This window comes from Cygnus olor, chromosome 3 (genome assembly GCF_009769625.2).
Source record: "Cygnus olor isolate bCygOlo1 chromosome 3, bCygOlo1.pri.v2, whole genome shotgun sequence".
NCBI classification, from domain to species: domain Eukaryota; kingdom Metazoa; phylum Chordata; class Aves; order Anseriformes; family Anatidae; genus Cygnus; species Cygnus olor.
The window spans coordinates 46616301-46677248 of record NC_049171.1 but is presented as its reverse complement, the minus strand read 5'-3'; the positions used below and the strand labels follow the sequence as shown (position 1 = coordinate 46677248).

General features: G+C 37.0%; 1 protein-coding gene and 1 long non-coding RNA gene across 6 annotated transcripts; one reads left to right on the top strand and one right to left on the bottom strand.

Annotated features, from left to right (window-relative positions):
* Positions 1-5309: 5309 nt before the first annotated feature.
* LOC121067677 lies at positions 5310-8935 on the bottom strand. Its single transcript, XR_005818380.1, has 2 exons — positions 6179-8935; positions 5310-5550 (listed from the first exon to the last, which is right to left on the bottom strand). It is a non-coding gene; the product is annotated as an uncharacterized LOC121067677 (long non-coding RNA).
* On the top strand, positions 5605-55856 carry HACE1 (HECT domain and ankyrin repeat containing E3 ubiquitin protein ligase 1). Of its 5 annotated transcripts, none has more exons than XM_040552479.1 (24): positions 5605-5990; positions 8947-9001; positions 10124-10213; positions 11860-11964; positions 14571-14646; positions 14909-15040; positions 16037-16119; positions 18853-18949; positions 21410-21511; positions 23979-24085; positions 27950-28100; positions 32852-33189; positions 36225-36293; positions 36740-36827; positions 37895-38006; positions 38104-38201; positions 38392-38479; positions 39583-39732; positions 43849-44045; positions 48692-48823; positions 49444-49542; positions 49849-49919; positions 54395-54508; positions 54942-55856. In XM_040552479.1, exons 1-24 carry the CDS (start codon positions 5636-5638, stop codon positions 55042-55044), a joined length of 3012 nt encoding a protein of 1003 aa, XP_040408413.1. In that variant the 5' UTR covers positions 5605-5635; the 3' UTR covers positions 55045-55856. The 5 variants fall into 5 exon arrangements, with proteins under 5 accessions (XP_040408413.1, XP_040408414.1, XP_040408412.1 ...); XM_040552478.1 differs by having other exon boundaries at positions 5606-5990; positions 27950-28196; XM_040552483.1 differs by having other exon boundaries at positions 5609-5990; positions 10124-10281; positions 27950-28196.
* The last annotated feature ends 5092 nt before the right edge of the window (positions 55857-60948 follow it).

Genomic DNA, 60948 nt, shown 5'->3' with positions numbered 1-60948 from the left:
CCTTCCTTGAGTTTTTATAGTCAGCAGCCAAAGGAGATGTTAGACTTCAGGAGATGCTTTTCCTTATATACTTCTTCCTGCTGTGGTGGAAAGAGCAAGGCTTAAAAGCTGCAAATGCCCATCAATGTGTCCTATCAGTTTGGGAGTGTCTTGACAAGTAGAATGAGTTTGTGTAAGAAAACCCAAAACAGAAACAATAAATGCAGGAGCAAAATTAAAGTCAGGGTAGCTTGGCTTGTGATTTTTCTTGATGAGTCAGGGAAGAGGTAGGTTTTTCCTACCCTGATGAGGTTCACGTCATCTATCTGGATAGCAGGTCTCATTAGATAGGTAGCAGAAGACCCTGTATTTAAGTCACTGCACCCACTGAGGATCTCAAAAGATATTTATTTAGAAAGGATATATATTTTCAAGTTTCACACACACAAGGAAAGGGTCCTCAAGAGGTCATTTAATTCATCCTTCACCTAGGAACTGGAGTAAGCTCTAGACTTAGCCCTGAATGACCTTAGCTCTGAAGTTCTTTGAAACTCGGAATAAAAGGAAAAAGCTTTGGACATACTTACACATCATCACTGTTTAATGGCACGCTAATATTGTTTGTTTCTGTTAGCACCACCAGCAGCCATGTGATTCACCCATGTGATTCTTTTTCTAAGAAACACTTAAGCATGAAGACATTCTGTAGTTGGTCCTTTTTCTTTTTTTTAATACCAATTAAATAAGAAAAAGAAAAGGACAATTATGACATGTTCTGGACCAGCAGAGGTAGATTGTGACATAGGATGGATTTCAATTCCATAAATAACGTGATGACACCTCTTTTATATCCTATTGCTTGTTCCATCATCTCTCTCTCTCCTTGGCCAGAAGAAGCCTGATAAAGTCAAGATGGGGTAACACACTTGTTGAAAGGGCTCCTCTACTCCATGAAGTATTGCAGCAAAACGAAACACATTTCTCTCATAATATTTTTAAAAAGCATTTAGTTTTTGTGCTCTAAAAAGTGTGCATAGGACTCATTTTTCATCTTATACCTAAGTCTCCACACTTAGAGAAACTGCTCTGTACAAGTGTCGCAGGTGAATATTGTCCTGGCAACGATGTCATGCAGGCATGGAAGGGAAGAAGGAGGAAAGCGCAGAAAGACCCAAGTGCCTGAACCCTATGAACAAGGGAGGAACAAAGCATTGTTTCTAGAACACAACAACAGGCACATTTGCTCGTCTGTGGAGGACAGGAAAAACACCGACGTGGATTTAAAAACGCCAGGTGAGAGCAAACAGTATTCCAGGTGGGAACCTTCATGCCATGTAAGACCATGGTTCTGTCTGACTTCTTGTGTCCGACCATGATGAGTGATGGATATGTTCTCCTACTGACCCTCGTGTACTCGGATGGATTTTATGGAGTGATATGTGTGCAGTGTGATTCTTTACCTGGTTTCCACTCCCATTTGTGGAAGCCTGCAGTTCAGTGACTGAGCCAGACTGCACCAAAACCCATCGTGCAAAAAATCTGCTGATGGCCCAGCACTCCGTGAACTACTTAATCTTCGTTGGAATCCACTTGACACAGTGGCCTCCACAGTTCATTTGTTTTAAGCTTGTTGCCTGTTAACTTCATTTCCGAGTCACCTTCTCCATGCTGTATAAGATATCTTTATCACGTCCACTTGAGGCTACTCTTTTCACATGAAAGTGTCCTAGACTTGTTTGCTGTTTCTCACAGACAGGCCATTTCACATAACTGACCATTCTTCTTGCTTCTTTGTAACTTCTCAGAGGGAATAAAACCTTTCTGCAGAGCCAGGTTGGGCTGAACCAGAAGTGTCCACAGTATTCAATATATGTATCATTTTTCTGCTCTTAATTCCTTTCCCAGTAATCTCTAGAGCAGTCATCTTTTCCTTTCTTCCTTCCTGTATTTTACATTTTTCTCCTGGATGTTTACATGTTGATGTACTTCTCAAACTGTCTAGAAAACAATGCCGATATGCCTGGCTTCTGAGATTCTGCTTAAATCACAGGATGTTATGTCACAGTTTTCAGTCCCTGGTTTTGATTTTTTTTCTCTCTGTGTGTGTTTGAATCCTGGTAATATACCAAGAAGTTTTCAGAAAACATATTTTAGAAAATCAAGTAGAGTTGGTGAAAAAAAATAAATAAAATTCTTGAGCCTCCGTGTATGTATGAAAGATCTCTAGCAGATATCTTCCAGGTATTAAAGTAATGGGAACTGGAGTGCCACCTTTGTGTTCACAGGGAGCTTAACGACAACTAATTGTACTGGGGAAATTGCTGTGCCAGTTGGTGTCAGTGTGAGCCCTGAGGTATAGATTATAGATTGCATATTCCAGAACAGGGCAGCACAGCAGCATCCTGAGCGCTGCCTGTGCCCCACTGTAAGCACTTCTCAAAGAACTGACACTGTACTGATTTTACAGTAATAATTGAGAACTGTTGTGGTTGTGACATTCCCTAGCTGAAGCATCTCCAGGATGTTTTGGCTTGATTACCAGACCATCCAATAATGCTTCCAGCCAAAACTTGTAGTTTTCCACTGCATTAGAGAATCCTTTTTACAGTCTGACCTTAATTTATTAATTACATTTGAGTAAACATTAAACAACAGTATATGGAGCAATTAACTTTGGCTCTCTTTTCTCCTTCAAATACTCAGGCTTTCAAGAGATGCCCATTGCACTTAACAATTAAAACTGATACTCCTTTTAGTCTCTGCATCCTGCATCATGAATGCCTGTAATTGACCTAATTGGAGAATACAACATAAGTTTAATCTTCATATTTAGTTCATATTTAATTCTGAAATAAGAGTTGGTGTTCCTAGAGCAGATAGTCCTGTTATTACATTTTAGAGAGATTTGCAGTACTGTTACTTGTACTTTCCTTATGCAGTCGCTGCTAATATTGTGTATAATTCACATATTACTTTAATATAGAACTATACTTTTTTTTCTTTTCTAAGTTCTTAAAGTCTTAGATCCAGAGACACTTCCATCAGAGGTGGATTTGTTTTTCATTAGCTCACTTTTTTACTATCTCATAATCTCTGTCACATACCTCATAACCTGTATCACCTACCTCTGATCTGCATCTTGTATCTTCCGCTTTCACAATCCTGAGCGCTGGAGTTTTACTGTCTTTCATTTAAGTAAGCATTACCTTCATATTTTGTAAACATAGATTAATTGAATTAGGAGGTCTTGCAAGTGAAAGGAATCAACCTCAGGTTAGTACCTACACCACTGAATCAGTTTTCATCTCCCAGGTTTCATCTCTCAAGTGTTCTGAGAAAATTGGCAGCGTTACTTGCCAAGAAACTGGCACTTGGAGTAAATAACCCTGCAGAAAGCCCACAAGCATTTTTTTTCTGAGATAAGATGAAACACTTCTAATAAGCAACTGCCACTGAAGTAGAGATACCCAGTAAGTTACCTACAAAATGACAACCCCTCAGAAGCAAAGTAAACATGTAAATATTTGTACAACTCACAGCTAAAGAAAGAAATCATCTCAAACCATGAACAATTACAATGTGTCAACATTCATATTGTGTGGAAATAACATTTTTTCATGTTACAGAGCTGTAAAACCAACAGATTCAAATACCGTAATTCCTAATTAAAACTAAAAAATACTCTTTCCATCACCAATAAAACAAAGGCTTGAGAAGCAGATGGGCTTTGCAAGACTCTTGAAGGTTGATATTCAAACTATCAGACCAATGCAGCCAATGAATGCCAATGATTAAGGTCTTTTCATCTAAATGCCCTCAAGAATTTTAACTTTCTCACTTTTAGATGGAATACCTCAGCTGCTATCACCTGCCAGAGGAGTTCAGGCTGTCATCTGGGTAGCTAGAAGCTTTTTGAAGACCAGACAGTGCCATTGTATTTATTTATTTTTTTAAAGATAATTTGGCAAATTAGCCAAAGATTTACAGGTTGTAAATCTGAACTTTCATTTGATTTCTGTTCTTTTTTTTTTTTTTTCTCTTGTTGAAGGCTGTCTTCAGAATTTAAACAACCGCCCTGTTTTCATCTGCTATCTGTAAACTGATTTCGATGAAGTACAAACTTTCATTCATCAGGGTGTATTCAATTCATAAGTCTTGTCTGCACAATCAACATCCCAATTATCTTTTAAAAATCTGTGAAAAATGAATCTGATAAAGGAACTGATAAACTGATAATTTCTTAGAGTAGACTGGAGTTGAACCACTACAAGCCTAGTATGAATTAGTTTGAGATGGGATCTTACTGATGCAGGACAACTTTTTTTTTTTTTTTTTAACAGAACAAAGAAGTAAACCTTAAACAGTTATGTATTTAAATTTGGCACACAGAACTAGATATCACAGTATACCCAATCATTTCTAGGTACTACAATATTTCATGTAATGCTAACCAGTAGAAAGCTATTTTACCACTATGGACATTATGAAATACTCTAACATCAAAGCTAGATCTAAGCTCCAAACTGTCTGGGGACAGTTAGGGTCTCCTGAGGCAGGTATGGCTTTTATGTGTTTTGTTGTCTTCTGCGAATTCTCCTTCCATGACCTTCTCCAGTGTCACTTATACCAGTTTTTAGCAGTTAGCACAACGTTTGGCAAGAACTGTAACTGTACTATCTAATTTTGTTTGCTTTTGAAACCAATTCCCACAAGTTTTGTTCAGCATCCCCCCTTTTGTCCAACTGCAGGGAGAGAATAAACAATAGATCCCCATTTCCTTTCTGCCACTCTTTTTTTTTTTTTTTTCCCAGCTAGCAGAGTTCTAACTCAGTTATTATTACTATCATTACTATCATTATTACTATTATTATCAATATTACTAATTATTACTATTAATAGTAATCAATATTATTAATATCAATATTACTAAGTAATATTATTGATATTACTATTATTACTATCATTACATGGAAGCCAATCCACGTCTGACTGTTTTTACTACCCCTTCTGAATCTTTTTCATTTCCTAGAGATTGTTTTCTCCAACTTATCATGGTGGAGTCATTGGAACATGTAACAAAGGTATTTTGCTCCATTATTTTAATGAAACACTGTACAGAATAAAACAATAAAAAATTACACAGAATCAGATGATAGATCCTTGTGGATTCCCATACACTTCCTTGCATATGGAAGTTAGTCATTAATAACAGCTTGCTGGGGTATGATTACTCCACCTTTTAATATAATGTACGTTAGGTCATGGCATTTTCATGTAACGCATAGTTCCCTTGTTTGTCAAGATGCCATTAAATAACACCTGAAGCATTATTAAGGGCAAAATACTTAACTTTTAATGCTTCTACACATTTGGTAACAGGTATTGTACTGCCAGAAATAAAGTACAGCGATGAAGTGCCACCGCCTGTTACTGACGGACTCATGCTGCAGGTGTTTCCCTGTGGAGGCTCCGGTGCCCACAAGCAGTTTGTTCTGGCACTTCTGCAGGGGCCGTAGTTACGTGGAATTGTTTTACCCGGTGTTTATCTGTCGTCGCAGCTGGCAGTGACAACTGAAATTAAAAAGGAAGACACAGTAACGTATGCACACTTGTTTATTGCTTCTTATGTCTTGGTCTGTATTATTGATAGCATTAAATGCTGGTTATTGTTATTGTTTTTAAAGTTACAGCTCCTAGATTTTCCTTTTCCCATGTTTACTTCAGAAGGGATAGCGAAGCCAACCACCCTGTCACCCTCCCCTCAGCTCCCCTCAGCCCCGCGGCCCTCCCCACGCCGCCATTTCCCTGCGTGCCCCGGCCCGCCCCGCATGCGCAGAGGGTCGGGGGCCGGCAGCGGCCCGGGCAGCCTGGGCGCCGGCACCGCCGCCATGGGCTGAGGGTGGCGGCGGGGGAGCTGTCGGCGGCGGCTCCGAGGATGGAGAGAGCCATGGAGCAGCTCAACCGCCTCACCAGGTCCCTGCGCCGCGCCCGCACCGTGGAGCTGCCGGACGGTAGGAGGAGGAGGAGGAGGAAGGGGAAGGGAGCGGCCGCCTCTCGCTGCCCGCAGCCTGGGCACCGGAGCCTGGAGCCCGGCGGCTGTGGCGGGGGGCGGCTGGGCGCCCCGTGGAGCTGAGCCCGGAGACGTGGCTCGGGAGAACGGGAGCCGGCTCCCTCTGGGGATTTCTCGCTTTGAACTAACCGGAGCCATTTCCCCCTTTCCCTCTCCTTTCACGATCCCCGCTGCCCGCCGAGGCCGGCGGTGCCCCCCAGTGCCGCGGGTCCCGGCGCAAGGTCCCGGGCAGCCGCTGCTCGGTGGCACCGGGCCTCCGCTTCCAGCCGGGATTTAGGTCCTGGGTTAGGTGCTGGCTCGCTGGCGATGGCAAACCTCTTCTCTTCTACTTTGTCTGACGCTGAGTTTCGTCTGAAATGGTGCCCCAAGTCGCTGCCACCAGTAACAGCCTCGCTGGTGTGGCTCCAAACTTCTCATGCGGCCCCGTACCAGGGTGGACTTGGAAAAACAGCTGCAGGCTCTTAGGACAAATAGTTCAGTCTTCCAGCTGCGTCTGGCTGTAGGCTACCCCTGTGAAAGCTCTTGGAAATGCAGAGGCTCTGTTCTCGTGAGTCATGTCCTGACGCTGTACTTCCTTCAGGGACTTATTCCTGCAGATGAGTCTGCCGGCTTTCGTTTCCAGCGTTGGAGGGGAAGGAATAATTCACTGTTTTCTCTGTGCTTTCCCCGTTCGGACTTCCTGGCCTGGCTGCTGTGCCCTGCCTTCGTTGTCCCCTGAGGACCGGTTTGATGCCTGCTGTGCGGTTACTCATACATGACCTAGAATGACAGACACGTTTTGGATGGATTTTACTGCTTCTCATAAACCCTTGAATAGCAGCAGTGAAAATTGTTAATATAAGTTCAGACTTCCAGAGATAAAGTGGTAGCACCCGCTCAACTAATTGATGACGGAGATACAAATAATACTTAGCACAACCTGTGCCTGTTGGGGCTACTATAAATTTACTTCTATACTAGTGCAGACAAATTCATGCTGAATGTGGGTTCAGAAGTTTTCTTCCTATCTTGGGCATTATTATCTTACTCTTCAGAGGTAATTACGTCTGCGGCAGTGCAAGTGCAAGCCCTGTGACCTTCAAAACATAACTCCCTTGCCTTGTAGTGCAGAAGGAACTTCAGCCCTACTTATTCTGTAGGAACTACATGAAACAAACCATGGATGGACTGAAATAAGGAGACAGATGGATTTTAGGCACTAAAGGTCCAAATTACGTTCCAAGTAAACCTCTGTTCAGTGTCATCTGGCTCTGAGTACACCTTATTAGCTCTCCTCTCTTTTGACCTGGCTGTTCCCTGGGTTCATGCAGGCCTGCCCAAACGGTTCTTGAAAAACAACTCTTGCGAAAAGTGGGTTTGGGATGTAGTGTTTTGCTCCAAATTTGTACTAACAGGATCAGCTTAGTAAATGTCACCCCTGGTTCGTTACGGCATGCAGTTTGGTGGCTTCTTGTGTGCCGTGTCTGGCCTCTTCAATTATGATTTTTTGAATAACTTTAATTGGAAAGATGAGAATGTTCACCTCTGCTCTCCATCCTAAAGCTGAGAGTTATAGTGCTCTCTTTGGAAGTGAAGAGGTATCTTTGAACTTCCTTGTGCTGAAGATGCTAAATCCAGTTATTTAACTTCCTTTGCATGTGCTCTAGCCATTAGGGAGTTTGTTATATGGTTGGTGCAGACACTTAGAGATTGTGATCTCTGCCAAATTCAAGCCACTGCCTGTTACGAAATAATATGTGCATCTTGTCAGGGCGGGATTCTGGATGATGAAATTTCAAGTGATTTTTTTTTTTTTTTCCAAAGAAGCATCTCCGGAGTCCGATGTTAGTGAATACACTGAGCTAATCTTGCCAACATGGCATAGCATTTGTTTTTTCATCATTCTTCCGAAGTATCCTTCAGCAGACATTCTCTGGGCACTTAAGAGCTTGACACAGATTTCTGGATTCTGCTCTCAAGGCTCAGTGCCTGAAACCTAGGCCTTGCCACCTGAAGTTGCAAGTCTTAGGCCATTAGGTATTCGTCACTGGAGATGCAAACAACTTAAATAACGAACTCTCTAAGTTCATGAGGCGTATAGTGCTTTTTCTCTCGCTTGTATGATGTACTTTACTTTGAGTCCCTAAGAGTTTGCTTATGAATAGGGATAATATTTACCAAAAATAGACACAAAAGCTCCTTAGTTTGAAACCCTTTTAATTAGCTCTGTACAAAAATTGTACAGAATGTACACTTTATGAAGTGGTAATACTGACAGAGACGGTATCGTTCTATTTCTAATATCATTCTGTATCGTTCATTTCAGTCTATTTCCGTCACTGATCTGCATGATTGTGTCCTGGCCTTTTTTCATTGCATTCAAACATGGAATATGAGACAGATTACAAGTGAAAATGAAATGTATTATATTCAGGTATTCAAGTTGAGAGACAAAAAATATGAATGGTTATGGACTAACCTAGATTAAAGAAATTACTTTTCTGCAGTCGTTATTCCTGTGAGTTTGTTAGTCACCTTGGAACACAGGAAATTTCCTTCTTTTTAAAATAATTGTGTTCTATTTTGGTTAATGCACATTTCTTAAATACTTTAACTTAATTAACAGAATTAACAATTAAAAGAATTGATGGAAAGCATACCGTATTGAAAATTCTGTAATTATTACTTTGTAAAAGAGAGAAGCATGTTAAAATTTTATGTATTTCAGTCACGTTCATTACCTCTTCTAAGTACGGCGTATTTTTCTGTATAAAATAACTTTAGGTACCTTTAACCTGTGTAATAAGAATGAGCTATTGAACAATGGACACTTTAAAAAGTGAATTATTGTTGCTAAATGAACTTATTTTGCATTAAAGATTTCTTTATGTTAACGGAATAATTTAATTTCTTTACAGATAATGAAACTGCTGTCTATACGCTAATGCCAATGGTGATGGCTGACCAGCACAGGTGAGAACTTCTTCATATTTCCTAGTTTTTTGTTTTAAGGTCATAGAAAACAGCGTGTTTGCTGCAGCTGCTAGAGTTCTCTCAGGAGATCTGCTGCTGAATTGAGTTATCTTCTGTGTGCATCCCAGTGTATTCTTACCTGAGAAACCTGTTTTATTTTATACCTTAGACTGGAACTGGGATTTGTTCTATTGATGCATAGAGAGGAATTTGTGCTAGGATAAGAAAAACCTTGTTTTGTAACTAGGTTGTAGCTTCAAGTGTGTATTTTTTGATGTAAAAGCTGTTAACCTCCTGTAGACAATGAGGTTGATACTTCTGGGATTCCTCAGATGAGCAGATGTTTCTCTTACTCGGTTGTCCTCAGTGTGTTTGGAACTTGGGTGCTGTGCAGTGCCAGCGAAGTAGTGCTGCCACTGGTGTGTAGGCAAGCAGGTAGTGTGCCTCCTGCTGAAAATGTAAATTGCTTATCTAATCAGGATAAACATTTGTTCTACATTATATCGTGTTGATATCGTGTGCATAGGTTTTAAATTATGTGATCAGCTTATTGCTGGAGGTTGGAATGACTGGTTCACTTGTAGTCTGACTTATTTTGAGATATTTTATCTTAACTAATTGTTAGGGCTTGAAGGGTTTTATTTATTTATTTCTTATGCTATTACCATATCATGTGTCTTCCTACATGATTATAGTGATCTCGTGTACAAGTCTTCCTTCTGAACTTTATGTTTAGGAAATCTGCTAGATATCTGGATAGGATGCCTGTGCTGAGTTAAGAAGGAAGATGTGAGTTCGTAGATTTTCAAACCAGAGCTAGTGTTACATTTGTTTTCTGTCTGCAAAGACGTGATTTGGCCATCCAGTGTAACGGTAAGTAGTTTACATTTGAAGCTTGTGCCCAGTGTCACTGTTCATTTTTTTATGTACAAGTCAGAAGTGGAAGAGTAAAAGTGTTAATGTGCAGATGCTTACAGGCTTTTGGAACTCTTCTTCAGAAATCAGGTGAAGGAGAAACAAATTGTGATCAAGTAAGAAATAGAGTACTTGCGTACAAGTTGCAGTAAATACTTTGGATGTTGTGAGCTATTTTTTATTAACACTTTATATCTCTTTTTGAAGGTCTGTCTCAGAGCTGCTATCAAATTCAAAATTTGATGTGAATTATGCATTTGGACGTGTGAAGAGAAGTTTGCTTCATATTGCAGCAAAGTAAGACTTATTAGAGTCCAGACCAGAAGTTAACAATGAAAGTAATACCACAAATCTAAGGCATCAATGTAAGCTGGAAAACTCTGTAGTATCAGTTAACATTTGTTTTTGCACTACTATTGATTTTTTTTTTTGTTCTTTTTACCAAGAAAAAAGTCTCTCTATTGAGAGGACAGGTTTTACACGTGATATCAAATGGCTTTCCAAATTCTAGTGAATTCTAGCACCTTGGTGGATACTTTTTTTCCTTTCTCACTGGGAAGCAGCTGTTCCAAATTTCTTCATGTGACTGTAACAGAAGGGGAGATAAATTGGTCATTCTATTTTAATGTATTTTTAAATAATATTTATCCTGGATAAAGGACTTGCATGCAAGTTTTAAATGTGTGACCTGGATTTATTATTTATGTAGCTTTTCTATGTGATAAATTTTCATTGCCAAGAAACAATTGGATTAACATCCTTAACAGAAATGAACCAGGTAGTTTCCTGAAAGGCCATTGCAAAAACTAAACTGTAATGAAAAAATGCGTTGCATTTGGGTCCCGCTTTAAATGTTCAAAAAAAAAAAAAAGAAAAAAAAAAAGAAAAATAGTGGTATTGCATATAAATAGCAGGTATTTGGGCACAATAAAGTTAGAAGTTCTGGCTTTCTAAGCAGACTGTTTAAGAACTATTTTCTCCAAGCTTTACATCTCTGAATGACGTGCTTCTTTTATAAAATTTACTTAAAGAAGTGCTTAAAAATGCAAGCAAATTTTTGAATGTGTCTTAAAAGTTTCTTTGAAATGCTAGATCTGTTGTTCACAAAACCCAACAAATTATGTTATGCTGTTTGTGGATTCTCTTTTATCTTGCCTGTTTATTGGATCACTGAGAGGTCATCAAGATGCCATTTTTGCAACTTATTGTACAGTTAGGCTACGGTTTCTTTGTGTTGGTGTTTAGTGGTTCTGTCATTGAGGAGACCAGTAACAGTAGATAAACTGGTCAGGACAAATACAAAAATACTATACATTTATCCTCCTCAGCCCTTCTTGTTTAGAAGTGAAATAAATGTATATTCCAAATTTTCTGTGTTCTTGGTGACACTGATTATCCAGAGGAGCTGTCCTATTATGAAAAATAAAAAAGAGTTACAGATTCAAATCAAATAGCAAAGAAGCATTTATATGAGTTTTAGAATTTTTCTAATATTTAAACATTTTCTGATATTTAAACTTCTAATTGCAACTTCCAGATGCTGAAGTGTCAGAAAAAAAAATAATATTGGAATTATTATTTAATGGCAAGTTCAGTCCTGTGAATAGATGAAAGATGAAGGAGATGAGAGGAAATTGTAAACAAAACATTGAAGGGATAAAGCACATTTTGATTTACATTTTAAACAATTGATAGCCTTAAAGATTGACTGTTGGATTTTAAAGTCACTAAAGGCTTATCATGAATTAATTTATACAAGTTATGATCAGTCAGTTCTCACTATATTTAAGCATCTTTCCTTTAGCCCTGGGTAACTTGAAGTATGAAGGTGTAAAAAATGTTTAGTATTAAGAGTTTTAGCTGATTACAATCTGTACATAGTACTGCTGTTTTTATATTGATATAAATTTGCTTTGTAAATATCCTTGTTATCTTGTTCTTAGCTGTGGATCAGTTGAATGCCTTGTTCTACTATTAAAAAAAGGAGCAAATCCAAACTATCAGGACATTTCAGGATGCACACCTCTCCATTTAGCAGCAAGGAATGGGTAAGAAAATCTTTAAAACTTAAATAGGTGTTGTACATAATGCACTTGAGCTGCCATGTTCTGTAATATTTTTGCGTGGTTCAATAAAATACTTTGGCTTTCACCCTTGAAAATAGGGATGGCAAACGGGGAACTCGAAGGTTAAAATTCTTACTTTAATATTCAAGAAATTATGTCATAAGTGCCAGTTTCAGTGTCAGGCATTTTATTGCTTTCTTTTAAGCAGGTTTTTAGTTACTTAACATCTCTATGATCCTTACAACAGTCATCAAATAAAGAGTGCATTTATGGTCCTATTAGCTAAGTAAGGTAAGATTTCAAAGATGATACTGTAAGGGGTTTGAAGGTTTCAGAGATTTCAAGTTTTTGCTCAGCTAATGTCTTCAAGGTAAGTTTTACTGCAAGGAAAGGAATACAAAGTTTGCACAAACAATATTAAGCAGGGTGAAGTAAGCAAACACCTTTTTGTATTTGGTTACGAGCTTAGGTTACACTGCTGTGTCTAAAAAAAAAAAATAGGGTTTTAGAGTAAAAATGATTTACTTTCTCTTTTGTAATTATTGTGCCTTTGGTCCAAGTTGTAAAGGCTCCTGAGAGACATCTACAGTGTTGTAGGAAAATAACACTTCTTATGAATCAGGGTAGTATGTGCAGGTTGTTAGTGTATATGACAAGCAGTCGACCTGATCATTGGCAAAGGAATGGAATACAATTTACACATGAAGCCCAGTACAAAAGAATTAGAAGTGCAGGAAAACATTATTACAGAAGATGGTGGTGTAAGGTGGTCTTCAATATTATCTTCAGTACAGCAGATGGTTCTGGGACTTGATTTGTGTTCCTTTTGAAAATAATTTTAATATTTAGCGACTTTGGATTTATAGTGGCATGTACAGTTCAGCACTCTTACACCACCCACCATCTATTTTCTTCCTTTGTAAGTTATTTGTGATTTGGAGTGTTACCTATACCTTTATCTCACATCTAGGATACTGCTTCTCACTTGCAAGGACTTTCCACAAATAGTCCTATTAACATTGCTATTTTTCAGATGACTTGGTGAATGTAAGTGAAATAGAACAGAGATGGAAGTAAAGTATTCAGCCTTTCTCAAAATGTTAGTTGCATACATAATTTAAGGGAAAAAAAGTCACTGAGAGATTATTACTGTTGACAAATTGTTGCACAGAAACTGTAAACTCTTTCTAGAAGTACACTGAATTTGACATAGTCTAGCTTGAGTCACTTAGCTCATATTTAGAGTATACCTCTGCTGCAAACCAGTTTCAGAACAAAGTATCTGACTTCGAGCAGCTTGTCAGCTGGAGCAACTACTGATGTTGTTTGGTATAGGTTAGTTGTATAAGAGATCACATATGAAAACAGACAATGTTTTTCAGGGGCGGTAATCTGCTGTTTACTGTGGAAAGTGTTTTAATGTGATGTTAGCACGTGCTTTAACTGTTATCTCTAATTGCTTTTTGTGAAAAATGTCAACTTGTTTTGCCGTATTAAAGATTCTTTTCTCATTTCTTGTGAGAAAATAACATTAGCCTGAATAAACTGTCTCACAATTATGTAATTTTTATTTTGAAATTAAAGTTTTGCAGTGCTGGAAGTAAACCAGGTTCCATCTCTGAGGCCAGTGATGGCTTTCTCCCTCCAATCTTTACCAAAATTTCTGAAAGTGTATTTTTGGTAACACGTGAAATTCCTTTGCAGTAAAACTTGTCAAAATTACTAAGCCTTTTTTTTCTAAATCTTTTAATATCTTAATTTTCAACCTGTAGTATGTGGAATCACACATATGGTAATAGTTTTCTTTTTTCTTTTTAGAGTACCTGTATGTTATGAGTAACTGAATTGTATCATAACTGGTACTGCAAGTGAGGAGGAGGTAGTGTTTAGTACACAGGAGGAGTATCTGTAGGAGGAAGGAGAAATGGCCAAGGGGCACATAATGAAATGCAGAAATAAACACGGGAGACAGTTATGTGGAAGAGAAACATGAGAAAGTTGTGAGAGGTACTAAATAAAAAGGAGTGAGAATAAGCTATTAAGGGTTAAGCACTTAGAACATTAGAGAGCAGTAAAAGACCAACAAAACATGAAGTAGGAAAAACACTCCTACTTTCATTAAGGCAGTTTGTGTACTTGCCAAAGATTTACATAGTGTTACGATGAGCATCTCATTAAATAATGATTTAGTGGTATACTGTAAATGTGTTCACTGAAGTGTACAGATGATGATGAACTTTATGGATTTCCATTAGCTGGACTCCAGTGTCTTGTCTCGAGAGTGTGGTTCATGCTGAACTGAAGCTGTTAGAGTGGTAGTTGAGTACTTCTACACTTTCCACAAAAACATTCAGCTGCACAGGTTTTTTGTCCCTTGCTGTCATATGTCACACTTACTGTGTGAATCTCTAGTGCTATTGATAATCACGTCTCTCTTTCAGATGCTCAGTACCATAGTCTTTGTAAAGTAAAACTACCTGCTGTGGTTTTTACAGTGATGAATTAGATTGAGTGAGCGGACCTTAGGAAGAATTTGGTCTCTAAATGATTTTGCATGGCTCAATTGTAATGTTTTATTTTGTTTATAGCCAGAAGAAATGTATGAGCAAGCTGCTGGAATACAGTGCAGATGTCAACATTTGTAATAATGAAGGCTTGACTGCAGTAAGTACTATTAATTCTCATGGTGATCTTGAAATGAACGCAGAATTTGAAGGTTGTGATTTCTTAGGCTTTTGCCATCTTACATGTAACTAAATAAAGCTGCTGTGTCCAGTGCTTCTAAGAATCAAAAGGTGGTCAAAGTGTATGATATACAAAACTTCTATTTGTGAATATTTTGACAATAATGCAGTCCAATTTAAAATCTTATTTTTGAAATACTTGCATCAGTGCTTAAGCAAATATATCATCATTTTGAACTTAGATTCATTGGTTGGCTGTCAATGGACGAACAGAATTGCTTCATGATCTTGTGCAGCATGTCAGTAACGTAGATGTTGAAGATGCAATGGGACAGACAGCCCTTCACGTAGCTTGTCAAAACGGACACAAGACAGTAAGTTTCTGAACTTTATTAACTCATTAAAGGCGCAAAGAATTGGGTAGTGCTTCAGTGTTGTTGTGTTATTTTTTTTTTCAGTCAGAAATGTGAAGAATTCTATTGTTTCTCGTAGTATTGACTGTGTACCCATCCATGGGAATAACTCATTTATTCTTATAGCGATGATTATTGTTACTGTTTGTGAGAGTTTAAGTGACTTGCTATGTATGGCTCAGATGTTCTTGTAGTAGTATTATTGCCTTGTTGACTGCAGTTTTTGATAGTGTTAAAAACTTCAAAATTTTTCTTGTTCTTTGTAATGATTCAGAATTGTACTAGCTATTCTGAGCTTTTGAACTCCGAAATTATCTTAATATACTCTGAATAAGAAATTCACAGAGTTGAATCTGATAACTATTTAAAATGAGAAGTAAACAAGTTCACATATATTCACATAGATCAATAAATGAAATCTAAGTTTTAGTCTCCGCCTTGCATTAGGGCTGAGTATGTATTCTTAGACTAGAGGTCTGGATGCTGTACTTGAACTGCATTACAGCCATGTAGAGTCTTGATCTTGAATTATTCTCTCTGGGACTACTTACAGTTTGCAAAATTACCTTTTTTTCTACTCGGATCCTTTCTGTTGCAGATCTTGACTTTGGAGGACCAAATTCTGAGAAGTTGATATCTGTAGAAATGTGAACAGAATACAGCAAAAGTTGTTTGATAGTTTGCTCAATATTTTCATATTTTAAATTATGCATAGTTTTTACTTCTGTGTGTTTAAAACTTAAGGTTGTGATAAGCCTGTTCATGTCTGTCATTATGTAGAGGTTTACTTCTGTTCAAAACCTATTTTTTTGTTTTTGTTTTGTTTTGAAGTGCTGGTATACATTAGTGGAAATTAAATACTTCAATGTAATGAGGCATGCATGACACTAACTAGTTGCAAGCCATTAGACTTCTCCACTGCTGCCTTTCTAATGCTGGTATTTTCTTCTGTTACAGACGGTGCAGTGTTTGCTGGACAGTGGTGCAGATATAAACAGGCCCAATGTGTCAGGGGCAACTCCACTGTATTTTGCTTGCAGGTAAGTATTCTTAACATTTGAATATTATGCTAGAAGTGAAATTGTGGAGTGTGTGGTTTTTTTCCCCTTCAATAACAGCGATGAGAAGGCACAGAAATTAGGAAACAGAAAAGCTGACTTGTATTTAATCTTGCCTTGTGTTTGAATGTAGTTTGGAGCTATATCTAAATGCTTATCTTAGTATTGCAGGCTTATATACCTCTTTCTAACAGACTTTTTAAACACATAGCTGTGCATGTTATAGCCCGAGTGATAAATCAATGACTACTGAACTTTATTCTGAAAAAATGAGATCTACCAGCTTAAGTTATTTTGAGGAATATTTTTCTCTTTTCAATAGCTTTTTAAAATCAGTGTATTTTATGGTAGTAATTTGAGTAGCTCTCTCTACTGGGTCAATATTTGCATGCAGTTCTTGTGGGTGGCTAAGCACCGATAATCTTCCCAGGCCGTTGCAGATACCCGTCTGCCAGGCAGATCACTTTCGTGACATTTTAAAGACGTCATCTAAATTATATATGTATTTTTTTTTCACGGGAAGACCCCATAGGTTGAGACCTAGGAGTAATTAAGCTAATGATAGCTACATTCATTACTTTCCAGACTTGGAGGTTTTTGTAAGGTGGTTTTGACTATTTGATGTTTATTATGATATTATAGTGTACATGAAATGTTCATATATACCATAAGATTATAACGTTGGATTAAAATTACATTGTCGCTTTGATTGATTCTGCTTTGTTCACTGTTCAGTTTTATTTCAAAACTAATTGCATATGATAAATGACTTCATGTTCTAATTGGAGCATTTCTGCTATTTGTTAGAATATTTGCAGTCCTGTAATCCCTGTGCTTTGGTTATAGGTTAAATAGTTCACTTATGATTAAATGTTAATATAAACAAAAGGAGAAATGGATGGACCTGGTGGCCTGCCAAGAGTTATGTTGTGGGAGCCTTGGTCTCTGGAGTTACAGTATGCTGACTCTTGGCAGTTGAGAAGGAGGAAAGCAGACAATAAATAGCTGCTAGCTAATTGAATGCCTTGGTATTTCCTTCAGGGACTGGTGTTGGCACCCACTTTAAAAGAAGTAAGCAACCTTGCTTGGAGCTTTTCCATGAGAAGCAAATACATTGCCAGTCCAGTGGTGATATTCTTGTAGAAAGGAACAACAGGAGCAGCTGGAAGGGTGGAGTGAACGGGGTGCATTGTAGAAGTAGACAGGCCTCATTGTCTGAAGTGCCAGTTGATGGTGCTGCCACCCAGGAAGAAAGGACCCTAGTAACAGGGTGAGCAGGCAGTGATAGCAGTGGTTCGTTAAGGCATGAGGAAGGGTATCGGTGCTCAGAGTCTGACTTTAACACTTTTTTGAGGTGTTAAGTGGATGGGCTGTGTCTAAAGAGACTTACAGTGAAGAGTTGCTTCATAAGGCAATTAGTCTTAGCTTCTAGGTGAGATCTGGTAGCTGACTCTTGAGCAGTAGTACTGTGGCAAAGCAGTACGTTAGAATAACCTGTTGGCTCCCTGATCTGCAAAGACATGGAAGAGGAGAGCTCAGCTGGGGACTGTTGAGTGACCAATAAAGTTATCCCTTCCTCATCAGCTGTTAATTGTTGCTTTTCTTCTGCCTTTCCTCAACTGCTACCCCAGTCTTAGTGTATTCCGTTACAGCAAACATAAATACAGATTTCTGTAAGAGGCAAGTAGCAAACTAGTTCATGACATAAAACTTCATAGAAAAACTTCTATCTGTAGCTTTAATTGCTGTCTCTTGTACTGGTCTTTTACCCATTAGATACTTCTGTATTACATTTTGTTAGTATGTGCACTAAATGTTGTTGAAGGCAACAGTTAACTAGACTTTCAATATGTTTTTAAGTCAAAATCTAATCACTGGTACTTCTTTTTTTCCCTGAAGAAAATGAGAAAAAAAAAAAAGGTTATGGGAAGTAATACACGAAGTGTTGAGGGATATAAATAATCTTTGGCATTAATTTTTTGTAGCCAGTGATGTTTATGATAGGTGTTTATGAAATCCTTGACTTGAGGAGACATAACTGGTCTATATACCATATACAGAGACCAATAACACTATGAAATAGACTCTGAATAGAAAAGTAAAAATCATCACTCTTCACTTTTAAAGGCTAGGCAAAACATTCACGTTGGTTAGAAAAAGAAGTAAGTTCAATAGATCACTCTTGGTTCTCTCTCTTGTGCAAAACATGGTTTATCAATATCAGTAAAACATTAGTAAGATTTGTTCATTAAAGTACAAACAGATAATGGATTAATAATTAGCCTTTCTCATTTTCCCCTCCTCCCTCCAATCTGGTAGGGGTGAGCAAAGATCTCATTTAGCAAAGAAAACGTCCTCTGAAGTAAACCAGGGTTTTGAATTGAGAAAGCATTCTTTTTGTGCAGGAAGTGCAGCTCATAGATATTTATGAGGCTAGGCAAGGATTATTCACTTCCGAATGATGAGGATGACTCTGGTTGCATAAATGGACCATATCTAATTTTGCACTGTGCTTCTGCACTGGCCTGGAAGGGTAGTAGCAGGAACGTGAGCAGCATTATTTTCTGTCTTGTGTTTCTGGTTACTTTTGTACAATGTAGCTATTTGTTTCCTCCTAGTTTATGTTGATTGTATTTGTTAAATGCAATAAAACAGAACTTATCACTTGTAATAGAACAAAAGTGCTGTATTAACTCACTTTCTTCTTTTGGATAGCCATGGTCAGAGGGACACTGCACAAATTCTTCTGATGAGAGGAGCCAAATATTTACCAGACAAAAATGGCATTACTCCACTAGATCTTTGTGTACAGGTATTGATACCAATACTTCTTTTTTTTCCTGTGAACTTCTATCGGTTACTCCAATATAAACTGATCAGTGTTATCTTTTTAGTTTAAGGCTGAAGAAAGATGGTAGTCCTTTGGCAAAACAGAATTGCAAAATATTTTTTTTGCAATTAAATTGCAAACGTTTTTGCAGGTTCCCAGTTGGTACTGTATGCAAAAGTCTTTAGTAGGATATCATTAACATCTCTGAAGACTTTGCAGGATTGGAGATGACAAGAAACGAAGAGTTTGTGGAAATCCATTTGACTAGAAAGTTTGGAATCCTTGGTCTAGTGGTAATAGACTCTGTTTAGGTCTTTGCGTGTTTAAATCTTAACAAGAGGTAAAGACATTCAGAAAGCAGTAATTTTTATTACCTCAACTAATGTATTTTCTTTTCTCTCAAAGAGATACTATCTATAAAACGTAAACAAAACTTACATGGTGCTGCTTCTCTTAATTTTCAAAGGTATTCCGAATGCTATATCTAGATGATGAAAAAGAACAAAGCTGTAAAATATGATGCATTTTCCACTGCTGTACACTTTTGGCTTTGTACAAAGTATTGTTTATACTGCTTACTAGTGTCTTTTTTTTTTTTGTGAACACTTACACAGTTTTCTGTAGAATCAAATTGAGGTTACTGCATAAATAGTATGTAATGAAGGGAAGGAAAGTTTTGAACCCTTTGCTAATAATCAGAAGACTAGAGAACTATAAACTGGAAAATTAAAAAAAAAGACACACTACACTTAATGAAAAATAAGGATAATGCACCTTTGTTAAAGTAACAGTTTTGAATTTATTTCAAGTCTTGATTATCCTGTAGTGTGTAAGAACAACTGGGCAGTAGATCCAATTGCACTTAAAGTGATCATTTTCTAAGGAGGAGATCTCTAGAAAATTGTGAGGTTTATTTGAGGAGATCCCTTGCTCCTGCCTTCTGTAACCCAAAGCTTTAAAAGCAATGTAAGGCATCAAAAATAAATGAGGTCTATTTATTTGTCTGAAAATTGTTCAGAAGTACCAGGTCACTACACTGTCTCACTACTGTCTCTGCTATGAAGCTCAGAGTTAGTTTTTTGCTTCATTATGCCGTAATGACTTACCATTACCATAAAACCACATGAAGTCTGCTCAATTTTGAGGCTTCCTGCAGCGACAGACCTGTAAGAAAGTATAACAGTATGTACTTAATGGTACTATTCTTATTTTTTTTTTGTGATCAGAGTTTCAAATATCTTCTTTAGTCTCTAGTTTTATGATCCCTAGGGAACTAGAGAGATGGGAACCACTTCATACATCAAGATTGTTTTTCTTTTTTTTAATCTGTGAGTAGTGACACCTGGTGTTTGCTGTTTTGTAGTGATGATTATAGTGTGTTCGAGATCATCTCATCAAGACAAGCTTGTGATACTGAGTAAAAAAGGAGAAAATGTTTTCTTTTATATCAATTATCTTATTATTTGTTTATGGGTTTGCTTTTCAGAGTAGATGTGTGCTTGTGGAAGATTGAGATTATAGATTAATATATTTCTTGCCGATGTGATGTAACTTTTCATTTGAAGAGCTGAAATTCATTAATTCTTGAGGATTATAGATGGTTTCAATTTTAATATTTAAGTTCTTGGCAACAGGAGCAATTTAATGAATCTGTTATCACTGAAGGGAGTTACAGGCTGTCATGCAAAGCGAAGGATCCTCTGGAGTTACAGCATTTAATAAATTGCATCTTTCCGCTGTAAAATTTGATGTGTATTCAGCTGCTATGTGCTGGCTTAAAAATGCAGCTGTGTTAAGTAAAATTTGATACAAAGAAACCACAAATTCAAGTTCTGTTCTTTCCAAATAATGCTTTTCTCAAAAGGTTTTAGTTTAAGTTAATTTGAGCTGTTGATTTAGGGCACATGTGGAATCAAAGTTATGTATTAATTTTGAAGTTAAATAACCTTTTCGTGTATTTATCCTCTTTTTCCTTTAACCAATCAGATTTGTGTCCTATGAAACCTTTGGGGAAAGATTTGTTTTGAAGGACTGGTTTCTGGATGTAATTAGGTGGGCTGATGTCATCCATCAGTAGTAGGAAGAGAAGCTAAATGTTGTATTGTGTTTAAGTACTCCGGTAAGTTGCTGGGGAAGTGTTGTTCAAGTGTATGCTACCTTTGGCTTTTCGGGTAGGAAAGTGTTACAAAAACATAAGAAAGGGTGTAGGTATGTTTGAGTGGATGTACTGACAGAACTTGAATCTGTCTTCTCCCAAACTCTTTGTGATGTCTAATGTTGATGCAGTATTGACTTTCAGTTTATTTTAGGACTGGATTTCTGCATTCAGTTTTTCTTTAAATGTTTGCAATCCTTAATAGGTTTTAATGCCTATAATAGTATAAACCTCAATTTTAATATTTATTTTTAATTAAAAATGTTTTTTGAACAATTGCTTTTTAGGGTGGGTACGGGGAGACCTGTGAAGTCTTAATTCAGTACCATCCTCGACTTTTCCAGACAATAATTCAAATGACACAGAACGAAGATCTACGGGAAAACATGGTAATACAGTCTTATGTGTTGTATAGCTACCAAACTATCTGTGTTGTGGAGATGATATTGCTTATTAGGAGTATCCTGATTAGAAAAAACTTATCAGCAGTTGACTATCGATACAGTAATTGACTGCTATGTAATTTTTTCCACCCTATGGAGAATTTACTGTCTTCACATGGGTTTAAACAAAAGAATTCGGGTTTAAATGTAGAATCCATTTTAATTTAGTCTCCTAACTTTGTGTATTTGCAAAATTAGTCTAGAAAGAGTGAGAAATAAAAAAAGCAGAATTGTTGCAAGCTTTGTTAGAGTGGTGCTGGTAGAGCATTCCATATATGCAATTTCTTAGTGCATTGATGCCTATTTTACTTCCTTTAGTAGTTACTGGCGCATATCTGTTCTAGGATATGTCTCAAGGCTTGAATAGTCTAGGATTAACTGAACATTAAGAATGTGAATGCTCACTCATATGAAGTTGCCACATACAATTAGAGCGTAAAAAGACTGCAGCCACAATTTCATTTGGTTGCTATTGCTATAGATGAAATTATTTCTAAGCTGTTCCTTTTTCAGTGTTTTTTTCTATACCTTGTTTCTTTTGTTATTGCTGTAGTGCAATCTAAAGCAAGGAAAAAGCAAGCAAACTTTTTTTCTTGATTATATAGAGGGAAGGAAGCATGAGATGACTTTTTCACTTCTAATCTAGCTAGCTTTTTTAATATACTGTTTGCTTGAAAATAGGTGCAAACAATCTTACAGACTGTAAGCTTAAAAAAAAAAATATTTAGTAAGGTATTGGCTGCTGCTTCACTGAACTTGGTTTGCTAGATTTTTGAAGTTTTTATTGTTCTCAGTAATCCCATTACTTCCAATACAAGATTGAGGACCTGTAAGTCCATACAGAAACTGTGTTTAAATTTCGTAGACAGGATTGAGTAAAATGATTCAGAGATGAAATTCTCAAAGCATATATTAGAAGCGTGGGTAGATGGTGTAGATGATTTCAAATAAAGGAGGAGGTTAAAGCATTACAGCTATGGAACAAAAACGACTGCAGAAAGGTAAATGACAAAGCACACTCATATATCACAGAAGTGAAGACAGTGAGCAAGGAAAATGGATGTTTTGTCTGAGTAATGGTGTCAGTGTGTGCAAAAGTCAGTTCTGAAAGAAAGTGCATGCAAAATATATTCGGTAACTCATGGAACAGTTATACTTCATTGTAAACAATGAAAGCATATTTTAAGTATGGTTTTCTGTGGCCAAGTCTGAGCTGTTCTGTCTAGAGACTTGGATAATAACTAGTTCATGCTGTTGGGCGGCCTTTGACATATTTTAGATGGTCGGCAAGCTTCTTCCTATCCCAAAGTTCTTTAAGCTATGTAACTGTAATTCTTCCAATCTTTTCATAGCATGCATTCCTTGCATTATAATAATTGCTCGATAATGTTTTACAGTAAATAATACAAATGTTTTTGCCTTAGACACTTGTAGCTAGCGATGCAGCTTAGCCCTGAGAAAAACTTTCACGTAGTTAACGATAGAGAAGTTGTATAAGAAAACTTGCTGAAGCTGCGGGGACTCCAGACTTAAAGGAGTTTAAAAACCAACCAGGCAAATTGGGCAAACTATTTTGGATCACAGATGTAATTAGTAGCTCCTGTCTTGGTGCAGAATGTTGGTTTAGATCACCTCTATGTGAGGTTCCTTTTCATTTTACCCTTCTACAATTCTGTGAGAAGGGTTACTGAACTTTCTGAAAGTGAGAGTGACAAAAGGGAAGCACATGAGGAGACAGTAGGAAAGCATGATGAACAGTGTCACTGAAGAGTTAATTCCTCTGCAAAAAAATAGCCAGGAGAGAGAAGAGCATATTACAAAGGAGTTGAAAACAGGACAGTATTTGCAACACCTGGGCTTTGTGAGCCAGGTGATGATGGTACTAGCAAGAAAAAAGGGCAATTTTGTGAAGAGAGGGTAAATAAGTATTGATTCGCAGGTTATGACTTCTTCCCTGAAGGAGGATATTCGGTGTCTTGAGCAGAATTATAGTAGTGAGAGCAAACTCTGGGATCCAGGGTTCATTTACACTTTCATAAACTAGAAGAGGAATGAACTGAAGAGAGAGGTAAATTATGAATTAATTTTCAGAAGTTGCAATTGCATCCTCTTTGTTTTTCAGATGCAAATAAGTTGTTCTTAAGAATTAATAATATATGGTTAAGCAATCTGTATTCATAGCGCTTATAATATTATATATCCTGTAGTGCATAAATAGACACTAGAATGTATACGTTTTCAGTAAACTTTGTAAGTTGTAAAGAAACGTTAACTGCGGTTAGATTAGACATTGGGCAGCGCAGAGGCACATACGTTATCACTTCTAGAAATTACAGCTAGCTCGCATGATAATAAACTAAATTAAAGTTTGGTCTGACACTCCATGACTGTGTGCTTTTTTTTAATGATCCAGTTGCGGCAAGTTCTGGAACATTTGTCTCAGCAGAGCGAGAGCCAGTATCTTAAAATCCTGACAAGTCTTGCTGAAGTTGCTACAACAAATGGTCATAAGTTGCTTAGGTAAGTAGGAGAGGATCATAAATTGATTGATAAGCTTCCAGGTAGTTAGTGCCGCTTAATAGTTTTAATAATCTAAACCATCTGATGTTGAGCACATGCTGGAATAAATGGATCTCAAATCTGATCCTGTATGACAGGATCCGATTAGATCACTGCCTTCACAAGGATTTCAGGAGAGAAAATTGGTGTCCTCCTTATATAGCTGCTAGCACCTAGAAGATTGAGTTGCAGAGAAGTGTTTGTGATTAGTTTGACATGGGTATGTCAGCTCTAGGAAGGGAAGCTTTTTAGCCATCTGTCAATCATTACTTCCCAGCTCCCCTCCTCTTTTCTTCCACATCTTTACATTCTCCATGCTTTCCTAATATGTCTGAGAAGATTTTTTTTTTCCAGACATTTATATCATGTTTGCTATCTCTAATTGTCTTCTGTGGTTACTGATGTATGTCTAGGAGCATCTGTATTGCACTAGATGAAAAACTGTGTCTAACTGTGCTGTCTCAGCAGTGCAATCACCAGTTACTTGGAAAAGCACATAAAATAGGAAAGGATATTTTCCTAGTGTGCTTTCCTTTCTTATAGTATCTGCTTGAGGGAGTTTGTGCAAAACACATCATCTGTAATGTGTTGGAACTCCAGTCACATTTTGCCATTTTCAATAGCCAGCAGAATTGACTCTAACCTTTATGCTTTACTAGAAGCCAAGGAATTATTTTCTGAAAGAGCTCAAGAGCATGAAAACGTGAATCCCATTTTGTTGCTACAAAGATAACTTTTAAAGAACTTTAGCTGTTGTTGGGCCTCAGGGTGTAATCAGCTTAACTTACTGTAACACGTTCCTTTTGTCTTCAGATTTCATTAGAGCCAATAGATCTCCAATACGTAAACTATGATAAAGTGCAAAACCATTCTGCAGGAAAGGGTTTCAGACTTGCTTTGTATGTGGATGTTAGCAGAAGTCGTAACAGCTGTATTAGGTCATATGAGGCAGTGTTTGTTTCTATTTTAGTATTTTCAGAGATAAATAAACTGATTATTTTGCGTTTCTGTTTAATTTATTACTGTTATTGCTCCTTTAAATTGAGCAATGCTCTCTCAGTATGGCTGTAGAATCAGATTGTAGGAACAGCCTGTACTGTCTTAATGTGACCTGATATGTACACCTGTACTCGCTGAGTGTGGATTGTCTAGCTCAGACAGAAGACAAATTAGAAGCTTTGCATTGCATTGGATGGGCATTGGATTGGAGATGCCTGTACTTAGGGTGTGCTGAGGGCTCTTTCTGGCCCAATTCTGTTTGGTACATTGTCATAAGGGATATGGAATTACTTTCTTTTTCTGTTACAAGATGTGTTTTTGAAAACTGCACCTCTGGTTGTTCTAATTCTGTTGTGTGTCAATCTCTGCTCCAGCTAAGTAGTTCTCAGTTGTTCTTAGCATTTACATAAAATCATAGAATGGCTTAGGTTGGAAGGGACCTTAAAGATCATCATCAGAATGAGGCTGAAGGTAGTACGTGATACATAGACACCTCTGAGCCTGGGCCTCATTCCTCTCTCTCCTGTCCAGCAAATAGTGTGTAAAACGCACTCCCTACATTTTAAGCCTCTGACAGTGTTAACTCTTGTATGGCTGAGCTAGTATCATCAGAGTGTTAATTTCCTGGGTGTTAACCCACAGCCCATTGCTGTCGGATTTGTTCATTGTTTAGTTTGGAAGTGTCTAAAGTAAATTTTTGTAATGCTTCTAGCAGGAAGCCTGGAGTGACAAGCTTCTGTCTGAGGACTTCTGCCTTGAACACCAGCAGTGAGCCTTAAGCCTTTACCGACATAGCCTGTTTCCTCTTTCCAAGAAATAATTGTAATGTGACATGATTTGGTCTTGCTGGTGAAGGCTGGGCTTAGTGAAATGTTTGCTAATATACTAGTAAGCACTTCAGTAAACTATTAAAAGCACTTTTTTCTATTTACGAGTCCTCTTCCCAGAGAACAGGGAAATTTTCACCAAGAAAACACTGTTGCTGATGATAAACCTGAATTCAAATGTTTATTATTTTTTTTTCCAATACTTAGTTTCTTGAGTTAACTTCCTGTATTCATAGATTCTTTTGGACTGTAAGCAAAGATTTTCCAAACACTAATTTGAAGTTGTGAGCACAGCTTCTGGTAATATGATTAAGGCCCACTCATCAGAGAATAACTAAAAATTAAACTTTCCTATACCTCCCTATTAGTTTGGTAATGAATATACAAATTTTTATATATTAGTTGGGTTTGTATATTAGCAGCTGTGTGGGGCTATTTTTTTATTTTAATACCTCTCTGGCAGTCATTTAAAATGTGGTGCTGTAAACAAGTCTTTTTTTTCCCCATGCCATAGGGAGGGTGAAGTCACGATAAAGGTACTGCGATGTTACAGTTGTGCTAGGGACTGTTTAGCAACACTATGCATAACTAATCTAATGTTAAAATTCTATAATGCCATCTAAACTTAAGGGCACCACATTAGGTGTTTCTGTTGTGTTTTTTTTTTTTTTGGGTGGGGGGGGTCATAGTTGCTTCTGCAAATGTGCCTGTAGAGCACTGAGGAAAGAGCTTTACTCAGAAGTATAATTAGTTGATTGACTTTAGGTAGATTGAAACCAGCTGTATTTCACACTTGTTAATTACCACACTGGTAATTGCATCAGAGTTGTAAAGCATCCTCTGAGGTGTCTGTCTTCTGGTTTGTAGTGATCTTATAGTTAGAAAGAATGCATTTAAATCATAAGTACTTTAAGGATAGAATTGAATATATACACCCTTATGAATATCATGTATGTGTATAATAGAATCACAGAATAGTTTGTGTTGGAAAGGACCTTAAAGCCCATCCAATTCCAACCCCCCTGCCATGGGCAGGGACACCTCCCACCAGACCAGGTTGCCCAAAGCTTTTGATGCAGCCCAGGGCATAGCATGCTTTCCAGGCTGCAAGTGCACCTTGCTGGCTCATGTCAAGTTTTTTGTCAACCAACACCCCAAGTCCTTTGCCTCAGAGCTGTGTAGAGTTGGGTAGAAAAAGTTAATTTCTTGCAGGTTTTATTATGTGTTCAGGATTGAAGAATTCTTACCTCTTGGGATTTAAAGAAAGAAAACTAAGATGAATTTGAGAATGTTTTGCTTGTGCATGAACTCATGAATATCTCTGATTCTGCGCTGTATTTGTGGTAAAGGAATTCTTACAGATTTCATTGTTGGCCAGTTCAGTTAATAAGGCATAAAACTTATAATGTATTTATTAAATTAGAAATATAAGATACTCTTAAGTAATATCTTCTAGGTCATTTGTTTTTCCTTGAGTAAAGCAGCGACATCTTTATCATCCTGACCCCTTACCTGATTAAGGTAGTTAATGGGCGTTTAGGATAGTAGTTAGATCAGGATGGGCTGTGGCAGTGTATCTGATTAATCAGTACAATTTATCATTGCATGCAGTCTTTTCTGAATTGAAAAATGATTTCATCTGGATATCCCAATTTGTTTCATATATTGAGATCCTTACTGTAGTAAGCTGAATTTCTTAACAGTGGCTCATAAGCAGCGTACATATGCATAAAACCAACATATTTTGCAAGATCTGGAATTTGGTGGTCTTATTTAACTTTGAGTTAAAATTTTGAGTAGATGTTCATAAAATTATAGTGCTTGCATTTGACTTTGGGGGCTGGTTCAGGACGTAAAAGTTCAAATTTAATGGGGTTTAAAGATCAGTGTTTTTTTTTCAGCATGCGTATCAGACCCTAACATTAGATTGCTTAATCCTTAATATACTACATTGTTTCATCTAGGAAAAGAAACTTAAATATTCCATTTTTTCCCCCAGCTTGTCAAGTAATTATGAAGCTCAAATGAAGAGTCTCTTAAGGATCGTGAGGATATTTTGCCATGTCTTTCGCATTGGCCCATCTTCTCCCAGTAATGGAAATGACATGGGCTACAATGGAAATAAAACTCCAAGAAGTCAGGTGTTCAAGGTCAGAAAAGTATATGATGTTGTTAGGAAGATAGACGTTAAAGAGATGAATTTCACAAAGCATGCATTCATTAATCAGACATCTCATGAACAGGAAGTAAGTTTGGTTGATGTCCCTACCCCTTCTTAAGTTAAGTCTACCTCTTTCCTTCTCTTTAGTTATATTTTCCATTGGATTCATTTAACCGTTGATGCACATTTCATCTTATGATTTCTTTTATCTCTTGTTTAATTTTCATGTATTGTTTATTAGATGTTAAAGGTTTAGTTGCTCAGCTGATTTTGGTAAGCTTTTTAAAAGTTGTAGTATTTTATTTAAGAATGTAGTAATCTCAGAATGTGATAATATTAAGCAATATAAAATACTGTATTATTTTAACTTCAAAATGCTATTTATTGATAGTTCTCATCATACAGTTTTATCCAGCTTCACAAAATAGATTGAAATAATTGAATTCTTAATCTGTTTGTTTTTCTCACTGATCGTGATTTTTTTTCCCCCAAGTTATTCTTGATTTTATTACTATATGCTTTAAAATGTGCCAGCTTACTATTACCCTCACTAGATTCTTGTTTTGTAGCTGCTTTCAAACATGTGCTTTAGGCTTTAGTCATTTAGACATTTAATTTCTGAAGGTTGTTTTTAAATTTAGATGCCAGTTCTTACATAGTTCATATAGGTTTGACTAGGTAATCTCGGAGGTCTCTTCCAACCTTAATGATTCTGTGGTTCTTAGCTTACATGATAACAATTTTCCTTAACCTTCGCATTTCTTTCAGGGTGTTCTGAAAACAGGGTATTTTGAAATTACTGCAGTTATTTGGTGGTCTGATGCGTTTATCAGATTATTTCTAATGACTTTTAAAACAGAGCTGTATTGATAAGTTCATGAGAGATGATGCTGTAATTCCAGCTGTGTTTAGTTAAGTAGCTCAATTTTTGTTTAAACTTCTTTCCTTGGAAAGAAGGAAGAAAATGTGGTACTGGTGATTCCTTTTTCCTTTTGGGAGAAGGGAGAACTCCCCACTGTATCTCTGGATTATTATGTTGGTAAATATTACAATGGTTATTGAAGACCTGGCAGTTGTATGCCTTTGTTGGTGCTAGTATTTGCGTGTGTGACATGCAGGTCAGTGAAACAGATACTTTTCTGTGCGTGTGGTTGTTTTTGCTTGAATCTGGGCTGTGTAACTGCTAAGTACGGACTCCTAAAGAAACCATAGAAGTTGCTGACCCAAACCAGAAGTTAAAACTTAAATTTAAACAAAAGTCAGTGCAGAACTTAAAAGATTTAAACTTAAGATCTGTATTGAAAATTGTAAAGGGAAGCGGTTTTAAATTGGAATTTACTGTTAATCTTGGGATTCAGTTGTGGGATGTATGTCCTAGACAATCTCAATTTTGATAGTCTTTCAGACTGCTGGTTCATGTCTCATGTAAGGTTTTCCGTCAGTACTTTCCAGAGCACAAGAAAGTGAGACAGGTCACCACCGCCTTTCTTTGAATGCTGTTTATTTGAACAAGTAAAGACCTGCAAGTATTGGTTTGCTTTATTGTATAGGATGCTAATCTGTTGCTCAATACTACCTCCTTTCAAGAGCGATTGAGATTGAGAAACTTTTATTTGGAGGGGTTGTTGGGGTAGCAGTGCCGGGAGTTCTCTCTTCTTGTACCCTTGTGAGATATCAGAGGAACATCAGTCAGGCCTTACTGGCATTTTTTCTTCTTCTTCTTCTTCTTTGTTTAGGTCCAAACAGATCTGTACCTGATGACTTCTGAAGATGTCCTTCAGAACTCTTTTTAAAGAGCAAAAATATAATTTATCTGGGATTAGAAATGAAGAAAACTTTTTCTCGCTCTTTTTTAATGCTATGTTTTCTTTATTAGTATACTGTTTGAACGTACTTTGCAGCATGTCAGAAATTCCTAGTAATTTTGCCACCTGTCTTACTAATTTTATGTGATTTCTTTTTGGGGAGAATTGTCACTATAATCTAGAGTACGATGGATTGAAAAAGTGAATGTACCTTGATCGGAGGCTGCTGAGGAATGTTATCACTTGACAAGAACAAGAAAATCATAGGGACTCTTTGCTTTACTGAAGTCCCCCACGTGTAACTCACTATGTGCCTGGTCAATTCAGGCCTATCCAAATGCTTAAGACACAGTACCATACTGATCTTGCAAGAAACAAAATAGTCTTTGAAGTTAGATGCCCAATCTTGAAACAAGCTACTGCTAACTTAGGTGAAATTCTACCAGCGAGAAACTTTATGAACAGTAATTTTGACAAGGCTTGCATTTGTTACTTTTTCATGTGCCACTCTTCTAATTGCTTTTCAGTATGATATATTAGGGAAAATTACTGGAAAATCTCTCTAGTTGAACAAAATTGTAAAGGCTGTAACATTTTCCCCTCATTTCAGATACTATTCATTTATAGAATTGAATTGACGTCTCTGCAGTGACACAGTCACTTTTTGGATTAGTGATCTCCTGCTTCCTGTATCTTACAAGTCTAATTGTCACCTGGCCAGAGATTTTGCTCCAGGGTAGCAGATGGAATATGGACTTGATTTCTAGTGTCTTGCTTGCTTTCTAGATGGGTAACAAGGAAGGACGGCATTGCATAGCTAAATCCTTGAATTTGAGGTGTGAGGTGTGTAGCTACAAAAGCTTGGTGCTTGATTAGACAGACTCAGGTGTGTAATTCCAGATAATTTTTTCTGAAGAATGAAATAACGAAAAGTTGAAGATTGATTGGAGGTTGCGTTTAATATGCATTTCATGGTAAGAATCAGCTGAAAAACGCTGACTCGTAGTTTTGAAAAAAATGTTGCTAATGGTTTGAATGTCTCTATATTACGCTTGTTAAGTTTTGATTGTAGATGCTAACGTAAAATGGTGACAGGGATATGAAGGTGGTGGGCAGTACTTAGACAGGAATGCTTTATGTCTTGAAGTTAGACTAGAGAAAAAATGTTGAAGTTGCTATGCTTGACTAAACCGTTGAATGAGTTTGTGATCAGAATCAGCAAAAAACTAGCTTTGAAAAAAAATGAGTTGCAAGTTCTGAAAGGCATACTAAGTCTGTAGGAAAATTAGCAATAAAAGCTGGGATATCAGCAGCAAAACAGTGACAGGGTTGGAAGAAGAAAATACATTTTGGAGAAGTGGAATATTCTAGTAGAAAACTACCTAGTTTCTCTACCTGGTTGTCGTTCATTAAGAACAGCTGTATTTTCATTCTTCCATATATTCAGTGAATCTTATTTTCCCTTGGAAAATAAGGGAAATTCTTCTGTGTTATGTCTTGCGGTGAAGGTCTGCCAGATAGGTCTAAGATAGAAGCCAACTTGATCTTGTATGGCAGATGTTTATGTAGAAAATGGTAACTATGCTGGAGTTGTTCGAATCATCACCTAGATTAACAGGAGGTCACTAGGAGTACAAGGAGAAGTTAGTCTGTTATGGTATTTAGAGCAAAACCTACTAGTCTTGGAGATCAGGCTGGCTTTCTTTCCTCAAATTTCTTACTGGAGAAAATGGAAGCATTAGAATTTTTTAACAGTAAATTTCAACACAGCTTTTATGAGAAGTTATTTATTGTGTACTGAAAACATATGGTTGGTTATTAGGTATACTGATAATGCTCCAAATACTGTATACTTACATTTCTCTATGCTGCCAATAGCCCTTACTTTTAAAGGCAGGTTTAGAAGATGAGAAGATGTTTCTCAATACCTGATAAGTCCTTAAATTCTTTCATTGGTGAAAAATGTTGAAGCAGCAGTAATATATGAAAAAGGGAATGTGTTAATGTTCACTTTTGCTTTTGAAATGCTATTGAAGACTTCAGTCAGAAGTCTCCCTGTACTCAGAATGTATGCTTGTGAAATGTCCCCTTAAGCAGTGTTAAGGAGCAGCGCAGTCAGTCCTCATGGTTTTTGAAATGCTCATAAGAAAGCCACAGGTCTTGCAGTCCTTCCCCTTGTCTGTAGTAGGTCTGCACCTGAGAGCAAATGTGTAACAATGCAATTGTGCTAGGTTTCGATTATATTGGTTATAAGATGGTGGTAGTGAGTAAGGAGTGACTCCGTTCAAATGAAAGGCATAACTTTAAAAATGGCTCTGAGATTCTACTAATAATTCTTTCTATTTCATAAAGCTAGGTATTAGTGACCCCCCAATCTGAGACATCTGGGATGCTATCAAAATGAGCTGTATGATCTAACACTATGCATAAAGCACAATTTAGTAGATGTGTGCATGAGTCTGAATCTCAGTGGCTTTGTATAGGGTTAGCTCCATCCACCTTGTAGGGGGAGCTTCTTTGACCAGGACCTTAAAAAAAACAAATTGATAAGCTCTTATTCTTAAAACTAAAGGTGTGTATTACTATCTCTGCTTGAATGCAACTCTCAGGCAGTAGTGTGCTGTGTAACAACAGCGAGGCCAAACTGCGTTAACCAGTTCAGTGTTTCATCCTTCCTAAATTATTTTACCTTTACTACATCTCTACCTTGTTTTCAGTATATATGTAATTTTCTCTTTGTGCCCTGTGGCTACATGTACAGATTTTTTAATGAATATTTGAGTCTTATCTCTAACTTGACTTCCAAAGGATCATTTAAAGCTGATCATTTAAAATGTACATAATATTTATTTGCCTTAATATTAATGATGTCATAATTGTCTTAACTAATGTGAATATGCTCCTTTTTGTCTTTTTTTGCATGTATTTATTGCAGCCATTGGAACTGCTCTGGCACTCTTTGGATGAATGGCTAGTTCTTATAGCCACAGAGCTGATGAAAAACAAAAGGGACTCTGCCAACATTACTTCTATTTTGCTGAAGCAAAAAGGACCAGATCACCAGGATGCTACTCCTACTCCTTCCTTTGCCACTGCAGGAACTGAGAGCACAAAAGAGCTATCCACTGACACAGGGGACTCGAAAACATATGAAGTTGCTGGGAAGCAGGAAGCTTATGCTGATTGCCAGGATGTTATCTCCATGACAGCAAACAGGCTAAGTGCTGTCATTCAAGCATTTTATATGTGCTGCTCCTGTCAGATGCCTCAGGGGTAAGGAAGATCCTGTTTGTTAACTAAACTGTTACAATTTTAGAATCAAATATACTTTCTTGGAAGAATGTTCGTGCTGACCAGATTATATTAATGGCACTTAAGGATGTACTTCCTAATGCATTCACTAGCTCTATTATATTTTTTTTCCTTCTGCTTTAATGGTACCAAACAGCACAGCAAATTTTGCATAGTGCTGCTACTTATGAGAGTAACTGTGTTGGAGCAGGATACGTATTGGATGTCTAATAGCTCTTTTTAATCCTGTGGGATACATGCAGGAAATATAATTTTGGTCACTTGAAATTGAGCTGTTTCTGCTATTGGTTCTTAACATGAAAATATCCCTAAGTTTGATGTGATTATCCAACAACAGCGATCATTGAGCTCAGAAAAAATGCAGATTATCAGTGTATATGAAAATGACAGCTGAGGCAGGACTCACTTGGCTATATTGCAGAAGTTTATAATAAGCAGCCTTTCATCTCAAAGTAACACTGGCTTGGGATTCTGCACCACGTTGGCAAACATTATATTGTGTGGAGCAAACATTACAGCTTATGTAAGTTTGATACCATCAGCGTCTGGTTTAAAAGGAAAAAAAAAGTAGTGTCTACTGTAGCTGAGGTCTTAGTCTGTCCAGGTTAGTTAGGGATTATATTTGTCAAGTGAATGAAAACATCCTTTGACCCTCTTGAGTGGAGGATTAGGAAAGTATGGAGGTGTGATCAGCTATCTGAGGAATCTTGAAGTGAGGTTCCTGCTACATGACAACTCTTGGTTATTGCCCGCCACTGAAAGGATTTTTCTTTCTCTGCCACATGTAGTGAAAAAAGTTTTCAAATCAGCCAGTGCTGTCTGTCTGGCTGTATGCTCTTCCGTGGGCATTCTGGAAGATGCTATGGTAATCAGCACATTCAACGGGCAGCTCAGTACCTTGACTTCTAATTTTACTCCACCTTAAATAAGAAACTGCTTGTAAGCTATTTCTGTTGACATCTCTATCAAACCTTACTAAGATAAAATGCCAATAAAGGCTTATTTATGACAGCCAAATGAAAAGGAGAAATATTTATAGAAGTGAATAAGTACATTTTTCCCCCTTGATTTATCTGTTTATACCAAGATTAAATTTGAGGCTCTGTTCCTGTACCCTGCTGACTGCTAACAGGCCTTGCCCATTGGTTCTGTCCCTCTGTGCGCTTTACACTCAGATTAGAGGAAAAAAAAACAAACATGAATACTATGTAGGCTTAATTGAGAGTTGTTACCATAGAAGCCAGAAGAGTAAAAACTACTTCAGTGACTGATTGATAACTGGGAGGACTCCTTGGGGTGCAGGAAAGTAAGGTAGAGCACACCAAAGTTCTGGGTTTCTTTAGGGCTTTTCAGAACTTTGTAGAGAAGTGTAGAAGAGCGAGAATTATTCTGCTTTACTAAAGTTTTCATAGTAGTAGAACTAAATGGCACAACACTGCAAGTCATTCCTGCTGTCATCTTCAAATAACTTTTGAAATTCCAACAAATGACATTTTCAGATAGAAAATGGCTCTATTTTTAAGTTCGAGAGTCTTGTTTTAATGGAGGAGAATAAACAGAGCCCATAGTTTTCCATTATTCTTAATATTCATACAATAAAGAAGACGTTTCATGCTTAAATGGAAAATTAGCTGGCTGATGAGTTACTGAGTGTAAATAGAGGGTTAGCACTTGAGCTTCGAAAGCATTAGAAACATTAAGGTTATTTTCTTGTTATGATTGCTTTGCTGGTGCTATTGAATCTAGGCATTCTTTGTCAGTATACTGAAAAGCAATGTTTTCAGCATCAAACCCTAAGAATGTATACAAAGTTTTTTCCTCTTTGTAAATTGCATCTCAACCATAAATCGCCATACAAGCTGTAAAGAGAGTTCATCTCCTTTCAGGGAAGACCCCTCTCTTAGTTGTTCAATACTTTCAGACCAGAAGTGGTGTCTTTAAAATGTTCATACTCTGGCTCTGCCTGGAAGATTTTCTTTACTTGTTTGTTTTTTTTTTTTGGAGTTAGGGGAGAGACGTGCTGAGTTTTGGTTTTTTCAAAACAGAATAAGGGAGAAAAGGAAAAGAGCTCTTTTTTTTTTTTAATACAGAAGAGCTGCTCGTTTTATCTTAATTGATGTGTGGAACAGAGTTATTTTCAGACTTCTTGGTGTAGTAGTCAATTTTTTTAATAACTTGTGGAGCTCTAATAATTTTTCAGAGGTTTTCTAGCATTGTTATCTTGTACTTTTTAAAGCGCCATTTTTCACAACCTTTCTAGGCACTGGATGGATGAGAGGGTTTTAGCCTTGGTTGCAAGTATTCGTTAGCTCATTCACACGCTAAAGGACCCAATTAAGTATTTCTTTCTTTCTGAAAAGCACAGAACACAGGTGTAAACAAATGGTGTAAAGTTTGCAACCAAGTTCTCCAAAAATAGGAGGAAAAAATAAACTCCCATACTAGTGTACAAGATGCTTACATGGCAAGCAGTTTTATTCCTTTAAGAAACCATTAAGCTTCACCTTGCCCCCCATTGTTAATGAGTTCACTGTAATTTTATTTCTTCCTGGCTCTTTTCCTCACTTACTACAATTTCAAGGTGTGTGGTTTTACCCAATGAACAAGAATATAGAACAATGTATAATGTGTATTGTGCATATAATATTAGTCCTTCCATATATATTTCAATACAACATTTCCATATTGAAAGCTGGAATGATTCAATGCAAAACTGTGCATCTGCATTACTTTGAACTTTTTTTGGTCATGTGTTTAGTAACAAAGGTATTTGGCAGGTTGCTTGATTGTCTTGATCATTTGCATTTTTGCCTTTTCCATTGGTTTGTTATGAAATCTTAATGCTGCTGAGTATTTCATTTAATGATTGACTAGTTAAAAACCATCAGTTTTTATTTGCATAGTATTTTATCAGAAAAGAGAATGCAACAGTGTATGTAATTCAAATTCTTTTCAATTTCACTAAACAGAAGTATCTTATGATTTTCTTTGAACAGGATGACATCACCTCGCTTTATAGAATTTGTTTGTAAGCATGATGATGTCCTTAAGTGTTTTGTTAACCGGTAAGTTTCAAGGAATGGGCAGTTTCTTTCTTTGTGTGCGTCCATAGTAGTTCAAACTTCATAATCGAATTATTTCCTCTTCTTTGTTCCAAATTAAGTCTTCTCTTTCAAGGCAGATAAAAACTTTGATTCTTCCTCATGTGTTATACATTATGACTTCTTAGAGGAGTCACCACCTTAGCACACTTGGCTGTTCTCAGTTTCTCAGGGACTACCCAGTTTATAACAGTGTCTTCTGTTTGGAGAGCTGCTTGTATCCTGCATGTGCAAAGGAGGAGGTAGTACAAGTCATTTGGAAACAAGAAAACATTAGAAGATAGAGAGTCTGTTGGAACTGTTCTATAGGACTAGTTGCATTGTCTCTTTATGTAGGCGTAATGTATCATGAAGCATTATTATTAGATCTCTGACTAATAGGCTTCTAACCTAAGGTATTTTTCTTTCAGAAATCCCAAAATAATTTTTGATCACTTTCATTTCCTTCTTGAGTGTCCTGAACTAATGTCCAGATTTATGCACATCATAAAGGCTCAGGTAAATGTCAAGAGATGTTTAGTTACAATTTCTATGAATATAAAGAAAGTAGTTTGGTTTAAAAACAAATAAATATATCCATTTGGGGAGGACGGAAGAACAAAATGTGGCCTCCAGTGCTTCTGAATCTGGGATGCTGAAAGATCAGATTAAACAGACATGGGGCATCCAGACGTCTCTACTTTAAATTCTTTATAATTCATGTGTAAGTTCATTTTAGATTACCAGTGTTAAATATGTCTCAAAAGTCCAATTTGTACATAAATGTCATAATAGAAAGTTAACTTCACTTAATTACATCTAATAAATTGAGCTTTAAAACACTCTGCTTTTCTTTAAGTGACTTAAATTTTGAGACAAACCACAGGACGAATACACCATTATTAGCTGATTATGCCATAATTAATTAGTGGAAGCTCCTTCAGTGAAACATCATTTTGTAATGTTGCACTTCGTACTGTTTCGTTGGTTAATTGTGGGTGGGTGTGGTGTTTGGTTTTTTTTGAAAGTAAAATATTGATGTATTGATAACCTAAATTCACTTTTTGGTTTAATGTGGGAAAGTTTTGTGGTATTTTTCTTAGGGGTTATATAGTCTGACAGCCACTTCTGTGTAGCTGATGGTCCAGTCTTTCTGCATCCCAGATTTCAGCAAGCTCTTGACCTTTCTTCAGCAAGTCTAGTACTTTCCACTTCCCAAAATACTGTATGGCTTATTAAGGTAGTACTGAGTAACTCTCTGCACATCTCAAAAAGCATCAGTGGTGTGTATAACCATTTTCACAGGATCACAGAAGGGCTGATGTGGAAGGGGACCTCTGGAGGCCATCTGGTCTAACCCCCTGCTCAAGCAGGGACACCCAGAGCTGCTTGCCCAGGACCGTGTCTAGGTGGTTTCTGAGCATCTCCACAGCCTCTCTGGGCAACCTGTACCAGTGCTCTGTCACTCATGCAGTAAAAAGTGCTTCCTGATGTGTAGGTGGAACAGTGTTTTCTAGCTGTGCTTAGGAGGTCGAATTACGTAGTTGAATGCATCTGTGTAATGTGGTTTACCTCTTGTTTTGTAGCCATTTAAAGATCGCTGTGAATGGTTTTATGAACATCTGCATTCGGGGCAACCAGATTCAGACATGGTGCACAGGCCTGTCAATGAAAATGACATCCTTCTGGTTCACAGAGGTATTGTGCTAGAAACATAATAGTGTCTCTTAGAAAATACAGAAATATACTGAAATAAAATGAATTAAGACAAAATTAATTGGTTCTTTGTATTCAGATTCTATTTTTAGGAGTAGCTGTGAAGTTGTCTCTAAAGCAAATTGTGCAAAACTAAAGCAAGGGATTGCTGTGCGATTTCATGGAGAAGAAGGCATGGTAGGTAAAATGTCATGGTTTTCCTTTATCACTATATATGGAAATACTAATTCTGTTTTTCATGAGTGTTGTTTTGAATTAAATCCAAATTTAAAATAACTTCTATGCTTTACTAAGAAATGTGGTAACCTAGCTTAACTACCCAGTGGAAGTTCTAGGTACTAATATATTTTATTTTTTTGACATGCAGGGGCAGGGTGTGGTGCGTGAGTGGTTTGATATTTTATCCAGTGAAATAGTTAACCCAGATTATGCCTTATTTACCCAGTCAGCTGATGGTATGTCTCTGTTTTTTTCCTCTGATTTTAGAGCATCTTTTATAAAAGCGTTTTAATAATCTGAGAGTCACTTAATTGATTGTAGAATGTAAGATCGCTATTTTTAAATAGGAAAGACTGACAGAATTGTTTTCATATGTAGAGAAGTAATCTGTTCAACGTACGTTTTTATAAATATGAATGATTTTTTTTTGATTTGAAGTTTCCATAATTTTGTTCTTCTTTTGTGAGAGGACAGTGAGTTGTTAGTTTTAATGAGTCCATGCTATTTAATGATTCCATTCTATTTCTGCCTGGTATTAGAGGGACATAACACTTTGACAGCAGTATAGAAAATGTTTTCCTTTCTCTTGCAGTTTTAAGGGAACTGTGGAGATACTCCTTTATTTCTTTTTAGAAAACCACAAAGTCAAACAGTTCACTTTTGTGGTAAAAACAGATGTTGATCTCCATGCGTCTGCCTTTTATTTGACTTTTGGGTGCTTCATGCACAGCAAATCTTTATCGATAAAAGATTTCACATCAGCAGCATTGATAAATGTTTTGTTCTCTACCTTACAAAGTCTTAGGAAGTGGCAAGGATTTCAGTCAACAGCAGAAGTATAGATCAGTTTCTGAAAGTTAAAAGTTCAGGGATGTCTCTTGGAGATGGTCTCTTCCAAGGAGACCAGGACAGGATGGTCTCCTGTCTGCATCTGGCTGGAACCAGGTGAAAGAAAGTGAATATAGTCTGATCCTTCATTTGAGCACGTGTACAAATTGGTAAAAGCATGGACCATTAGAATGAGCAAAAAATGCATGTAAAAATACAGTAAGATGGAAGACCAAGTTTAGCAGATCGTGGCTGTTACCCTTGTGTTGATGATAATTAATCAGTGTTGCCTTGGAGAGTGGCTAAGCAGTGTCATTGTTACAATATGATGGCATTGCATTCTAATGCATTTCCTTCTGATGTCTTTTTGACAAAAAAAACAACCAATTTTCCAGAACTCCAAAATAAAAGTTTGTGTTTTTAGATGGTTAGCTTATTTAACAAATATAAACTTCAGTTTAATAATAACGATGATGATGAAGAAGAAACCAGTAATGTTTTTATTTTACAGGAACAACTTTCCAGCCAAACAGCAACTCTTCTGTAAATCCAGATCATTTGAACTACTTCCGTTTTGCAGGCCAGATCCTGGGACTAGCTCTGAATCACAGGCAGTTGGTGAACATTTACTTCACAAGGTCATTCTACAAACATATTCTTGGTATGGTTTTATTTTAATCCTGTTTATTAGTCATAACAATCGTCTGAGCAGTAAACTTCCTTTTTAACTTGTGTGTGTGTGTGCTTGAAAGTGGAAAAAGTCTTGGAAATAAATAAAAGTCTTGCTGATCTTTTATGAACATCAGAGTTACAGCATGATACGGCAGTGATTGCTATTTCAGTCTGAGCCTCTCATGAACCGCCACAGCATGCAGAATTGCCTTTCTCTTTAACTGGTATTCCTTAATCTTCCTTGGAGGTGTAAGATAGTGTGGTGTTTTATTTTTCCTGAAGAACATGGATAAAGAGTCTTGCTTTTCTTCAAGAGCCACTCTTTAAGTCTTAGTAAGGCTTTCAAGGGATTGGATCTCAGTCTTTTTTTTTTTTTTTTTTAAATAACCAGTCTGTTTATCTGCAACCTTTTTTTGATGTTTGCTGAGTCTGGAACAGATCAAGGAGTTTCAGATTTACTGTTTCTCTTCCAAGAAAGTATTCAGGTAACAGCGTTGCAGTCTCATGATGCAGCTGCAATCATCTTTGTCAAGATCTTGCATGGAACTAGGGATACATTTTACTTGCCTCCCTCAGTACTGCTTTCTGCTGTGGGACAGTGACTCGTGTACTGGGCAAGAAGAGATGGAAGACACCAGTATGAAGCAGCACTACATTGGTAATGACCCATCAGGATCCCGTAGTCATTGATCCTTCACGTAGGAGAAGGGTTCCAAAGCAAACATTTCTTTGTATGACACAACTTGGCACTGACTTAAGAGTTGGCCTCTCATCAAGAGATTTCTCTGTACGAGCAGAAGAATGATGCTCACAGGCTAATCTCCATGTGATGTATTCACAAACGAAAGTATTTTTTTGCTCTTTACTTACACGCTTTGAGAATAGTCAAGTGGTGCTCTTGTGACCTCTTTTGGAGATGACTGCTAATTAATTTTGGTTCTTTTGTAGTTTGAACTCTTATTACATACTAGGTTTCTTGGTATCTGAATTAACAAGATGATGCATTGTTTCCTCTTTTTTTTTTTTTTTTTTCATTTTGCTAAAATAACTTTGTTCTTATAGTCCCCATTTAAAGATGTCTGCCACTTCTGAAATTTAAGGCTGTCACCTCCGGTTACCAGATATGTTCTTTTGCTTCTTACTCACGTCACAGAATGATATTTTTGCTGAAGTGAGAAATCAGCACAATATGTAAATCAGCAGTTGGCAGCTGAGAGGAAAGAGGATGTGTCTTCTAACATAGCATATCACTATTCCAAACCAGACAGCAGTGAGTAGTCTCTATTAATAAGATCTCACCAGTCCCTCTGAATAAGGTCTTGCTGTTCTGTTGAGCAGGCATCCTGGAATTCTCCAGAGGTTTGTGTACATTCAGCTCCTTTAAGTTCAAAAGGTTCACAGGTTTTTATCGCTTCTTGTTACTTACCACACAGTGAACTGGAAAAATTATACCTCTGCTTCCCAAAGTAGTTTCTTTTCCTGCTCTAGAGTGGTTTATATAAACTTTTCCAAGGCTGCTTCCCTCAGCTTCATGCACCTCCTCTCTTCTTGCATAAGGAATTTGGGTTGCACACCAGCAGATACTCCTGAGGGTTGTTTTTTTCTTTTGTTTCATTTTTTTGGTTCAGGTTCAGCTATGGATTATACTCACTGTTGTTCATGCCAAATATAAGTTACCAGGTTACAGACATAGTAGAGGTTCCCTTTAACCCTCTTTGAGGCCCTAAGTAACGGAATATTAAATGTCCTCTTGAAGCCTGAGACCAGTTCCTTCCTTTGGTTTCTCACCTTGCACTGAGATCCTTGATCTTTACTTGCCTTTCCTGATGATGACACTGAATCCACTGGTGTGGTGAGACCTCCTCTACCCAAGGAGTCCTGTGAACTTTCAGAGGAACTCTTCTCTGTGTGTCTAGAGAAGGTGTGAAGTGGAATTGCCGTAAGTAGAAGCTGAAACTAACATGAACAAATGTGGCTGCTTTTTGAGACTTAGCACCTTTTTTCACCCTGATGAGATGAGATCTTTCTACAATAGCTTGTAGGCAAGGAGAGATCTCCAGCTTCAGTGATAACCCAGCTAATGTGATTTATAACGTTAGATGTGTAGTCAGTGTGATTTCTGTTTTTGAACTTAAACATTGCTTTATAGTTTCTTTTGCGTATAAGGATTGAGCTCTACTACAGATCTAGAACTAAGGCAGAAATATAGGCAGAAATTAACAAGGCCTCTGAGGTTTCCTTTTCTGTGTCTATATGCACCCTACTTAAATGGTAAGAGAAGGTAGTTTCACTAGTGCTGTTATCCAGTTACTTTGTTTTTCTAAGGAGCTAGTTACTTTTCTGTTTGGCAAGGGAAACTTCCATCTCTGACCTACCAAGACACGTAGCAACCTAACTGGTAAATTCCTCACGGTGCTATCTCCTGGTAGAATCAAGTATATTAAGAAATACCCTGTGAAATATTACAGGCAAAAGTGAAAATTATTTTCTGGGTCAGTGGATTTTGAGCTGGGGGCCTTATATATCCTTGAATACTTAATGCACTTATCTCAGGGAGACTAGAATCTTGTCCTGATGAAATTGATGGAGTTTCTTTATAGCTGTCTGGCTTGAGTCTTTATTGATTGGTAAAATATCTGTCAAGCAGTTGAGGGAGCTTAGTGCTTGTGTATCACAGCTTGCTGACTACGAGTGTAGTTTCCTCTTGACACTGTACTTAATTTTTTTGTCTAAAGGAGTCCGATTCCTGCTTTTCACTCTGTTTTGTTACCCATGGTTTGGTTATGTTCCCCAGAGATGACATTATTTCCACATTTCATATGTGAAATGCACATATGTGTAATAGTAGGGAAAAGTGAAAGTCCTCTAGAAACTACTAGACAGCCATTTAGAAGCTACTAGAGAGGTATTAAACTTTTTGGAGAGATAACAGTGAAAATCCATTAGTAAATTATCTGCCCATCTCTTAAACTGGAATGTTGCGAAGTTTTATCAGAAAAACAATGCCTTACAGTTCTTGTGTGCAACATTTCAGTGCAAGTCACAACTTTCAGTGAAATACTGTAACATGCTTTTTGCATTTACATGTTTGCACCAGCTGTTAACCTTTGACTTTTGTGTTACTGTCACGGGTGCTGCTTCTGCAGTCCATAGCATGGTAAGACCTCTACTGATAGAACATTTGTGTAGCACTTCACAAATGCATGGAACATGGTGAAGCAAAGGGAGTACTTCTGAGTAACTTGCTTTTCTCTAAAGCTACTAACACCTGCACCCCCTAACCGCTTTCCAAGTATTTATCTATCTTGATAGAGTTATCTAAACTATCTGCCTTCATAAAGGCATTTGGATTTGCTTTCTTGTGTAGTGAAGAGGCAGTTCTTTTGTGCAAACTTAGGCAACTTGTTGTTCTGGACGTGTTTGCTCAAATTTGTTCTTGAGTGCCATGTTTGTGAAGGGCATATAAATAGGCAGTTTCCATATTTGGTTGGAAACCAAACTTCTAGCAGCTCTGAGTTTATCTCAGTGCTTCTCAGTGACTTGCAAGTTCAGTTTGAAAATGTGAAATTTCTGTAAATCTTTTATTGTTTTTTTTTTTTTCAACTGAATAGTAGATCTCATATCAAAGGATTAAAAAGAAAGCTGAAGAGTGAAAGAATTTTCAAAGTATGGAAAGATTGTCTTTTTTTCCAGATCCTTTTCTGGGAGGAAAAGATATAGCAAAACATTATGTTTGAGTTTCTAGAAGTTGCGTAGAAAACTTGAGTTTATTTAGGTAATATATTTAACCTTGTGTGTTCTGTATATTTAGATGTTTCTACTGAAGTCCATTAGTCATGTAAAATTGTGCAAATTGTTGTTGCTTGAATGGTATGCCATTTGCTTCACTGGAAAGAAAAACATACAGAGGAAACTTTAATGCTTTTAAAATGTAGTAAGTTAGTTCTGCTCTAGTTAATGGTGAATCCCCTTTTCCCTTTTTCTGTTACTGCATTATTCTGGTTCATCTCTAGAGGGCAATCTTCTACCATAAATTAAGTTAGAATACTTTTCACTTTATCCTATTTATTTGGGGGGGGGGGTTGTCTTTATTTTTTTTTTCTAGGTATACCTGTAAATTATCAAGATGTAGCATCTATTGATCCAGAGTATGCAAAGAACTTGCAGTGGATTTTAGATAATGATATCAGTGATCTGGGTTTAGAGCTGACCTTCTCTGTTGAAACTGATGTCTTTGGAGCAATGGAAGAAGTGCCATTAAAGCCAGGGGGTGCAAGTATACTTGTTACACAGGAAAACAAGGTGAGTATACAGGTTTAGTCAGAAGCTGACAGTATAAGAAAAATAATTGGACTGACTTTCTGAATAACTGGAAACATAAATGATACACCACTTTTAAGGAGGTACATAAAAAAGTTGCCAACACATTTTAGCCCCCTTTTTCTAGCTTAATGTGTTATCGAAGTAGTAATCTCCATTAAGCATTCAGCTTTGATATTCTTCTTTCTGTCAGAACTCTCAGAAGGAGAGTTAACTTTAAAACAAAAAACACTTAAAGTGTTAACTTTATGAATATCTGTAGTTTTTAAAATAAAGTCATGGATAAACACCAGCAGAGTAAAACAATAACAATTGCATAAAAAAAAATAAAATCATAGGTAAAGTCGCAAAGCATCCTGCCTGCTAAGGCTGTCTATGGCCCTAGATTGCTGTGCAGTAATGTACAGAATAACTGGCAGAGTAAAAAGCTGCAGGAAGCTTTTCAGCCATTTGCAGTTTTCTCGGGATGTATCTATATCAGTAGTATGTATCTACTTTTTTAATATACTTTAATAGTAACAGCTTGGAAAGTCCTTGAGTTCTCTGCAGCTTTAACCCAGAAACAAAAATGGGAAAACAGCCAGATTTTGACTCGTAGAAAATGTAGATGGACATTAATTGAAATCTTCAGTTCGTAACCCGATATTTTTGAGTAACCAAAGCAGTGTCATGTGTAAACCTGTATTTTTTTTTTGTATCATTGATTCTTCTATTCCTTGTCTGCTTCGTGTGTTGGTTTTCGTAAGTGTGGATCTAGTCTAACTTGCTTTGTGTATGCAGTATTCGTGCAGCTTCGTCACTAGCATAGACAGCTGTCGTAATGGTAAATGACCGCTTGGTGTCAGCATTTGTTCTAACAAAATTTTAGTTTCTTTTGGTGCAATTGGCACTGACTTCTTGTGTGCTTAATCCTCATTTTCATTAAGGCAGAGTGCCATTGCAATAACTGAAATACATATTATTAGCCTGATTCTGCACTGTCTCCTGCAATATAATCATACGTGAAAGAATAAAGACGATAAAACAAGTCTAATTGTGAAGGGAGTGGATGATTAATTTCTTTATTACTTATCAGAGAAAGCAAAGATGTTGATTCTTGTTTCTGGTCTTAATTTCAGTATATAAAACAGATGTACTTGAAATAAATTGTGGTTTCGTAACAACCATGTAAAAAGTTGGCAGCTATCAGTTAGCATGAAATTAGAAGTTTGCCTACGCGAGGATATCCTCAGTCATTAATAGCTCACGTTGTTCCCTTAACTTCTGGCTGGGCAACACTGTGTAGAACAGATGCACCCATGCTAGCTCATCAGCCTTCCTCTGGGGTGACAGGAGGGGATTAGAGTTTGTGTAGCTTTTATTTGAAGGGTGGTAAAAAACAGCTAACTGTTAGGGTAGCTTTTAAACTGTTAATATTCGTTGATTTTTGAATTTGCAGGCTGCAAAATGTAAAGTCAACAGGCTTCTGTAAGATGACACTGTCTCTCTACTGCTGATTTTGACACAAGGAACTGAGTTGTTGAAAATTGTAGATCTGTGTTTTAGTGGGTTTTAGTGCTGTTGGGAGATTTTTTGGATTTCTCTAACGTGCAGCTCTAGTAGGTTAAACAGAAAAGAGTATCCTGTAATTTATGCAGCACCTCTTTTTTTCTGCAACAGATATCTTTTTTCTGCCTTTACCTGAGGAATAAAAGACTTCTGTTTAAAACTCATTGTATTTGCAATACCTCTGGGAGAAGGAAATATAGCTCCTAAAAGAATTTGCTGTGTATGCACACCTGCAGATTACCTGTTTGAAGATAGCATATTTTTAAAGGAAATTGAACAAATCTTTATTCCTTAAAATAAATTAAAAAGAAAAACAAATAAAAAAGCCAATAAAAAAAAAAAAAACAAACCCAAAGCAACAGAAACCATCCAAACAATCCATTTCCCTCTCACTGAAAAGCAAAAATCAAACAAACAAAAGAAAACCACCAGCCCCATTGAGAAGTGGTAATAATAGCTGTTTGTAAAAAGCTGTTTTCTTTGAGCAAACAAATTTTGTCTTTTTACATCAGCTGTGTAATAGGTGAATGGTTGTGGGTTCGTGCAATGTAAATGTTCCAATCTTACAATTGGACTGTCTGTGTAGTTCCAGCTGAAGTATCCATTATAGTAGCGGTTCAACTGCTTTTTATCATTGTAATGGGGAGACTTCAAACAGAAGTCTGGCTTTTTCTGGTTTCCTTGCTATATGTTTTTCTTTGTTCTTTGCTGTATACGTTCCTGCAGCTTTCTACTTACTTTTTAGGAAAAATGAGAGAGATACAAAGTTTGACCATATGCTGTTTTAAAAAAGTAGTCCAAAACTCCACAGTCATATGGCTTCATGACTTGTCTGTCTGTGACCTGGCTGTGCTGTTAGGCAATAAAAAAAAAAAAAAACACAACTTATTCAAACAGCGTTAGAATGTGGCTGGCCCCTAAACCTGAACATCATAACGGGCATTGATCGTAGCCTCACCCAAGTGTATGGGGTTGTGAAATCAGGGAGGTGTGATCTTTGCTTGCTTCACCTCAAAGGAAAGTACAAAACAAGCCCTTATCCAAGCTAGACGTTGTTGTCAGATTTGTGATGTGCATCTCGCTGAATGCAGAATGAGTTGTACCTTTTATGCACTGTGGAGGACTGTGTATGAAATTCTGGAGGTATTTGTTTTTTTTAATGTGCTCCTAAGGCTTCTAAGAGGGAATAAAATGCAAATGAAGTGAACAGAGGGGAAAAACAAATTGACCAGTTTTTTTGCTGGCATATATTACGTAAATTTTGTAGTAAAGGTCTCTCAGCATGCACCAGTTCTGATAGTCAATACGCTCTGCTGTACCAGGCTGTTTAAAGATTTCTTGTTATACCTAAAGCATAGCAACCGTATTTCATAATGGAAGTGTTTAATGTAAATATATTTGTAATGCAGAAAATAGGTACTTAGGTGCGTAATAATTTTTTCTAATGGATTTTTCGAAATAAGATTGTGAAACTTTCTCTCTACAACCCTGTTTTCTCAATAGCCTAACTTAAGTAACAGAGACGTAAAAACAAATATTTCTGATCTGATCATTGAATACCACTCTTAACACTGCTTTTAATCCTAGCTAATGTTTCTTATTTCTTCCCAGAGCTCATAAAATGTAGATGCAGAGGCTGACTTTTGTCTAGTGCAGTTAATCTCCTTTGGCTGCTCATCTAATTCAGTAGAAAAAGGAGGTGTCTTCAGTTCCATTGACACTAAAAGCAACCTAGGGAGATTACTAGATTGAAACTAGATATTTGGGAACAGCTTGGCAGTTGAAGACATGCTTAGATATGTCTTCACAAATTAATTGTCCTCGCACTCTAATAAAATGGTATTAATGTATTTAAAAATATCTTCCAACCGTGAGGCAGTTGACTAACCCCTGTATATTTCTGGGAATGTAAGGAACTGCCTTTGATGCTGTTTTTTTTTTTTTTTTTTTTTTTTATTGAGAAAGGGAGGAGAGAGAATACTTACCTGCTTTTGTGCGGGTTCAAAGCCCAAATGTTAATCAATGTTTTTTTAATTTAAAAATCCACGTGGTGTTTTTGTAAGGTTGTTGTCTTGAAGCATGATAATGGTTAAGATGGTTTAATTGGGAGGTATATTTTATGAGTTCATTATTAGAAATCACAATTAGGAAGTAAAAGCATTACTTTGAAACTGTATACTTTAAATAGTTCAGGAATAGATTTCTATTCGAGGACAAATTTTCTTTTGTTGAGTAAAGAAATTTTATTAGACTTGCAAAGTTCTGTCAGGTTAAATGAGAAGTGTTTGTATAGCTTTAATGCAGGCACTTTTAAGTCTGTCTTTTTCTAAAAGTCTTCCTTTAACTGCCTCCTAGGCTTTTGTGTTTTCAACAGCAGAGTTCTAGTGGATTCCTTTTCAAACTGGAGTCCTTTAAAGGGGACAGAGTACCCAAATATCTCAAGCATGCAAACTATTTTATTGTCTGTTTGCATGTTTACCGTATAAATCCTTTTGGTTTTTTCTCCTTTTTTAAAAATTGAGAAGACTTTCAAGGCCTTATTAAAAAAAGAAGAAAAAAGGGTGTGAGGGGTTTATGTCAACAAATTTTGCAGGGGTAGTCAATATATTCTGTTAGGCTTCCAAAGACAGTGGGAAAGCAAGCAAGCTTTTTTGGCTCACAAATGTTGCTTCAGAATTTTACCTTTTTCTGAGTTATGTCAGTCGGCTTAACCGTGCCACAACAAATGCCAGTGGTGGCTGTATTAGATGCAGGCATGACAAACCAAGTTTATTCACTTCCTTGGGCTTGATCCAGGTCCTTTTTGAGTGGCTTCTGCTGTGATTTGAACCCTGCTGTTTGGGAGTTGTCTTTGATGGAAGGAAGGAAAGGGAAATAGCAGAAAGGGCTCTGGATTCTGAAGGGTCTTCTGAATTATCTCGGGTTGCTTCAGTGAGTGGAAAGTGCACAGGGGACTCTTAACACCTTACAGTAGATAATATTTGTGATATATGGAGGACTGCACTTATGGGTATTTGTGTATGTGTGAGCGCTACTCATTTTTGCTGTTGTATGTCTTAACGTCATTTTCTTAATTACAGGCTGAGTATGTCCAGCTTGTCACTGAACTCAGAATGACAAGAGCCATTCAACCTCAGATAAATGCCTTTTTACAAGGTTTCCATATGTTCATTCCACCGTCGTTGATTCAGTTGTTTGATGAATATGAGCTGGTAAGCACAGACACCTGTACTTTGTTCAGCACCCTTCATCAGTAATGTAATGATGTAGAAGTAAAGTTCAGTACCCACAAAATATTAATTGTGTATCTTTCATTTCAGTTTTTCTTTGTGCATCTATCAGTGGGGTTCTCAATATGAGTGTTCCTGCTTATCCTACTTATTTAGAATAGCCATCTTTCTGGCATTTCTTTAAAAAAAATTCTTTAAAAGTCAGGAGATGCTGTCTGCTGTCTTCGAGACACACTTTTGAGTTTGAGAATCAAATTGGAATAAGTTTCTGGAGTAGTTTGATCTTCTGTAACTAAGATATCTCAAGTTTTGTCTCTAGCCATGGTAAAACTCAGCTGCTTTTTTTTCCCCTAATTTCTTTCATCATAATTTCTACTTCTTGATACTCTGTGTTTAAATTGGACAGATCGTGTAACATTATCCAAATTCAAGATTTGTTTTTGTATTAAAAGTTAGTCATGGTAATAATGCAAGACTGTAAGGTTGAAACTAAACAGACAATGCGCTGCATTTTTTTAAAGCAATAACTTTTTAAAATAGCATAAACACTTGAAATTAATGGTTAGTCAGCACTAATCAAAAGCTATGTGCTTTTTCTGAAGGAGCTTTTGTTGTCTGGCATGCCAGAAATTGATGTGAATGATTGGTTAAAAAATACAGAATACACCAGTGGCTATGAGAGAGGAGACCAAGTTATTCAGGTAAAATTCTTTTTTTTTGAATAATGTAGATTACTGCAATTTAATCCACAAAAAGGTTTTTTTGTTGTCCTTTTCTGTCTTTTCATGGAAGCTGACTGACTAAAATTTGTGGAGCTTTTTTATACTATGTTCCTATATTAAATGACTTTTTGTATATTAAGTGATTTGGTTATGTATTAATTTGGTGTGAAAATATCCATGATTTAAGATACAAACACAAATTTACTGTTTTAAAATTATCCTTTCAAGTACTGTAAGTAATGAAAAATGAAAACTTACTTATTTCTTTTTTCTTATTTCTTTTAGTGGTTCTGGGATGTTGTGGAAGAACTAACTCAGGAAGAAAGAGTATTACTGTTACAGTTTGTTACTGGCAGGTGAGAAACTCTTGTGTAATAACAAATGTGTTGTTTGGATACTCTGAAATAAGTTAACAGTCTTCAGACTGCCATACAAACCACCTACCTAGAAACAAGTTGCTGTTTCAGGCAGTTTTTAAACAAGGAAGTAGTGAATTTAACTGCACTTTATATTCTTCTTTCTATTGCATATTTATGTGGCTCTTAGCTCCTCCAGGAATCATCGTTTGGTTTGGAAGGAACTTTAGAGGTCATCTAGTTCCAACCCTCCTGCTGTGGGCAGGGACACCTTCCACTGAAAGGTGGAATCAATAAAGGCTTTAATACATGAGATAGAACTAGGTATCATTTTAGTCGGTGTAAATAGAATATCCTTCTACTAAAGCTCATTTGGATTTAACGTTAGTGCAGCATGTCAAGATCAAATGAAAGTGTAACCTTATGCAAGACCGTTTGTCTTATGTAGTATTTCTGCCCTAAATTCAAGCTGTTCTTCAGGGAAAGCCACTTCTATTTCCTTTATGGTTTGGTGGCAGTGCAGGGCAGGGACGGGACAGGTTGAGCAGTAAATGCCACTTTGAGCTGGGTGAATTGCCAGATATCTGTATACAGATATTTTGTAGAGTGACACACATGGGCTGTCTGGATTTTGTAGTCTTTTTTTTTCTTTTTTCCTGGTAGCAGACAGAGATCACGCCATCTTCTTAATTTGGTGTTTCTTTCATAGTCTGGGATCAGTAGAGCAGTTGACCTTTCCTTTGTTTATAGGTTTTGTGATTAAGCGGTGGTAAAATGCAAATTTAGATCATCAAACCTTGTCTTTTATAGGAAGGAATTTCACAGTCATGGATGTATCATCAAATGGCACAGTCTTCAAATTCTGTTAGTTTCACTTGATTTATTACAAATTTCATTGTTTTTAGGGATCGCAGACAATTTAAGAAGCTAATTCTGTGTGCACATCCATCTTTTTCTTTCTGTCCTCTACAGAAACGAGTCTGTAACTCTGACTGCACATCTGTTGTGTGTCAACTGCTGGTCTTCCGTCTTTTAATGGACTAATCCATTTCTAAATCTAGATGGCAAATAAGGATACTTAAGATATAAAGTCATTTTTCAAATGCTGCTTAAAACATTCCAAATGATGCTGATGTGACATTCACTATGTGCATGGCATTTGGGATAATCTAGATTCTCAGGGATGCTTTCTATCAAGTAAACGGTTACGCGGTCTGATTAATACATGCTTGAGCACTATTCATTTTGCTCACAAATCATGTGCCATTTCTTGTTAGTAGGAAATTAGAAAATACGTTTTTTTAAAGAAATCTGGGCTGGAATTTAGAAACAAATTGCTATTATTTTTTTCTTCTATCACCTAGTAAGAACCTGTCGTGTTTTTTCTCCAGTGATGTAAACACAACAGATATTTCTCCGCAAACATTTAGATTTGAGAAGTTACCTCTAATAGTGGTGCGCACCTACCATTTTTGCACATAAATCCAGCAATGCCCCAGAAAGTCTTTAGTTTCTGGGCATGGAAGATTTAGATGCTGAGTTGTCTATGAGCTAAAATTCCAGTTTATGTCTAGTACGGGCCAGTATTTCAAGTCAAACTTTACACTAAAAGTATACCTGATTTCAAACTTGAATCTTTTTCTAACTGAATACTCCATGTTTATTTAATGAGGAATTTCTTTTAAGATTCTGTGTGTGCTGCTTGGGAGTCTGCATTCAAATTTTTCATTATTTTTTTCCTTTAGTCTCTTCTACATATCCACCTAATTGATTTTTTTTTATGAAGTAGTACTATTCTTTCTTTCCAATTAAAGGCTATAAAATTAATTTAGTGAGTCGAATAACATTAATTACATTTATGGCGATGTCTTCAGTGTTTCTCTGACATCACTAAATATTTCTCAAGTGTTACCTTTCATCTTCCCCCAGTCTTAAAGAGTTTTTTCTTCTATATAATAAAGTCTTACTTTGGTAGTTCAGAGCATACAGCATTGTGTTCAGCAGTAATACTAATTCTGAGACATCTTTTTTTAACAGCACACTTTCTATATCGCAAAGTTTGAGTAGCAGATGCTATGTGTTTGGAGGTCTTAGCACTCTGAAAGCCTAAATATAGCCTATAGAAAAATAGGTAGACATGATTCAGATGCAAGTTTAAACATTTTAATAGCATTGAAGTTTCCAAAGCTATGAAATTGTATTGTTGCTCTTGCTCAAGGCTATTTGTACATGTAGTATGGAAGGTAGGATCTTGTGATCTTATTTACACATATTTAAAAGGCCCTCTTTCCATTATTGGCAGTTTTGTTTTGAAATAAAACTCATACTCGGAGCCTCGTACTCATGCTGCAGCCATCTGTTACTTTCAAGCTTTGAAATCCATGACCATTCTGTATGATTTTAAACTATTGTATGAAAAGCATTTCAATAAGTTAAATTGTAAAAATGTTAGTTAATAGTGGGCTGAATAAGAAATATTCAACAGAGTGAAGTCTGTATTTTATTGCTTATATGAATGTGGAATTCTCCTGGCTCACAGAACAAAAGATCTCTGCAGGGGAGGCAGCACTGTAGTAGAAATGCAAGCCAAAAACATCATATAAAAGTGGGTACCATTGTAAAATCTTTACAACTGTTTTGAGCTGTGGCTGTGAACACAATCACATTTGTATATCAGAAATAGTATGCTGCAAATAATCAGTACTTCTCTTCTTGATGGTTGCCTTATACATCAGTGCTGGAACTGCCTGCTGAATAGTGCTGTCATTAAGACAGGTGGTATAGCTTTTTCTTGGACACTATAGCTAGCTCTTACAGGTATATTTAAAAAGTATTGTTGCAACCTCTGTCATAGCTCCTTAACATCTGGCAATAGCAACCTTTGCTCTTCTGCATTTTCATCGAGTAATTTTACTGTGAGTGGAAGCATTAATTCATTCTTTTCCCTTGCTCCTGCTTTTTGCAGTCATTTTGTTTTTTCATTGTCTTTAATGTAAGTACCTGAAATCTGGAATGCTAACAGCTTTTTCATATTTTCTGGAAGGTTTATTTTGTTTTATCTGTTTCTTTCTAGATACAGATACATAAAATAGATACAGAATCATAAAATAGACAAGGTTGGAGGGGACCTATGGGGACTGCCTAATCCAACCCCATGCTCAAAGCAGTGTCAGCTAAAGCTGGACGATCATGGTCCTTTCCAGTCTCCAAGGATGGTGACCCCATAACTTCTCTGGGCAACTTGTCCCAGCGTCTGACTGCCCTCACAGGAAAAAATAAATAAAAAAATCTCAAGTTTAAATGGAATTTCCTGGGCTTCATTTTGAGCATTGTCTCCTGTCTTCCCACTGGGCACCACTGAGAAGACTTGGGCTCCATCTTAATCATTTCCCCCTTCAGGCATTTAAACTCATTGACCACATTCCCCTGAGTCTTCCATTTTCCAGGCCAAACAACCCCATCTCTATCTCCACACGTCAGGTGCTCCAATCCCTTTGTGGCCCTTTGCGCATCTTGCTGCATTACGTCCTTGTCTCTCTTCTACTGGAGAGCTTGGAGCCAGTTCTTCTTGTACAGGGGAAGGATCACCTCCCTCCACCTCCTGCCAGTGTTCTTCCTGATGCAACCAAGGAGGCAGCTGTTCTTTGCAAGGATGCATTACTGGCTCACATTCAACTTCTTTAGTCCTTCTTCTAATAGTTTCTCGACTGTCTTTTTTCTTTTTATGAGGGCTGTAGTAACAACAGGTATTACGTTGTAATGCATACCAACTTACATTGATCTTATATCTGAATTTTACTCTGTTTGTCTCTGTTTAAAATTTGTGAGGGATGCTGAAGATTGCAGGTCTATTATCCATTTACACTTAAAGTAATCATTGAATTATACATTGATAAAAAGGAAAAAATTCCGAATAATATGATTAAGTGAGAATGCATTCCTGAATATGTTAGTGATTTTGTGTGTGTGTGTGTATGGCTTTGCTATAGAATGTCACTAGTTGAGGATGTAACTGATATTTTGGTTTTATCAGTAAACTGAAAACCTAAATAAAAAGATGCATCAAAACGCTATAGTCAGTTGTCCCACAGGTAGTAATCGGAGAATGAACATTTTTATAATGTGTTATTTCTTAAACTGTAAATGTAAATAAATGTAACAAGGTATAATTGAAATAATATTCTGAGGTGATGTTCTATTCTAAAAACTTGTCAAAGAAATGAGTTTTTTTGCAGACAGAATTCTCTTAATGTTCAAAGAATTTGATGTCTAACATAATATTGAATAATGCATTTGTTTATTTATAATTAAAAGTATTTAGACAATGAGAATTTTGATCCTGGTGAGAAAGGGAGAACCTTGATAAAAGTATTATGAGCTGGTCACATGTAACAGTAAAAAGTATTTGCAGGGTCAATAATATATTTTTGGTTTAACTGTCCTTACAACGATCTAACTTCTGTGAGTATTCTCAGTTCCAGGGTGCCTCATGGTGGCTTTGCCCATATAATGGGTGGAAGTGGATTGCAAAATTTTACAATTGCTGCTGTGCCATATACTGCAAATCTTTTACCAACGTCAAGCACATGGTATGTTAACTAGGTCTTATTAAAATATTCTAAAATATTTTTTTATTTCAAATCAATGTCAGTCAAAAATACGATCTGTTTGAATGTTTACAATAAAAGCTCAAAAAACTCTGTAGACAGTCCATGGAGTATTCCCTGGCCAACAAAGTGGTGGTTCTTTACTTAGAGGTAGTTGCATTGGTTTTGCTCATTTGCTTAACCAAAAGAAATGGGATCAATAAGGGAATCTTCAAGTTAAATTATTGCATTAAATTTTACTAAAATGAAAAAACTTACTTTTCTGCAATGTATGTGAATACTTAACGGGATTGTAATGGAGCACTGGATTTATTTGTTTGCTGTTTGTTACATAAATGTGACATCTTCATGATTCTCAATCAGAAAACTTTACTGTTTCTTCCTGTGTTTTTTTTTTCTTTTCTTTTCTTTTCAGTATCAATATGCTCAAGTTACCTGAATACCCAAGTAAAGAAATCCTAAAGGACAGGCTTCTTGTGGCATTACACTGTGGAAGTTATGGTTACACAATGGCATAATGAAGTCTAGAAAACTCATCTGTCTACTGATGTGCAATTCAGAGTGGCAGAAGTAATTCTGGAAACTGTCAATAGAAAAGCAGCTTAGGTGCTGCAGCCCATTGGCAGGGCTGGTTTTCAGAATTCACACAGGATCATCAGGTTTCTCTCTCCATTATATGTTGTCAAAGTAACTTTGATACTGTCAAAGAACGTACATTCTCAGTATTCTGTATTTTCATTTATTTAAATGGCAGGTCTGTATGGAAATCAGTTTACATGCTTTTCATTATTCAGTCTGAATCGGGAAGTTTGTCAGAATCTCTTTCTACAGGCTTATTTTTGATTTTCAACTAGATGGTTGAATGACATTTGTGTCATAGTTTATTTTACATTCAGATGGCATACTAGTAATGGACAGACGTGTACTTTTTGCCTTGTTGCATGTGAAAATGCCATTTATTTTTTCAGAGAACGCTATTGAAAGTTCAATTTGGATATTGTACAGTAAGACAGATCTGATGTATTTTCCATTTCTTTGCATAGCAACAAATAAAATTTTATAACTTTTTAGTATTTTAATGTATATAATATGTAAAGATTAGACTTACAACTGGAAAGGATATCAGATGAAATTACTATCTAATTTATATTAGAATTTACACTATATTCTACTAAATATTTAAAGTATTTGTGACTTTATAGTCAACTTGCAGATTAGAATTTGTAAATATTATTTAAGTTCTATATCCATTTGTTTGTTTGAATGCCTTTACTGTTTCCTTGACATAATTGTATGCTCAAAAGTTATTATAAAGTTTTAATATTTTTACGAGAATCTGAATGTGACAAGTTTGTGTTGTTTTGTGTGTTTGTTTTTCTAGGACTCTGTTCATCTTGCTAGTAATTTAAATTGCCATTGAAGCGGTATTTGAGAAGGCATTGTCAAAGTATATGAATGGTCATAAGCAAATGCACAAGGAAGGAACCTGAGCTTATTGAGAGGTTAACTGTCAAGACTATAATAATTAGAATCTCACATCAAAATTTTTATAGAATTAGGGTATGTTACTCAAGTAACATGCAAAAACGCACAACTGTGGCTCACCAGCATGCGCTTTTGATAAGTGGGGGTAGATGTATTTGCAAAACTTTTTTAGGGACCCTAGAATATGTCTACATTATTGCTTTGGATCAGGCTAAGATTATTTTTGTTTGCTCTGTGGCTTGTTTGTTCGTTTTAATGAATCTGATCATCCCTGCTTGTCATGCTTTCGCTTCAGAGAACGCAGTCTGGATTCTTCCCAGGTGAAACTAAGCAGCATCCAGAAATGTACCAGATACTAACAGATGAACATCTAGTTATGTCTGCAGGACTGCATTGATCTGGAGGTGATCTGAAGTAAATGAGTCTAGGCTTAGTGAACACTCAGAAGTGATAAATTTAGGGTTCTTGTCCTCAGCACAAACAATTCACTGCTGATGTTCTCGTACACTCACTGAGTGCTAATACAGGTGTAGCCTAAGTTTGCTAATTTATCTGTATGGGCTGCTTTCTTGGTTTGTTTGTTTGTTCTTTAAGTACGTATTTATTTTAATCTAAAGCACGTATAACCTCTCTTGGGGGTGAGAGAGAGAAATTCATGGACTGTCTGATTTGGTGGTGCCACAGTAATTTTCCTGCAGGCTAAGCTTTAAACATAGAGTCCCTGCTCCCTCCCCTCTTGCCCTGTTCCATTTGTGCCCTGGCATGCATAAGTATTGCTTTAAATTCTTCTGCAGTGTTTGCAAACTTGCATCTGACATCTTAAAGACTGCAATTTAAGGAGAATTGTGCTTTTAGTTAGTAGAAAGAGGCAGGCTCTGCTGGCATGGTAGTCTAGTGAATCCTGGCCAGACTGTTGGTTTAGTCAGCAGAAACACATGCTGTACCTCTGTAGCATCCTCTAGGACAGCTTAAGGAGCTTACTTAGATGGGTTAGATGTTGGAGGATATATGTAGGGTTTTAGTGCTAAATCCCAGTTATCTTGGATTCATCAGTTTAGCAGAAGTACTTCACTTTTCTGCATGGTTGGGTAGTACTTGATTCCCTGACCATGTATCCGATTTCTTTGTGTGCCTTTGCAAGGTAGATTGATACCAGGAAAGTGTTTTGAGCAATACAATATATTTCCCAGGGGTTATGTATTTGTTTTCTTTATGTGAACTGGGATTTTAGTCTTTATCCGTGTGTTTTACTGTAAATACAGTTGTTCATTAACTGTATCAATTAACTGCAATCTGCATTTTTTTCCTTTTTCATTTCATCTGTTGTGTTTTGTGGTGGTATCCAGTAGTTTACAGGAAACTGGAACCTTGCATAGTCTTGCGTAGTGTCCAAATGCAGAAGTATCAGCAAGTTGAATTTGGTCTCAAGTAGTACTCTGAAAATGCTCGGCAACTGATTTTGACATGTAATGTAGTGCAAAGTTTTAATCTTCCAAACAGTTTTCTGTTGACATATCTCCCTGTTAGAGCATCACAAACGGTACAGAAACAGACTACTTCTTCCTACTAATACTACCCATATTCCTTATGAAGTATCTTGTAGTACTTGTGCAAAATACTTCTTGATAGGATGAAATTCTTTTTAAATACTTATGTAATGAGAAAGCATGATGTAAATAAGAGCTGTATTTCCATTTTCTGCTTGCTGGGCTCCTCTGCACCAGGAGTTCATATCTTTGTTATTGCTAATTTTGAGCAGTTGTTTTTTTTCTTCTGGAACACTTAAACGTTACTGTCTGCGGCAGTTGACCATGTGAAGTTACCAGGATTTAATTATTGCATTAAAAGACTGTTTTTAGGACACCTGCGCCCTATTAGCAACAGGATATGACAAGCATGTTAAGAAAATATAACTTAATATAGCTTATAGTTTAGAATGATTAATTGGTTTATATTTGTTTTTTTTCCAACTGTGCCAGAAGAAGGCAGGGTGAGTGTTTTATCTAGGAAAGAAAAGAACAGATGGCTTGTCACATCATAGATCATGAGCGCTCATTAACTTTTATTATCTTTATAAAATGTTATATAGCAAAGCCTAGTTTTTGATGCTTGAAAATGTGTTATGCATCTAATGTTACAAAACCATTAAAACCGTAAACTGTGAAATGTAGTTTAATGACTACTACTGTATGTTCCATATGAATTACTATAGTCCATAAGATTGAAAATGGAATGAGAGAGAGCAGGTTGTTGGCCTAAATTTTCCAGAGACTTGGAGACTTCCATGTGTACAGTAAAAAACAATATTAAGACCACATCTGCTTTGGAAGCTTGTGAACTCTCTATTGAAAAGACTAAATTCAAAATTGTAGTTTTAGTGTAGTTGGACTGTTCTTGAAATCTAATGAGCCATTTCAGCTCTGCAGGTACAACTCAATAATGCCTAATAAAAGGGAAAGGAGTGCTTCTTGGCCTAGTGGTGGGGGAAGCAGATAAGAAAGATGATCAAATTCAGTAACGGTGCTTGTTTCAGAAGGAAGGCATCTTCCACAAGGCATGTCAGGTATCTGCCTAATGCTTGGAAAGCCAGGGTGGAAAGAAGGACTCCTTCAAGGTTTCCCCATATTACATACTTCTCCTTTTATACATATTAAACAGAAGTTGTTGGTTTATGATTGATGTAAATCTCAAGTTTCTTGATTAGTCAGCAGAGATGTCGGGGGTGGGGGAGGGGAGAAGAGGAGATTGTATCTTCTTCTAGAAGTCTGAAATGGTGTCGGTATATAATGCACTGGAACAGCTGTTTGCCCAGGATTCTTTACACTAGTCGATCCCTATGAACTCCTACAATACAAGATTATTTTCTAGGAGATGCTTTTTCTACAGAAAATCTTTCTGGAGTGGGTACTTCAGGAAGCCAAATATGTTCAGTGTTAAATTGAACGTACTAGAACAGCAGTCAATAAGCAGTATCTTCTTTTCCAGGTAAGAAGTAATGAATTCCCTTTGCAAAAAGTTTGCAGATGACACCAAGTTGGGGGGCAGTGTCGATCTGCCAGAGGGTATGAAGGCCCTGCAGAGGGACCTGGACAGGTAGTATCAATGGGCAGAGGCCAATGGGATGAGATTCAACATGGCAAAGCGCCAGGTCCTGTACTTTTACCACAACAACCTCGTGCAGCGCTACAGGCTTGGGGCAGAGGGGCTGGAAAGATGTGCAGAGGAAAAGGATCTGGGGCTGCTGATTGATGCTCGCCTGAACATGAGCCGGCAGTGTGCCCAGGTGACCAAGAAGGCCAACGGCATCCTGGCTTGTATCAGGAGTAGTGTAGCCAGCAGGACCAGGGAGGTGATCGTCCCCCTCTAGCGTACTCGAGTACTGTGTTCAGCTTTGGGCCCCTCACTACAGGGAGGACATCAAGGCCCTGAAATGTGTCCAGAGAAAGGCTATGAAGCTGGTGAAGGGCCTGGAACACAAGTCCTGTGAGGAGCAGCTGAGGGAACTGGGGTTGTTGAGTCTGGAGAAGAGGAGGTTCAGGGGAGACCTTATTGCTCTCTGCAACTACCTGAAAGGAAGGTGTGGGGAGCTGGGGGTTGGCCTCTTCTTGCGGATAACTAGTGATAGGACTGGAGGGAATGGCCTCAGGTTGTGCCAGGGGAGGTTTATGTTGGAAATTAGGAGACATTTCTTCTCAGAAAGAGTAGTCAGGCATTGGAATGGGTTGCCCAGGGAGATGGTGGAGTCACCATCCCTGGGGGTGTTCAAGGAAAGGTTGGACGTGGTGCTTAGGGACATGGTTTAGTGGCTGACATTGGTAGTAGGGTGATGGTTGGACCAGATGATCTTGAAGGTCTCTTCCAACCTTAATGACTTTATGATTCTAAATCAGAAAAGAAAACAAAAGTGGTGCTCTATGCAAATTTTCCTTGCAAATTAGAAGGACTGCTTGAAGAAAGCCAGCTGATTAATTAATAGACTGATAAACACGAACTAAGAGGAAGTGGATGACCCTGTCTTAATTCATAGCAGGCAGGCATAGTGGTGCTGTGTTTAGCACCTTTTCATTTCCACCACAGGCTTTTGAAACATGATGCAGATGTTGAAGAGTGGGAGAACAAAAAGGCATTTTCCCAAGACAGAAGAGCTTTTCAGATTCTAAGGCTAGTTTCTATTTCTCTATAGTTTCCCTGTTATATGCACTATATAACAAATAGTGTATTATAACAATAGTCAGTATTTACTTCAAATACGTGCTTTAGATAAAGCATTTTAATTATATATATAACTATATATGTTATTGGTACTACTACAGTAGAATGCTACATCCCAGAGTTTTTTAGGTTATAGAAATTTTGTTTTCCTCTATTACTGCTGCTAACTGGGCTATTTTTTAATAGATTAATTAATGGAGGCTTTCCATTTCACCTGTGTGGATTTTGCATACATCTTTGCATTTTCCTTACCTTAATTTTCAAATAGTGGTTGGGTTTTCAGTTGGGTTGTTGAAATCACTGGCATATCAGTAGCTGGTACATGCAAGAGTTGTTTCAAAGAATCTTTAGTATGTCCATAGGTGAGTATTTTTCCAGTTAAGAAATAAAATTAGCCAAGTACTAAACTGATGCGAAGAAGCAGAGCTTTAAATCAACTGGATTAAACTTCCTCAGGGATCCTTGAGTTGTAAAAATAAGTACTTTTCCGTCCAGAACATCTGTTACACCCAGACTTACTATAGGTAATCACACAGCTGATAGACTAGAGGCTGTGATATATGTTTTATAGACACTTGTCACTTCAACAAATTTTTTACTCTAAGGACAATATCAGAGTTAATGTACTTCTGTGCGACTAGATGTAGCTTAGAGGCAGTAGGAATCAAGCCACATAAGGAAACCTAGTATAAGGTTACTGGGTTATTCTCATACTCGGTTTCATT

Bases quoted from the DNA above. Each gene is read 5' to 3' on its own strand.
- HACE1 (XM_040552478.1), top strand. From the start codon at position 5,636: ATGCTGGTTATTGTTATTGTTTTTAAAGTTACAGCTCCTAGATTTTCC. The intron at 28,197-32,851 runs GTAAGTTTGGTT...TATTTATTGCAG, and splicing joins AGACATCTCATGAACAGGAA to CCATTGGAACTGCTCTGGCA. The intron at 44,046-48,691 runs GTGAGTATACAG...TCTTAATTACAG, and splicing joins TTGTTACACAGGAAAACAAG to GCTGAGTATGTCCAGCTTGT.